The 58,165-nt window shown below is 48.5% G+C and overlaps 2 protein-coding genes across 3 annotated transcripts; both read right to left on the bottom strand.

The window, feature by feature from the left end:
• Positions 1 to 19,675: 19,675 nt before the first annotated feature.
• On the bottom strand, positions 19,676 to 40,757 carry LOC115083477 (oocyte zinc finger protein XlCOF26-like). 2 transcript variants are annotated; one of them, XM_029587330.1, is made up of 4 exons: positions 40,393 to 40,757; positions 39,520 to 39,646; positions 37,961 to 38,080; positions 19,676 to 21,325 (listed from the first exon to the last, which is right to left on the bottom strand). In XM_029587330.1, exons 1-4 carry the CDS (start codon positions 40,417 to 40,419, stop codon positions 20,403 to 20,405), a joined length of 1,197 nt encoding a protein of 398 aa, XP_029443190.1. In that variant the 5' UTR covers positions 40,420 to 40,757; the 3' UTR covers positions 19,676 to 20,402. The 2 variants fall into 2 exon arrangements, with proteins under 2 accessions (XP_029443190.1, XP_029443191.1); XM_029587331.1 differs by lacking the exon at positions 37,961 to 38,080 and having other exon boundaries at positions 40,393 to 40,754.
• Positions 40,758 to 50,702: 9,945 nt separating this feature from the next.
• Positions 50,703 to 57,948, bottom strand: LOC115083475. The gene is made up of 4 exons (XM_029587329.1): positions 57,555 to 57,948; positions 55,065 to 55,191; positions 53,805 to 53,918; positions 50,703 to 52,994 (listed from the first exon to the last, which is right to left on the bottom strand). Exons 1-4 carry the CDS (start codon positions 57,720 to 57,722, stop codon positions 51,373 to 51,375), a joined length of 2,031 nt encoding a protein of 676 aa, XP_029443189.1. The 5' UTR covers positions 57,723 to 57,948; the 3' UTR covers positions 50,703 to 51,372.
• Positions 57,949 to 58,165: the final 217 nt, after the last annotated feature.

Below are 58,165 nucleotides of genomic sequence, written 5' to 3'. Positions count from 1 at the left end.
AATGACAGGTACCAGCGCACCCAGCTAACTGTATAGGCGCTGTTACAGCGCCTATACAGTAAAATGGGTTACGCGGGCATAACCCTTCCCTAACGCTTCACAGCAGCGGCATGCATTTGCATGCGATTAGAAGAGAGAATCAGGCGTTAGGTCAGGAGAACTGTGCGTGCGGGGAGGAAGGGTGCGCCTGACAAGCAAACAGAATGTTGGGAATTAAGCAAACAGAATGTTGGGAATTATTAGAAAAGGAATGATGAATAAAACGGAAAATGTCATAATGCCTCTGTATCGCTCCATGGTGAGACCGCACCTTGAATACTGTGTACAATTCTGGTCGCCGCATCTCAAAAAAGATATAATTGCGATGGAGAAGGTACAGAGAAGGGCTACCAAATGATAAAGGGGATGGAACAACTCCCCTATGAGGAAAGACTAAAGAAGTTAGGACTTTTCAGCTTGGAGAAGAGACGACTGAGGGGGGATATGATAGAGGTGATTAAAATCATGAGAGGTCTAGAACGGGTAGATGTGAATCGGTTATTTACTCTTTTGGATAGTAGAAAGACTAGGGGACACTCCATGAAGTTAGCATGGGGCACATTTAAAACTAATCGGAGAAAGTTCTTTTTTACTCAACGCACAATTAAACTCTGGAATTTGTTGCCAGAGAATGTGGTTCGTGCAGTTAGTATAGCTGTGTTTAAAAAAGGATTGGATAAGTTCTTGGAGGAGAAGTCCATTACCTGCTATTAAGTTCACTTAGAGAATAGCCACTGCCATTAGCAATGGTTACATGGAATAGACTTACGTTTTTGGGTACTTGCCAGGTTCTTATGGCCTGGATTGGCCACTGTTGGAAACAGGATGCTGGGCTTGATGGACCCTTGGTCTGACCCAGTATGGCATTTTCTTATGTTCTTATGCCGCACTGTTTTTACCGCGGCCTTACTGTATCGAGCGGTTTATTGGCAGAACAAGCTGTTGCCATAGTAACGCACAGAAGCATTGCAATAAAAAGGAGAAGCCCAGGAAAGAATTAGAAAATCTGCCCGCGGGGAGCGAGGGGCCGCGCTGATGCCGGGAGCTCCCTCCCTTGAAAGAATTAGAAAATCTGCCCGCAGGGAGCGAGGGGCCGCGCCGATGCCGGGAGCTCCATCCCTCCGTCCCCGGGAAAGAATTAGAAAATCTGCCCGCGGGGAACGAGGGGCCGCGCCGATGCCGGGAGCTCCCTCCCTCCGTCCCCGGGAAAGAATTAGAAAATCTGCCCGCGGGGAGCGAGGGGCCGCGCCGATGCCGGGAGCTCCCTCCCTCCGTCCCCGGGAAAGAATTAGAAAATCTGCCCGCAGGGAGTGAGGGGCTGCGCTGATGCCGGGAGCTCCCTCAGGGTTCAGAGACCCTCAGGATGCACTGAGCCCTGAAACTCGGTGCCAGTGCGGGAGGTAAAATCAAACTCCCAATGCTCTGCTAATGCAGGGGGGGGTTACAAACTGTCCCCACTATAAGTCGGGGCACGGGGGTTGTGAGCTAACGTTGCTTTACAGATGGCAGTAAATGTAGAAACAGAACTGGATTTCTTTATTCTCTTCTATTCTAATTTCTGTTAAATAGACTTTTAGTTAGAAGCTGTGGAAGGCTGAGCTGCAGCCCCCAACCACACAGCACTATATATTATGCTGAGGCTGGCACATATAGTTACAGACACGGACAGGAATGTGTAAGGATGTTTCCCTGCACGTACCGGATCAGTCCAGACTCCTGCGTTTTGCCTCCGCGCCAGCAGATGGAGACAGAGCACGATTTGACTGGCTCTGCCGTATATACCAGGCTGCCACCCACAGCCTGCCAGTATTACTCTGTCTCCAGCAGATGCCACGGGTGCAACACTCACAGTCTCTACTGATTCTTTAGTAAAATAATAATAAGGAATAGAAGTAGTCAGGGTTTAGTTTGGTTAATTAAGTTTGGTTTATAAAAAAAAAATCAAGGCAAGCAGCCGGCTGAAGGTCTCTAGCCTCCCAGGGGGTTGGCAGGTCCTGAGGGAACCATCCCCACTGGTTCTGCAGGCAGCTGCGGCTCAGGGTCGAGAGCCCTACCTTTGCCACAGCACAGCCCAGCTTGGGTTGATTCCGGGGAGCCAGGATCATGCACCCCAGCCAGACCGCGTCAGCAGCCGACCAAGGACGGCAGAACAGGTTGGAGTACATTTAAAAAAATAAATACGAGCAAAGTAGCAAGGCTCTCGTCTTTTCTGCTGCCGCAGTCGGGAAGCATTCGCTCTGTCCCCCCGGTCTCAAAAAAAAAAAAAAAAAGTTAAATTTTTTGCTTTACCGGCCTTTTCATGCCGCGCAGTCCGCTTTGCAGTGCGTGCAGCTCGGGGCGCGCGCGCCTCTCGAGGGATGGGCTGTGCTCAGCCTGCATCCCCGGAGGGGAGGGAACGTCGGGGTTTGTCGTAGTTGTGCGGCGGCGGTCGGTGGCGATCGCGTTCGGGGAGCTGCCGACGTCTGTTGCAAGGCCCTTACCGCTGAGCGTGGGAAAAGGCGCCATTTTGGCTCCACTGTTTTTCCAAATCAGCTCGCTGTGGGGGACGGGAATCCCCCTCCTCCCCTCTCTCCTCAGCAGCCAGCCCCGAGGCCGGTTTCTTCCATGGAGGCAGCTGCTGTGGGGCAAGATGTGAATGATACCACGGATTCTGAGGGGTCTTGTTCTTTTTCTTCGGATTTTATTCTGGCCATGCATAGGGCTTTCAAGGCGCGAAAGGCATCTAAATGTTCCGCTACCAAGTCCGGAAACTCCTCAGGGCCGTTTTCTCTGGAACAAAAGAGACACCGGTCGGCGGACCATGGGGGTCTTACAAAGCGAAGCGGCCCCCATGATCCATTCCACTACCAGAGGATTCGGATACAGCCTCTGACTCCCCGGATCAGGAGGATCCAGACATTCTGGCCCTGCCCCCGAGGGGGGGGTAGAGGGCGACGGTGTTCAGCAGCAGGGGGCTGATAAGCAGGGCCACATCGCCGAGGGCGATGATCCGAAGGTGGTCCGCTTGTTCCGAAGGGAGGAACTTGGGCCTCTCATTCCTGCCATTTTGGGAGAGTTAGGGATTGAGGCGCCTCCTGCAGAGTCTCACTTAGGTCTATGGACCCGGTATTGTTGGGCCTAAGGGGTCCCCCTACAGCTTTTCCCTTTCATTTTTCTGCTACGGACCTGCTTTTCAGGGAATGGGTTACCCCAGATCTGGGGTTGAAGGTCTCAAAGGCAATGGATAAGCTTTATCCACTGCCAGAAGAGGCTGCAGTTTCTGCGGTAACGAAAAAGACTACTATTCCAGTTACCGGGGCCACAGCTCTCAAGGACCTACAAGAGCGTAAGCTGGAGCTGCAACTTAAGAAGATCTTTCAGGTCTCCGCGCTGGGAGTCAGGACGGCGATGTGTAGCAGTTTTGCTCTGAGAGCAGGACTACATTGAGTACAGCAGCTCCTAACCCACAAGGGCCTTTCGGAGGAAGAAGCCCAACAGGCTGGCCGCCTGGAGGAGGTGGTGGCTTATGGTTCAGATGCTCTGCATGATCTTTTGTGCACTTCCACTTGGTACATGGTCTTGGCGAGGAGATTATTGTGGTTACGGAACTGGTCTGCGGATGGGTCCTCCAAATCCCGTTTGGGTTCTTTACCATTTAAGGGCAAGCTGCTATTTGGCAAGGAACTTGAAGACATGATTCAATCTTTGGGCGAGAATAAAGTTCACAGTCTGCCGGAAGATAGGCCACGGTCCAGAGGAGCCTTTTCTTCCCGATCCCGATTTAGTCTGCCTCGTGCACCCACTTCTTCCTTTCGCCAGAATTCGGGGAAGCAACAGACCTGGTCACAGCCCTTTCGAGGACGGCGTTTTGGCTGACCTGGGGCTTCCCAGGCAACCTCAGGTGGTAAACCTGCACAATGATGGCCTGCGGGTCCATTCCTCGGTTCCACAAGTAGGAGGCAAACTGACTCTGTTTTACGAGGAATGGGCCACAATCACATCGGACCAGTGGGTGCTGTCGGTGATAATACATGGCTACGCTTTAGATTTTGCACGGCGGCCCAGCCCGCGGTTTCTGGTCTCTCCATGCGGGTATGCCGAAAAACGTCAAGCAGTAAAGCAGACCTTAAGCCATCTTCTCGATCTGGGAGCGATTGTTCCAATTCCTTCCCGGGAACAGTGGAGGGGTCGGTACTCCATATACTTCGTTGTTCCAAAAAAGGAGGGTTCTTTCCGGCCCATCCTAGATTTAAACAGAGTCAACAGATGCCTTCGGATCCTCCGCTTTCACATGGAGACATTGCAATCGGTCATCGCTTCTGTTCGACCAGGAGAATTCCTGGCATCTTTGACCTGACGGAGGCGTATTTACACATAGGAATCAGGGCGGACCATCAAACTTTTCTAAGATTTTTCGTCTTGGGAAAATACTACCAGTTTCAGGCTCTGCCCTTCGGTCTTGTGACGGCTCCCAGAACGTTCACCAAAATCATGGTGGTGGCGGCAGCACAACTACGCCAGGAGGGCTTATTGGTGCATCCGTACTTGGATGATTGGTTGATTCGGGCGAAGTCTGAAACCCTGTGTCAATCAGCGATCCTCCGGGTGCTGCAGTTGTTGAAGTCTCTCAGTTGGGTGGTCAACTTGGCCAAGAGTTACCTCATTCCATCTCAATCGTTGGAATTTTTGGGAGCTTTGTTCGACACGCATCAGGGAAGAGTTTTTCTTACGTTAGACCGAAGTCTCAAACTGCAGAGACAAGTAAGGACTTTGCTAATGAAACATCCGCCGATTGTCTGGGATTACTTGCAGGTCCTAGGTTCCATGACTTTGACGCTGGAACTGGTCCCGTGGGCATTCGCGCACATGCGGCCCTTGCAATAAGCATTGCTTTCCCGGTGGAGTCCAATTTCAGAACAGTTCCACCTCCCTCTGCCGTTGTCAGAGTCCGCCCGGTCCAGCTAGCCTGGTAGCTGTGCTTGGACAATCTGCGCCGTGGCGTTCCCTTGATGATTCCGGACTGGACTGTGGTTACCACGGATGCCAGTCTTTCCGGGTGGGGAGCAGTTTGTTTGAGGAAGTCAGTGCAGGGGCTTTGGTCTCCGGTGGAGTCTCGGTGGTCGATCAGTCGCCTGGAGACCAGGGCGGTGCGACTGGCATTGCAAGCCTTCCTCCCTCTCATCCAGGGGAAGTTGGATAGGGTGTTGTCCGACAATGTGACCACAGTGGCCTACATCAGTCATCAGGGCGGGACCAAGAGTCGTCCAGTAGCCTTGGAAGCTCGACTGTTGGTCCATTGGGTGGAGCAGAACCTAGCCTGCTTAGCCGCGTCCCACATAGCAGGGGTTGACAATGTACACGTGGATTTTCTGAGCCAAAATCAGCTCAACCCCGGTGAGTGGGAACTTCCGGACAGGGCTTTTCAACTCATCTGCGACAGATGGGGTATGCCATGCATGGATCTAATGGTGACATTCAAGAATGCCAATGCTCCGCGCTTCTTTGCACGTCGCAGGGACACGGGGGCAGAGGGTGTGGATGCTCTTGCGCTGCCTTGGCCGATGACGATTTTATTGTATGTGTTTCCCCCTTGGCCCCTTATCGGAAAAGTGCTTCATCGAATAGAGCATCACCCGGCGAATGTGATCCAGGTGACTCCCGAGTGGCCCCGTTGACCGTGGTTCATGGATCTAGTCAACCTCGCGGTGGAGGGACTGCTGCGATTTCTGTTCCTTCCAAACCTTCTTCACCAGGGGTCCGTTTGTTTCGATCAGGTAGATCGCTTTTGTCTAGCGGCATGGCGTTTGAGAGGCGGCATCTAAAAGGCAAAGGTTACTCGGACATGGTGGTGACTACTCTCCTGAGATCACGCAAAGCATTGACTTTGCTATCTTACATGCGAGTTTGGAAGATTTTTGAGTCATGGTGCGTTGACCGTAGGATTGTTCCCACTCGAGCGTCCATGTCCAGTATCCTGGGTTTTCTGCAGGACAGATTAGCGAAAGGTTTGTCCTGTAGCTCCTTGAGGGTGCAGGTGGCAGCCCTAGGCTTACGCGGCATCATAGACAGGGTGACTCTGGCGGCAAATCCCGACGTTTCTCATTTTCTTAGAAGGGCAAAATATTTACGTCCCCCAGTGAGTTCTCCATGTCCATCCTGGAATTTGAATGTGGTTCTTAAGGCTCTTTGTGCGCCCCCGTTTGAGCCATTGAAGATAGCTAGTTTGAAAGACCTAACGTTGAAGGTGGTGTTTCTGGTGGCAATTTCCTCGGCGCGGCGAGTTTCTGAATTACAGGCGTTGTCATGCCGGGAACCCTTCTTGAGGATTTCTGATTTGGGGGTAAGTTTGCGGACAGTACCATCCTTTCTTCCGAAGGTGGTTTCCTCCTTTCCTTTGAATTAGTTGGTGGAACTCCCATCGTTTTCCGATCTGGATAGGTCGGATCCTCTTTCAAAGGATTTGAGAAAGTTGGATGTCCGCAGGGTGCTGCTACGTTATCTGGAGGTTACCAACACTTTTCAAATCTCGGATCATCTCTTTGTTCTCTGGAATGGTCCAAAGTGGGGTAATATGGCATCCAAGACCACGATTGCCCGGTGGCTGATAGAGGCCATAAATTCTGCATATTTGCTTTGTGGTCAGCCTTACCGGTAGGGCTTAAGGCACATTCCACGCACTCCCAGGCAGCTTCCTGGGCAGAGTGTCAGCAGGTTTCCCAGCAGGAAATTTGCAGGGCAGCAACTTGGAAGATGTTGCATACTTTTGCTTGACATTATAGGCTAGATGTCCAGGATCCGAGGGGAGGAAATTTCAGAGCAGGTGTGTTGCGATCGGAACTCTCCGGATCCCATCCCCATTAAGTACAAACTCTGGTACATCCCAGGAGTCTGGACTGATCCGGTACGTACAAGTAAAAGAAAATTAGATCTTCCCTTTGATTATTTTCGTTCTTGTCGTACCAAGGATCAGTCCACAGTCCCGCCCACTGAGTGCGTAAGGATAAGGGAGAGTCCGCTGCTTCTGCTTTATGTTCTCAGAACTGCGGGTTTCATACGTTTTTACCCTCTTTTAACAGGTCTGGTTTATTTTTGGAGTCAGTGATCCGTTTTTAAGTTTTGATTCATGTATATAGTTAGTTTGTTGGGGCTTCATTCTGCTTGACATTACGTAATACTGGCAGACTGTGGGTGGCACCCTGGTATATATGGCAGAGCCAGTCAAATCTTGCTCTGTCTCCACCTGCTGGTGCGGAGGCAAAACCCAGGAGTCTGGACTGATCCTTGGTACTACAGGAACGAAAATTATCAAAGGTAAGACCTAATTTTGTTATCTCCTCCCACATCCCTCCCTGCACCTGTAAGAAACATACAAATTTCCCTTCTGGGAATAATTAGTCAGTGAACTACAAAATATCAGTGAAAGAAGTTTCCCTTTATTCACGCACTTGCAAAGACGGGTGCTTAATACAGACACGTAGTAGGCACAAATTACATTGATCTGCATACATGGTTATATACCCTTTCTCCTTCCTGTTATCTGATCTCTACGGTTAGCATCTCAGCACTTTTCCCCTTTCTTATTCCTGTCTTGCCCCCATGACAGACTCTTCCTTGTTTGCTTATTTCGCTAAATGTTTGTGCAAGAGAGGGGGTGTGGGTGGGTCTCTGCCCTTTCTGCATTGTGTGTTCTCGTTTCTCTGTGTTCGGCAAGAACACAGGGAGGTTTCTTAGGTTAGTGGTTTGACTTTTAATCAACTCTGCTTACAGCCTAAGGGGGTGGGGGGTCACAGTCTTATATTCCCTTCCACTATCTTCTGCTAGAATGAGACCTATTTACCGTTGGCCTACTTTCCAACGGATACCAAACTTGTGGTTTTACTATCTGCTTGCACAGCTCGCCTGTCAATTCCTGTTTTAAATGTCAGAAGCAAAAATGATCTCTAAAAACAAAGATTAACTCTTAAGGGAGCATTAAATTAAAAACAATTCTTTATACTATGCTTAGCAAAGCAACAAGGGGGCTTTCCAGATTTTTAGCAGCTTCTTTTAATAATTAGCAGCATGAAGTAGTCTCATACACACACACACGAGCTTCTCACTCTCATGCTCTGTTTCTCTCATATATACACACACGGGCTTCTCACTCTTGTGCTCTCTCATATACATACACACACCAGCTTATCACTCCCAAGCTTTCTTTCATACATACACACACCAGCTTCTCACTCCCATGCTCTCTCTCATACATACACACACCAGCTTCTCAGTCCCATGCTCTCTCATACATACACACACCAGCTTCTCACTCCCATGCCCTCTCTCATACACACACCAGCTTCTCACTCCCATGCTCTCCATCGTACACACACACGGCTTCTCACTTCCATGCTCTTTCACACACATGCACACAGAGATGCTTCTTACTCCCATTCCCTCTCATACATATACACACACACACGTTTCTCACTCCCATGCTCTCTCTCATACATACACACTGTTATTATTTGTGATATCTGTGGGTGGATCCTTGGACCAGTGGCAGATGACCACGCCCACGGGGGAAGATCCCGAGGGGCCACTGGTCAGGCTCAGGACTGGGAGACAGACACACAATAGATCTTTTATTGAACAGTTTTATATACCACCAGAGGTGGCAGTAGTGAACTAGAAGAGACCAGTTGGGCTGTAGTCCCTCAGTACTGGAACAGCAATCCCAGGTAGCAGAGCTGTAGAGAAACTGATATAGTGAGCAGGCAGAATATGCAGAGTTCAGAAACAGAACCACGATGGTAAGAAAAACTGATACTTCACTCATATCCAGCACAGCTCTCTGCTTCAACGACAGGGGAGAAGAAAAACTGATACTTCACGCATATCAAGCATAGCTCTCTGCTTCAACGGCAGGGGAGAAGAAAAACTGATACTTCACGCATATCCAGCATAGCTCTCTGCTTCAACGGCAGGGGAGAAGAAAAAAGGATTCGCACTCACAAAGCGGGGAGTAGCTGGCTTGTTACGGCGGTTACTAACCCAAACCAAATAAGCCTGATACTTCACTTTCAATGCATTTCCAGCATAGCTCTCTGCTTCAACGGCAGGGGAGAAGAAAAACTGATACTACACATATCCAGCATAGCTCCCTGCTTCAACGGCAGGGGAGAAGAAAAACAACCAATAAGGGCTGAATAACATAGTCTGGGTAAAACAAATAAGCATGGGTGTAGCTTGCTTATTGCGGCGGTTACTTCCCCTACTACCCCTAACTAATCAAGCTTGATATTTCACTTGGATGCAGCTCCATCACTGCTCTCTACATTAATGGTGGGGGTGGAAGGGAAATAGAACCAAAGAGCTAAGAGAAACAGATAAGTATGAGAAAAAAATGTGTGAAGCTTGCTGGGCAGACTGGATGGGCCGTTTGGTCTTCTTCTGCCATCATTTCTATGTTTCTATAATAGTTCTTTGTAGTAGCTCTGGAGCTGGAATGAAGTAGGCCCTCGAGGAGCGAGTACCTGGTTCCAGAGAAGGCTCTAAGAGAGGGTTGGTAACTCACTGGTGTTGTAGACAGCGGTGACTTCCTGGCAGCAGTAGTATTCGGTAGCAGGTCTGGGAACGTGAGCCCTCGAGGAGCGAGTACCGGTTCCAGACTGCGACTTGAAAAGTAAAAGAGAGAGTGAGGCCCCCGAGGAGTGGGTACCCTTCGTAAAGTCCAAGGAGGCAGAGTAGCAAGGGAGAGCGAATCCCATCCGCAGCGATACCTGGAGGAAGCTAGGGTTAGTAAACCTGTACGTAAACCGTTGCTAACTCGAATAGTTAGCGAATTGTGAGACCTTTTGTATCCAGTGATGATGATGTCATCTCAGGGGGTCGCCCCTGATGTTCGCGCCACTGCTGGTACTTGAGTTGGGGCCGTGCCGCGTGCATGCCCTTAGGCTTCAGGAGAACATGGCGGATTGCAGCATCTAGCCGGTCAGGGAATGCCGGAGGAGAGCGGCAGGATGATGCCGCGGCAGCCAACCTTCCATCAACCCAAGAGGGAGTCGCCAAAGAAGTAAGGTGGGCGGAGTGGAGATGTCGGGCAGAGACAGTCGCAACAATACCCCCCTTCAAAGGGTGATCTCTTCGGGTACCAGGCTTGGGTTTTGAAGGATGCGCGATGTGGAACTGACGAAGCATCTCTTTGTCCAGGATATTGGTATGAGGCTCCCAAGAGTTTTCTTCGGGGCCAAAACCTTCCCATGATAGGAGGTATTCAAAAGTATTGCCTCGTTTACGAACGTCCAAAATCTCTTCGACTTTGTATTCTAAGTCGTCTTCTGCATTGAGGATTGGTAGGTCTGGAGTTTTGGAAGAAAATTCGCTGAGTATGAGCAGTTTCAGAAGTAAACGTGGAAAGCGTTATGGATGTTGAGACCAGGTGGTAGCTTCAGACGGTAGGTAATTTTACCAATGCGTTGAAGGACAGTGAATGGTCCCACATAGCGAGGAGCAAACCGAGAGGAGGGTACTTTAAGTCTGAGGTGCTTGGTTGACAACCAGACCTTATCTCCTGACTTGAAGACTGGAGCTTGCGAATGGTGCGCATCGCAGTACTTCTCAGCATGGTCACTCGCTTTGATTAGCATGTCCTTAGTCTGAACCCAGATTATGGATATCATCAGCAGTGTTTTGAGCTGCTGGGGACGTCACTGAGAGCTTCAGAGGAAGTGGCGGTGTTGGGGAACATCCAAAAACCACTTCAAAAGATGACAATCCAGTAGATGTTGCTGGATGAGAGTTGATGGCGAATTCAGCCCATGGAAGCAATTCGGTCCAGCTATTCTGTCGGGACGTGACATATGCTCGAATAAACTGCTTCAGTGTTCGATTCATCCTTTCTGTCTGGCCATTCGACTGCGGATGGTAGGCTGAGGTGTAATCTAGAGAGATGTCGAACAACTTGCACAAGGCCCTCCAGAATCGTGCCGTGAACTGGGACCCACGGTTGGATACGATCTGAGATGCTAGGCCGTGGAGGCGGAATACGTGCGTAATGAAGAGCTTAGCAAGCTCCAAGGCTGAGGGGTATGCCAGGGAGCACCACGAAGTGTGCCATCTTACTAAATCGGTCCACTGTTAGCCAGATGGTGTTCATTCCTCCGGAAGTAGGTAAAGGATTTGCATTCACAAAAAAGCAGGGAGTAGCTTGCTTGTTACAGCGGTTACTACCCCAAACCAAATAAGCCTGATACTTCACTTTCAATGCATATCCAGCATAGCTCTCTGCTTCAACGGCAGGGGGAATGAAGAAAAGTGGATCTATATACAGACAACAACCAAAAAGGACTGAATTACATAATCTGGGAAAACAAGCATGGGTGTAGCTTGCTTACTGCGGCGGTTACTACCCCTAATTAATTAAGCTAAATATTTCACTTAGATGCAGCTCCAACACTGCTCTCTGCATTAATGGTGGGGGTGGAAGGGAAATAGAACCAAAAGGTTACTAAGAGCCAAGAGTAACAGATAAGTATGAGAAAAAAAAAGTGTGAAGCTTGCTGGGCAGACTGGATGGGCCGTTTGGTCTTCTTCTGCCATCATTTCTATGTTTCTTTGTAAATCAACTACAAAGTCTGTAGCGATGTGCGACCAGGGCTCCTCTGGAACTGGCAGTGGTTGCATCTGACCCCATGGCTGTCCAGAAGCAGGTTTGTTCTTAGCACAACTGGTGCAGGATGCCACATAGGAATAGGTATCCTTTTTGATGGTAGGCCACCAATATAGCTTCTGTATCTTGAGCAGGGTACGGCGTTGGCCAGGATGGCCAGCCAGCTTGGAATCATGCGCCCAGAAAAGCACTTTCTTCCTGAGTCTTTTTGGAACGATAGTCTTACCAACAGGCACAGACTGAGTGGAAGCCAAGAGGATTTTCTTCGGGTCAATTATATGCTGTGGCTCATCAGGTACGTCTTCCGACAAGAAAGAGCGGGACAGTGCGTCTGCTGTGGTGTTTCTATCTCCAGGACGGTACTTGAGCACAAAATCGAAATGATTGAAAAAGAGGGACCATCTGGCCTATCTGTAATTCAGACGTTGTGCGTGGCGGAGATACTCTAGGTTTTATGATCCCTGAATATGGTTATTTGATGTTGAGCGCTTTCGAGCCAAGGCCGCCATTCCTCGAATGCGAGCTTTATTGCCAGGAGCTCCTTATCTCCGATCCCGTAGTTTTTCTCGGCTGGAGAAAATCTTCGTGAGAAGAAAGAACAGGGTCGCAAGGCTTTCAAGTCTCCTGTTTGGCTTTAACACAGCCCCTACCCCCACGTTTGAAGCATCAACTTCAACTATAAAGTGTTTGTTGGGGTCTGGATGCCGCAAGCACGGTTCAGTGAAGAAGGCAGTCTTTAATTTCTCGAATGCGGAAATGGCCTCCGCTGACCATTTTGAAGCGTTGGCACCCTTGCGAGTCATCGCAGTCAAGGGTACGGTTAAAGAAGAATAGATCTTTATGAAGCTTCGATAGTAGTTGGTGAACCCCAGGAATCTCCTTAAAGCCTTCAGGCTGGTGAGTTGGGACCAATTCTTGATACTTTCGAGCTTGTGAGGGTCCATTTGGAAGTCTTCTTTTGACACTATGTAGCCTAGAAAAGGCACTGAGTCTTTGTGGAACTCACATTTAGAGAGTTTGGCGTACAGCCGGTGTTCACGGAGACGGTGGAGTAATTGTTTTACATCTGCGATGTGGGTGTCCAATTCCTGGGAAAAGATTAAAATGTCGTCCAGGTAGACCACAACATTCTTGTACAGCAGGTCCCGCAAGATGTCATTCATCATATTTTGGAAAATGGAGGGTGCGTTGCACAATCCGAACGGCATTACTAAATATTCGAAGTGGCCGTCTCGTGTGTTGAAGGCCGTTTTCCATTCATCGCCGCTCCGAATGCGGTTTAGGTTGTAGGCCCCCTTCAGGTCAAGCTTTGAAAATATCTTGGCCCCTTGCAGCCTGGTCAAACAGCTTCGAGATTAATAGCAAGGGGTAATGGTCTTTGATTATTATTTCATTTAGACCTCGGTAATCGATACATGGACGTAGGGTACCGTCCTTCTTCCCCATGAAGAAAAAACCTGCGCCGGCTGGCGACTTAAATGGTCGGATAAAGCCCTTCTGGAAATTTTCTTCAATGTATTCTGACGTTGTTTTATTCTCAATAGCTGAGAGAGGGTACACCCGTCCTTTCGGTGGCTCAGCATTGGGCTTCAGTCTTATGGCACAGTCATAAGACCTATGTGGAGGAAGAATATCAGCCGCTTCTTTGGAGAATACATCCCCAAAGGATGCATATTGGGGCGGCAGTCCTGGCATCGCTAGAGTCGTAGGCATGCAGTAGATAGGAGAAATTTCCTTAAGTCACTTCCCATGACAGTCTGGGCCCCAACGGGAGAGATCCAGGGATGCCCAATCAAATTGGGGTTGGTGCACTTGCAACCAGGATAACCCCAGGACGATAGGGTGCATAGCCTTTTCCAGTACAAAGAAGGAGAGCGACACCGTATGGAGAGCTCCGGTGCGGAGAGTAACTGGTACGGTTTGGCAAGTCACGTCGCCTGGTAAGGGCTCTCCATGAATGGAGGATAATAGTAGTGGATCTTTCAACTTGATGAGGGGGATCCTCAAGTATTCCACTAGACGTCTGAGAATGAAGTTGCCTCCTGCCCCTGAGTCCACCAGGGCAGGAGTCTGAACCGTGACTGGTCTATAGGTCAAAGAGACTGGGAGAGAAAGCGGAGGAGAGGGCGTAGTGAGGCCTAAGAACAGTCCTCCAGCAGGACTTAGGCCCATCCATTTTCCGGACAAATGGAGCATGTAGTGACATCATGGTTGGGCTGACCACAGTACATGCAAAGGCCGCGCCTCTTCCGAAGTCTTACCTCTTTGGAGGTCTAGCGTCCATGACCGAGTTGTATCGGTTCATCTTTATCAGCAGCAGGGATTACTGGAACCATCCGAGGTGCAGGTATAGCACTAGCCTGTTTCAACCCAGGTAACACCTTAGGCCGGAGTTCCTTCACCTTGTCCCGGAGCCGGTGATCGATCCGAGTGGCCAAGTTTACTAATTCGTCCAGTGAGTCAGGTGTCTCACGAGCAGCCAGCTCGTCCTTTAAACTGTTATCCAGGCCTCTGAAGAAGAGAGTCTTGAGACATTTGGGGTCCCAGCAGAGTTCCACTGCAAGAGTTTTAAACTCCATGGCAAATACAGCCAATGATCTGTTGCCTTGCTTCAATTCCACTAAAGCAGAACCGACGACAGAAGTTCTAGCAGGGTCATCGAAAACGGATTTAAATAAGTCCATAAATCCTATGTCCTGCAAGATGGAGTCCTTACATTCCCATAAGGTAGATGCCCAAGACAAGGTAGTCTTGGAGAGAGCCGTAGGAAATAACGATTGCTGTAAGGCAAAATGCATGCAGCACTGGTTTAAAAAACCCCGGGTCTTCTGGATTTCTCCGGAAAACGGATTGGAGCTGCCAGTGGTTCAGCAGTCTTTAAAGTTGCCTCCTGTAACTGCCCTTCATGGCTTTGAACCTTCTGTGTGTGTGTAGCTGATGAAACGCATCTTGCTGCTCCGATATGCGCAGGGCCAGGCCCGGTATGGCCTGCAAGGCATTAAGCTGTGCCAGATCCATGGAGTTAGCAATCTGTTATTATTTGTGATATTTGTGGGTGGATCCTTGGACCAGTGGCAGATGACCACGCCCACGGGGGAAGATCCCGAGGGGCTACTGGTCAGGCTCAGGGTTTGGAGACAGCCACATGATAATCTTTTATTGAACAGTTTTATATACCACCAGAGGTGGCAGTAGTGAGCTGGAAGAGCCCGGTTGGGCTGTAGTCCCTCAGGTACTGGGACAGCGATCCCAGGTAGCAGAGCTGTAGAGAAACTGATATAGTGAGTAGGCAGAATATGCAGAGTTCAGAAACAGAACCACGATGGTGATACTAACACTATAGTTCTTTGTAGTAGCTCTGGAGCTGGAATGAAGTACGCCTTCGAGGAGCGAGTACCTGGTTCCAGGGAAAGCTCTGAAAGAGAGATGGTAACTCACTGGTGTTGTAGACAGCGGTGACTTCCTGGCAGAAGTAGTATTCGGTAGCAGGTCCGGGAACATGGGGCCTCAAGGAGCGAGTACCGGTTCCAGACTGCGACCTGAAAAGTAAGAGAGAGAGCGAGGCCCCCGAGGAGTGGGTACCCCTCATAAAGTCCAAGGAGGCAGAATAGCAAGGTATGTGGAGAGCGAATCCCATCCGCAGCGATACCCGGAAGCTAGGGTTAGTAAACCTGGGTTAAACCTTTGCTAACTCGAATAGTTAGTGAATTGCGAGACCTTTTGTATCCGGTGATGATGACGTCATCTCAGGGGGACGCCCCAGAGGTTTGCGCCACTGCTGGTACTTGAGTTGGGGCCATGCCGCGCGCGCCCTTAGGCTTCAGGAGAACATGGCGGATTGCAGCGTCTAACCGGTCTGGGAACGCCGGAGGAGAGCAGCAGGATGACGCCGCGGCAGCATCAAACCAAGTGGGAGTCGTGGAGACGTCGGGCAGCGACAGTCGCAACACGCACACAGTCTTCTTACTCCCGTGCTCTCTCTCATATACACACACACAGGCTTCTCACTCCCATGCTCTCTCTCTCATATACACACACACACACACACACACGGGCTTCTCACTCTCATGCTCTGTTTCTCTCATACACACACACATGGGCTTCTCACTCTCATGCTCATAAAAACACACACACAGGCTTCTCACTCATGCTCTCTCAAATACATACACACACGGGCTTCTCGCTCTCATGCTCTCTCTCTCATACACACACACACACGGGCTTCTCGCTCTCATGCTCTTTCCTACACACACACACACGGGCTTCTCACTCATGCTCTCTCTCATACACACACACACAGGCTTCTCACTCATGCTCTCTCTCATAAACACATACACACACACAGGCTTCATGCTCTCTCTCTCATACACACACACATGGGCTTCTCACTCTCATGCTCATAAAAACACACACACAGGCTTCTCACTCATGCTCTCTCAAATACATACACACACGGGCTTCTCGCTCTCATGCTCTCTCTCTCATACACACACACGGGCTTCTCGCTCTCATGCTCTTTCTCTCATACACACACACGGGCTTCTCACTCTCATGCTCTCTCTCATACACACACAGGCTTCTCACTCTCATGCTCTCTCTCATAAACACACACACATGGGCTTCATGCTCTCTCTCTCACACACACACATGGGCTTCTCACTCTCATGCTCTCTCTCTCATACACACACACACGGGCTTCTCACTCTCACGCTCTCTCTCCTCCCCTGACTCCACCCTGGGGACTCTTCTTTCAAGCATGTGAGAAACTGCTTCCGCTCATATACCTGGGGCGGTTTTCCAAAGGCCTCTGCCTACGTGGAGAACAGCATTTTCCGTGCACACTACTAAATATTCAGTCCATACTGTGCGTTTTTTTATAACTTTATGTGCATAGCAACCGCACAATTTTCAGCAGTCCCTCTGCGAAATTACCCTTCCTGTGCTCTATACACCTTGTACCATTGGGGGTAATATTCAGCCAGATACACCTACCTGGGTAACTTTGGCTGGATTTTCAGTGGTACAGCTGCACCACTGGGCATCCGCGAATGTCTTAAAGATAGCCAGATAACTTATCCAGATAACGTTAGGACTACTCGACGGCACAACCAGAGTCTATTACATTAGCCAGATAAGTCTTATAGCTAACACTGATTACTTATTTATTTAATTTAGAAGTTTTTATATACTGATGAACGTTGGGAACATCTCATCGGTTCACAATAAACGAAATGCAGCTACAAGAGCTTTACAGTGAAACACAGAACAATGTGCATAAAATTAAGTAACCGAAGGATAATAGATCAAAACGTACAAGAATAAACTTCAGAAAGGTAGAATAAATCTAAATGTAAAAAAAAAAACAATTTACAAATTATATGGCATAGAATATAATTATTTACAAGTTGAGAGTTATAGAAGTCGGGGGGGGGAGGTGGGCTGTTAGGGGGATTCTTGTTTGAAGAGGCAGGTTTTCAGGTTCTGTTTACATTTTTTAGGGCACGACTTTTTTTTTAATCTGGCTAGCTTAACCCTGCCCTGGAACAGCCTCCGAACACCCCAACGTGTTAACGAGTTTATCCAGCTCCACCTTAGCCAGATAAAGGGGGGGAAATACTAAAAACGGTCAGCATTCAGCTGCTGCACACTGAGATCCCCACTTAATGGATTTTAGCAAAGAGATCGGAAGAGGAAAAAACTTTCTGCTTCGTGTCTAATAGCTTCAGCCCTGGACAAAAGTTGGGTGGGTGGGTGCACGCAGCAGACGATTCTGTACGTTTCCCAGGTTCCAGGGGGGCAAGAAGAAACCCAACCCTCCTTCTCATTCAGTTTGTCAATCAGGCCTACCACATCTTCTAGGTTCACCGTGATTTGGTTCAGTCCATCTGAATCATTACCCATGAAAACCTTCTCCGGAACAGGTAACTCACCAACATCTTCTTCAGTGAACACTGAAGCAAAGAAATCGTTTAATCTTTCCGCGATGGCCGCATCTTCTCTAAGTGCCCATTTAACCCCTCGATCATCTAATGGTCCAACTGAGTCCCTCACAGGCTTTCTGCTTTGGATATATTTTTAAAAGTTTTTCTGTGTCTTTTTGCCTCTACGGCCAACTTCTTTTCAAATTCTCTCTTATCCTGTCTTATCAGTGTCTTACATTTAACTTGCCAACGTTTATGCATTATCCTATTTTCTTCTGTTGGATCCTTCTTCCAATTTTTGAACAAAGATCTTTTGGCTAAACTAGCCTCTTTCACCTCACCTTTTAACCATGCTGGTGATCGTTTTGCCTTCTTTCCACCTTTCTTAATGTGTGAAATACATCTGGACTGTGTTTCTAGGATGGTATTACTCTGTGCTGTTAAAGCACATTCCAAAGTCACTTTGAGGAAGGTCAGCTTGGCACATCTTTACCAGGCCAAACCTCATTTATTTATAAAACGTATTAAATCGCTTTCCAATTTTAAAGTAAAACTTCCAAATTAATGTTCACATCCAAAAATTATGCAAAACATTAAAATAAACAATGTTAAAACAAATAAAAACTTTTTAACAGCCATCCCAGAATAACCTCGGCCCCATTACAGCAATTCCATATTTAAAACTGGCTCCCCATATATATCTATATCATCTTAATGTCATATGAGAAGCTCTTCACGACTCGGAGTTGTTCCATGAAACCATTATCACAGGACCTGTAATCATTTACAAACTGTAGGTGTGATCTTATCTGTGGATCATTGACCTCTAGGATTAAGGCAAAATTCATAATCCATGAAGTTAATGAAAGAACTCAGTCGATTTGGTACCAGACAAAACAGGAGAGATAACAAGGAATCTCCCTGCAATATCCCTCGCTGCACCTTAATGTTAGGAACGACAAATTGTCCATGGTCAGAATTCAGTCAGAGGAGTGGTGCTCAACCTTTCCTCTGCTGGGACACACCTGGCAGATAATGCTTACAGACGTGACACACTGAACGCTTGACCATCACGGGGCTAAAGGTAAACATATACTCTGCAACCACAGGAACCCGCCCCCTGCCTCCCTCTCTCATCCCCAAACAGTGGATTCAGAGCAGAACTGGGATATTTCAAATACAACTCGCCATATAAAAAAAGATATTCTGATTTTGGTGCTCTCTCAGTAACAGAAACACAAACTCCCTTACTACCAGGCGCACTGTAAAATACAAAACCTAAAATAAATAAATCCACTCAGCGCATGCGAAGCAAACCTTCCATCTCACTGCAACACTAACTGCAAGAACTCAAACAGCAATAGCCCTTCCTATGAAAGGGCAGCAGTGCAGCATCAATGCATATCCTACTGAGAATGAGAAGACGCAACAAAGAAGTTTGATATAAATCCCGACCTACTAATAAAATATCCCACTTCAGTCACACATACAGATCCGACCTTCCCCAAACACAGAAATTACAAATGTGGAGACAAAAACTGGAATGGAAACATCAAAAAGCCCCTCTGCATGCAGTGCAAAACTGGAGAGCTACAAACAGAAATACATCTCCTCCTACACTAAGCAAAGCGCAAAGATAGAAGAAATGCACATTCCCCAAACTGAGATATTATGGCTCTCGCACCCAGTCACTCCCCTGCCACACCTCCATCATCCTTCAGTTTTCCCCAAATACTCCCTTTCAATCATCCGCTCACACTCACGCCCAGCATTCTCGACCCCCCACATCCTCTTCCCTGTGTTCCCTCTCTCCCCTGCTTGACTCTCTCTACCCCCTTCATCTCATCTCCCTCTCTGCCCAGCTAACATCACCCCGTTTCCCACCCCTTCCTGCTCGGCAGCTCCCACATTCCCTCTCCGCTCCACCTTCATCTTCCAGCACCCCCAACCTCTTTTCCCCCCACCCTCCACAGGGTGACGACATCAGCAGCAGCATCGCTCCCAGACTCAGCAGGGGAAGATTGAGTTTGCGTCCCATCAGGCCCAGAACAGCAGGAGCTGGCAATGTCTCGCTCCGATCTGGGTGAAGAAGGAAACAGCCTCCCACTGAGCCAGAAAGAAGAGAAGAAGGAAGTGAGAGGAGCCTCCCAATGTAAAAGAAGTCAACCAACTCCCACCCAGGCTGATAAGGAGGCAGCCATCTGCTGTCCTGCGACACACCACTGTGTCCCGACTCACCAGTTTGAGAACCACTGAGTTAGAGTATAGTCTGACACATTTTCATAGTTTATCTTGTGCATTTCAGGGAAATGCATTATCCAGGAGTGAGGGATGCTATCAAATTCCACTTTATAGTCAATCCATGCAATATTGCAGATGCATGGTGGCAGGGAGACTACAGCCAGCCATGATGGTTTTGGTGTTTTAATAAGGTCACCTTCTTTCTGAAGCTTTTCCCACATTCATTGCAGTGAAAAGGTTTAACCCTACTGTGCATTCCCTGGTGTTTTATCAGGGATGAGAAGTCTCTGCAACTCTTCTGGCATTCGCTACACTTGAAAGGGCGCTCACCGGTGTGGATTCTTAGGTGAACTTTAAGGCTAGCCTTCGTAGAAAAGCTTTTTTCACATTCAGAACAACTATGTGGCTTCTTGCCTTCGTGGATCCTCCACTGTATACTCAAATATGCTTTGTTAAGAATGTTTTTATTACATTCAGTACATTTAAATTGTTTCTCTATCATATGGGCCCTCCAGTGACATTCCCGCTCAGATTTTACACCTAATTTTTCATCACACTGAGAAAAGGTATGGGGGTTACTTCCTCATTGTTGGTGGCTGATGATGCTTTCGATAGTGAGACAGTACGAGATCCTGGCGACTGAACCTTTTCCCACATTCAGGACATGGAAATGGTTTCTCTCCTGTGTGAGTTCTCTGGTGAACGTGTAGGCCTTCCTTTCTTGTGAAAGCTTTATTGCATTCTGTGCATGGAAAGGCTCTCTCTCCAGTGTGGGTTTTTTTATGCCTATTGAGCTCTCTACGATAACAGAAACTTTTCTCACATTCACTGCATGGAAAGGGTTTCTCTCCTGTGTGCGTTCTATGATGTGTTTTTAGATGTCTTTTTAAAACAAAGCATTTCCCACATTCAGTACAGGTAAATGGTTTCAATCCCATGTGGAACTTCTGGTGTTCTATTACTGAATCCTTACGAGTGAAACTTTTCCCACATTCAGAACATGGATATGGTTTCTCTCTTGTATGAATTTTCTCATGTTTTCTTAGATATTGCTTCCGTGTGAAATATTTTCCACATTCTGAGCATGAGAAGGATCTCTCTCCTGTGTGGCTTTCTTGGTGAGATATTAAGCATGATTTATTTTCAAAGCTTTTCCCGCAGGTGTCACACAGAAAGGATTTCTTCCTGTTCCTCTTTCCCTGGTGGAGTTCAGAAGTCATGTGATCACTGTTATTACTTTGTAAGGGTCTCTCTGCTCTCGGGTGTCTCTGGTGCTCAGGGATGTCTGCGAGCTCCCTGTCACTTCTCTCACACTCGGTGTTTTCATCCGATGAGTCTCTTGCAGGGTCTCTCTGCTTCTTCTCTGACTCCTGCCAAATTCTCCTCATCTCTCTGCTCTCAGGACCCTTGGAAACATTGGCATGTTTTGCATGCAGTCTCCATTTTATGGAATGTTCTCTATTCTCCTCTTTTATTATTTCCAGTGCCACCTTATTATCTGTTGGATATTAAAAAAAAAAGTCATTAATGAAGCATTAGTGACTACAGAAAGATTCCAGTGGTCAGGACTCAAGCTTTGTTAGGAGACATAGAATGACCACATAGGATCCGTGTGAGAGAGTAAATAACCGATTTACGTTAACTTGTTCAAGACGTCTCATGATCTTAAAGACCTCTATCATATCCCCCCTCAGCAGTCTCTTTATCATCCCCTTTATCATTTTTGGTTGCCCTTCTCTGTACCTTCTCCATCGCAACTATATCTTTTTTGAGATGTGGCGACCAGAACTGTACACAGTATTCAAGGTGCGGTCTCACCATGGAGCGATACAGAGTCATTATGACATTTTCCGTTTTATTCACCATTCCCTTTCTAATAATTCCCAACATTGTTTGCTTTTTTGACTGCCACAGCACACTGAACCGACGATTTTGAATGTGTTATCCACTATGATGCCTAGATCTCTTTCTTGGGTGGTAGCACCTATTCCTTGTATGTACCTGGATCAGTCCAGACACCTGGGTTGTGACTCCGCACCAGCAGATGGAGACAGAGCAAGGCCTGTCAGGCTCCACTACATATAGCAAGGTGCCACCCACAGCCCTCAGTCTTACTCTGTCTCCAGCAGATGGGGCAGGTGCAACCACAGCCTCTGGGATCCCTGGGTAGCATTGTAATTGTGGCTTGCTTAGTCAGAAATTGTTTGGTGAGGAATATAGTTAAAAAAAAAATAGAAGACAAGGCAAGAAGAGTCCCTCGTCCTGGGAGCCTCCCAGGTGGGTTTTGAAAGGTTCTGAGGGGACCATCCCCCCCTGGTTGAGGCCGCTGCTAAGGGTCGAGGACCCAGCCTTCTTCCGGTAGCAGCGTCGGGGGTGACACCGGTGAGCCCAGTTCACTCACCCCCGCTGGAGACCAGGGACAGCAGCGACAAGTAAAAAAACCAAAAAGTACTGTGTTTTTTTCTTTGCCGCCCCGACTCTCTGTTCTTCGTCTCCTTTGGCGTCAGAGTATTTAATTAATTTTAAATTGTTTTGGCGCTTCGGCAGTGCGGCGGATGCCGAGGGGGTCTTCCTGCCGCGCGTGCGGCTCAGCGCATGCACGGTTGTCGCGCGATGGCATTTGTTCAAATTGTGTTTCAGGCGGCGAGGGGCCGTCCGAGGCCAGTCAGGGGGGCCGGTCTCGGCCGCCGCGATCGCCGCTGCGCGCCGGGCAGAACGCGGAAGGTAGTGCAGAGCCGTTCCCGCTCAGCGCGAGAACGGCGGCCATTTTGGGAGCAGTTCGGGAGGCCATGCGGCTGGCTGCTGGTAATGGCGGCATGCCTCCCGCACTTTCTCCGCAGCAGCGGTGCCCGGGGGGGGGAGGGGGGCTGCATCTCCGGTGGAAGATACCTCCTTTAAACTATCTCCTTGTTCGGAGTCTTCTTTTTCATCGGATTTCGCACTTCTTCTGCACAAGGTGCTGAAGCATAAAATCTTCAGGCAGAATGCGGGTAAGAAGTTGGCCTTGGGGGGCTCGGACGGACAGTCGGGGTCCCGGAAGAGGAAATCTAGGGATAGGTCCCGGAGAAACTCGGACCCGCCTAAGGAGAAGCGCCCTTTGCGAGGTATCCCTCAGGACACTGACACCGACTCCACATCACCGGATGGGGGGGCCGACGGGGCGGATGGAGAGGGGCCAGTCCAGCCCGGTACCAGCAAAGGAACGCCGGCGGTGGATGGTGATGACCCGAAGGTGGTACGCTTGTTTAGGAAAGATGAACTGGCACCGCTCATTCTGGCCATTCTTCAGGAGCTTGGTGTGGATGCTCCACCGGTGGAGTCCCGGCCGGGGGCCAAAATGGACCCGGTGCTGTTGGGCCTTACGGGTCCGGCAGTGGCTTTCCCATTCCACTTCTCGGCAGACATACTATTCCGGGAATGGGATACCCCGGAGTTGGGCCTGAAAGTGAGTAAGGCTATGGATAAGCTGTATCCGCTGCCAGAGGACGCGCTGGAGCTCCTTCGCCTTCCCAGAGTGGACACAGCGGTGTCGGCAGTAACGAAGAGGTCAACGATCCCGGTCACAGGGGCCACAGCACTCAAGGATATACAGGATAGGAAGCTGGAGCTGCAACTTAAAAAGGTTTTTGAGGTTTCGGCTCTGGGGGTCCGCGCAGCCATCTGTAGTAATTTTGACCTGTGGGCGGGCCTGCGCTGGGCCCAGGTGCTCCAGGCCAATGCAGGTCTCTCGGAAGAGGAATCTGCTCAGGCGGATCATTTAGAGGCGGTGATCGCTTACAGCGCGGATGCTCTGTATGACCTGCTGCGTACGTCGGCCAGAGCCATGGTTTCAGCGGTTTCCGCACGCCGTCTCCTTTGGCTACGCAATTGGGCGGCAGATGGGTCCTCTAAGGCTTACCTTGGCTCGCTGCCGTTTAAAGGGAAGTTGTTGTTTGGTAAACAGTTGGATGACCTGATGCAATCGCTCGAAGAAAACAAGGCATTTAAGCTGCCTGAGGACAGGCCCAGGTCTCGGACCTCTTTCTCCAATAGGTCCCGGTTCCGGGGGAGCAGAAGGTCGCGTCCGCAGAGATCGTCAGGTTCCTCTTACCGTTCAGGCTCCTCCAGGTCGTCTTCGTGGCCTCAGTCCTTTCGTAGCAAAACGTTTGGGAGGCAAGGTGGACCCTCGTCAGGAACGGGGTCTAAGGCTTCCCAATGAAACGCGGACGGTCCATTCCTCTCGGCAGATCCCGGTCGTGCCAAACGTAGGAGCCAGGTTGGCGCTTTTCTCCGAGGAATGGACCAAAATAACATCGGACCAGTGGGTCCTCAGCGTGATAAGTCAAGGTTACGCTTTAGATTTTGCACGGTTTCCTGCAGACAAGTTTCTCGTGTCACCCTGCAAGTGCCAGGAGAAGAGAGTAGCGGTGAGGGAAACTCTTCGGCGACTGGATGACTTGGGCGCGAGAACCCCCATGCCTCCGGGGCAACAACGCAAGGGCCGGTATTCCATTTACTTCATCATGCCAAAAAAGGAGGGCACGTTCAGACCAATTTTAGACTTGAAGTGGGTCAACAGGTGTCTTCGCATTCCACGCTTCAAAATGGAGACGATTCGGTTGGTGGTAGCCTCGGTTCGTCCAGGCAAATTCCTGGCTTCGCTGGACCTCACGGAAGCGTACCTTCATATAGGCATTCAGCTGTTTTATCAGAGGTTCCTCAGGTTCTGCATTCTGGGCAGGTACTACCAATTCAGAGCTCTTCCCTTCAGTCTCGCCACCGCTCCCCACACGTTTACCAAGGTGATGGTAGTGGTGGCAGCTCAGCTCCGGAGAGAGGGGTTTCTGGTGCACCCCTACTTGGACGATTGGCTGATTCGTGCCAAGTCAGAAATACAGTGTCAGCAGGCGGTCGACAGAGTCCTACAGCTCTTGCGCTCCCTCGGATGGGTGGTCAATCTCGCCAAGAGTCATTTGGACCACACCCAGTCCTTGGAGTATCTGGGAGCGCTATTCGACACGAAGCAGGGCAAGGTGTTTCTCTCCAAGGAGCATGTGTGCAAGCTTCAGAGTCAAGTGAGATGTTTATTGTCCCTACAGATTCCTCAGGTGTGCGATTATCTGATGGTTTTAGGCTCTATGGCATCAACGCTAGCTTTGGTTCCCTGGGCTTTCGCTCATCTACGTCCGTTGCAATCAGCGTTGCTCTCCCGATGGAAGCCGGTGTCGGAAGAATTCCACCTCCCGCTCCCGGACCAGGCGAGGGCCAGTCTTCTGCAAGACAGAAGTGATCCGCGTCCTCCAAACAAACGGGGCCTTGACAGAGGAGAGCCGCGGACCCCTGAAAACAAAGGGGAGGTTCCACTGCTAAGTGGAGTAGATCCGCGAACCAAGGCCACCGCGGCCATTCCGGCGCTACCAGAATCACGACTCGGACCATCTGACGTGCGGAGTATCCCTGCTCATACCCAACCGGACAGTAGTCACTACGGACGCCAGTCTCTCTGGCTGGGGAGTGGTCTGTCTTGGACGGTCCGTGCAGGGACAGTGGTCCAGGGCCCAGTCATGGTGGTCCATCAATCGCTTGGAGACCAGGGCAGTAACCCTAGCGCTGCAATCCTTCCTCCCGCTGATTCGGGGGAAGGCGGTCAGAGTGTTGTTGGACAATGCAACTACCGTGGCATACATCAATCGCCAAGGCGGGACAAGGAGCCAGCTAGTGGCGGAGGAGGCGCAACGCTTGATATGCTGGGTGGAGCAGAATCTCAGCAACATTGCGGCGTCTCACATCGCCGGAGTCAACAATGTCCAAGCGGACTTCCTCAGCCATCATCATCTGGATCCAGGAGAATGGGAGCTGGCGGAGGACGCTTATCACTCATCTGTAAAAGGTGGGGACCGCCACACATGGATCTGATGGCCACCGCTCAGAACGCAAAGGCTCCACGCTTTTACAGCCGACGGAGAGAGCGAGGGGCCGAGGGCATCGATGTGCTGGTGCTTCCCTGGCCAACAGACGTGTTACTGTATGTGTTTCCTCCTTGGCCCCTGATAGGCAAGGTACTTCGTCGGATATAGCTGCATTCATCAGACGTGATTCTGGTAGCGCCGGAATGGCCGCGGTGGCCTTGGTTCGCGGATCTACTCCACTTAGCAGTGGAACCTCCCCTTTGTTTTCAGGGGTCCGCGGCTCTCCTCTGTCAAGGCCCCGTTTGTTTGGAGGACGCGGATCACTTCTGTCTCGCAGCATGGCTTTTGAGAGGAAACTCTTAAAGAATAAAGGGTATTCGGATGCGGTGATAGCCACCTTGTTGAGGTCTAGGAAACAGTCTACGTCCTTAGCCTACGTTTGGGTTTGGGTGGTGTTTGAGGACTGGTGTAGGGATCGTAGGATGGATCCTATGTCAGCGTCTGTATCCAATGTCCTAGCTTTTCTTCAGGCGGGTCTTTCGAAAGGTTTCTCTTGTAGTACCCTTTGGGTCCAGGTAGCGGCACTCGGTTGTCTCAGAGGTAAGGTGCACGGGGTGTCTCTGGCACTGCACCCGGATGTAGTTCGTTTTCTTCGGGGGGGCTAAGCATTTACGTCCTCCGTTGCGTCATCCTTGTCCGTCCTGGAATCTCAATTGGGTACTTTCCGCCTTGTGTTTGTCACCATTTGAGCCGATCAAACGGGCGACGTTAAAGGATCTTACTCTGAAGGCGGTCTTTCTCGTCACGATCATGTCGGCGAGACGAGTTTCGGAGTTGCAGGCTCTGTCATGTAGGGAGCCATTCTTATGGATCTCGGATTCAGGAGTATCCTTAAGGACAGTTCCTTCCTTTCTACCGAAGGTGGTGTCTGCGTTTCATTTGAACCAATCGGTTGAGCTTCCCGCTTTCCCTGAAGGAGAGCAGACGGAGCCTGGGGCAAAAGATTTACGGAAACTCGATGTTCGCAGGGTTCTCCTCCATTACCTGGAGGTTACGAACCCTTTCCGTGTCTCAGACCACCTCTTTGTTTTGTGTTCCGGTCCAAAGAGGTGTGGTGCGGCTTCCCGGACCACGATTGTGCGTTGGCTCAAGGAGGCCATTGGCTCGGCATATATTATGCGGGGGAAGCCTGTTCCCGTGGGCCTTCGGGCTCACTCTACGCGGTCACATGCCGCTTCTTGGGCAGAATCCTCTCAGGTGTTGCCTCAGGAAATTTGCAGGGCGGCGACTTGGAAATCGTTGCACACTTTTACTAGACATTATCGGCTGGATGTCCAGGCCACAGATTCGGGGGGGTTTGAAGAGAGAGTACTCCGAGCGGGACTCTCTGGTTCCCACCCTCGGTAAGTTGGTTCTGGTACATCCCAGGTGTCTGGACTGATCCGGGTACGTACAGGGAAAGGAAAATTAGTTTCTTACCTGATAATTTTCGTTCCTGTAGTACCTCGGATCAGTCCAGGAGCCCGCCCAAGAATGTGTTGTCTGTGTTGTCTGTTCTGAAGTAACGGAGAGTCCGCTCGATGGATTCAATTGTTGAAATTGGTTGTAATTGTTCTCTCTTCTGGTTCTGGGAGTTTTGTTCCAGCTAGGGGTTTTTGAATCGGCCCTTGTTGAGGGCGGTTTAGTTAGATAGTCTTGTTGTTCAATTTCTGCTTTGACATTACGTAAGACTGAGGGGCTGTGGGTGGCACCTTGCTATATGTAGTGGAGCCTGACAGGTCTTGCTCTGTCTCCATCTGCTGGTGCGGAGTCACAACCCAGGTGTCTGGACTGATCCGTGGTACTACAGGAACGAAAATTATCAGGTAAGAAACTAATTTTCCTATATGGAACCTAACATTGTGTAATTATAGCATGGGTTATTTTTCCCTATATGCATCACCTTGCACTTATCCACATTAAATTTCATCTGCCATTTGGATGCCCAATTTTCCAGTCTCACAAGGTCTTCCTACAATTTATCACAATTTGCTTGTGATTTAACTATTCTGCATATCTTTGTATCATCCGCAAATTTTATATCCTCACTCGTCGTATTTCTTTCCAGATCATTTATAAATATACAAGCCGTTAAGCCCGTTAAAACGGGCTACATCCCTCTGTCTCTCACCTCCCCCTCATTCTCTCTCCCCTCACTCTTCACCACCCCCCTCCCCCACCCACTGCTCCCACTCAGTCCCTCCCTCCCCTCCCTCCTCCCACTCTCCCCCTCCCCTCCCTCTCACTCCCTCCCTCCCACTCAGTCCCACTCCCTCTGTCCTCTGCCCTCAGTCCCACTCCCTCCCTAGTCCCACTCAGTCCCCCCTCTCCCTCCCACCCCCTCTCCCCCTCAGTCCCACTCCCTCTGTCCTCTGCCCTCAGTCCCACTCCCTCCCTCTCCCCCTCAGTCCCACTCAGTCCTCCCTCTCACTCTCTCCCTCCCTCTCACTCAGTCCCACTCCCTCTGTCCTCTGCCCTCAGTCCCACTCCCTCCCTCTCCCCCTCAGTCCCACTCAGTCCCTCTCACTCAGTCCCTCCCTCTCCCCCTCAGTCCCACTCACTCAGTCCCCCCTCTCCCTCCCTCCTCCCTCCCTCGCTGCTGCCACCGCCCGCTGCGAACCGCCGCCGCCCGCCGGCGCTGCGAGCCGCCGCGAACCGCCAACCGCCGCCGTCGCTACCACCGCTGCGAACCGCCGCCGCCAACCGCCGCCGTCGCTACCGCCGCTGCGAACCGCCACTCGATGCCGCCATTGTTTTCCCTGACGCTGCCTGAGGCCGACGTGCTCGCCCGCACATGCGCGGTAGAGCTGGTCTCTACTGCGCATTTGCGGCACGTCGGTCAAGTGTCGTTTATAGGTATTGATTGAAAAGTACCCTGTCTTAATTAATTATAAGAACATAAGAAATTGCCATGCTGGGTCAGACCAAAGGTCCATCAAGCCCAGCATCCTGTTTCCAACAGAGGCCAAACCAGGCCACAATAACCTGGCAATTACCTAAACACTAAGAAGATTCAGTGCTACTGATGCAATTAATAGCAGTGGCTGTTCCCTAAGTAAACTTGATTAATAGCAGTTAATGGACTTCTCCTCCAAGAACTTATCCAAACCTTTTTTAAATCCAACTACACTAACTGCACTAACCACATCCTCTGGATACAAATTCCAGAGCTTTATTGCGCGTGGAATGAAAAAGAATTTTCTCTGATTAGTCTTAAATGTGCTACATGCTAACTTCATGGAGTGCTCCCTAGTTCTTCTATTATGTGAGAGAGTAAATAACCAATTTACATTAACTTGTTCAAGTCCTTTCATGATTTTGTAGACTTCTATCATATCCTCCCCCAGTCGTCTCTTCTCCAAGCTGAACAGCCCTAATCTCGTCTGTTGTCAGAATTTTTCTTCTATATCAGTTACAGGATGAAAGCGACGAGTCCCTGCAATGTTCTCTTATGCTAAAGCCCAACATTCGTATCAGCCACCTCCAGTTCTATGTAATGAAACCTGCTCCAATGTATCAGGGGAGTTAAAGTCACAAAAAGTCCCATCCATGCTCTCTCAAAGAAAATTTTCCCCAAAACAGATCTTCTCTTCACTGTCCTAGGCCCTCTCCAGTCCCAGAAGCAAGCCCAACATCTCTCGTCATCAGTCCCAGTTCCGACAGCTCGGGATTGGCTCCAGGACAACTCATCCCCCGATCTTAGATGGACCCATTTTACCCATCCCTGGAGATCACTGCTGCTGGCTGAAGAGGGTCAGTGAGCCTGTGAGCTTTATTCCAAGTGCGTCTTTCTGTCCCACCCACCCACCTGCAAGCAGATTCTTGGATTTATATCTTCAGACAGATGGCTGGTGTTACTCTGTGCAGATGGCACCTTTCCAGGACAGAGCCCAGGTCACCTTTAATTCAGAGGCTCTTATTCCATTTAAAAGGACAAGAGACATTTTCACACACGAAACCAATCAGGGATTGATCTGAAACGAAGGAGTGGCCCAACCCTTACCAACAGATTAAACGTCCTCTTGCAGACCTTTGACAAATTAACATTAAATACACCATATAAATGTAAGGGACTTTAGGTTACGCATCCTTATTCCCCTAGCAAGCTAAATTGACTAAGAACACAAAATTAAGATGAAGGCAGCAGTCCAGCAGCAAGAGGGGGGCTTCCCAGTCTTTTGCATCGAGTGTCACATGTGTGATTTTTTACCCAGCGGTGAGAAGTTGTACATGTGCAGGCGATGCAAAGAGCTCCTGGCTCTCAGAGAACAAGTCCTATCTCTGGAGGCTAGAGTGCCAGGCCTTGAGGAGCTGAGGCAGACAGAGAGGTATATAGATGAGACCTTCAGGGACATAGTAGTCAAGTCCCAACGTCAGACTGGCAGCCCTGGTGCTGCCTTGGAGGAAGAAGGTCTCATAATGGGAGAGCACCAACCAGATGTAGCAGGAAAGGATCCTGTAGCAAGGACCTGCTCTCTAGGTGATGCATTGTCCTTTCGCACTGAGGATATCTCCCCAAGGCCTACTGCCCAGGAGGGAAGGGTTAGGTCGGCCGTCATAGTTGGTGATTCGATTATTAGGAATGTAGATAGCTGGGTGGCGGGTGGGCGTGAGGATCGCCTGGTAACATGCCTACCTGGTGCGAAGGTGGCGGACCTCACGCGTCACCTAGATAGGATTTTAGACAGTGCTGGGGAGGAACCGGCTGTTGTGGTACACGTGGGCACCAACGACATAGGAAAATGTGGGAGGGAGGTTCTGGAAGCCAAATTTAGGCTCTTAGGTAGAAAGATTAAATCCAGAACCTCCAGGGTAGCATTCTCTGAAATGCTCCCTGTTCCACGTGCAGGTCACCAGAGGCAGGCAGAGCTCCGGAGTCTCAATGCATGGATGAGACGATGGTGCAAGGAAGAAGGATTCAGTTTTGTTAGGAACTGGGGAACCTTTTGGGGAAGGGGGAGTCTCTTCCGAAGGGATGGGCTCCACCTTAACCAGGGTGGAACCAGACTGCTGGCGCTAACCTTTAAAAAGGAGATAGAGCAGCTTTTAAACTAGAACAAAGGGGAAAGCCGACAGTCGCTCAGCAGCGCATGGTTCGGAGAGAGGTATCTTCAAAGGATACTAATAATGCATTAGATTTAGGGAATCCCGACAGTGAGGTTCCAATAATAAGAAAAGTAGTCCAAGTGCCTGTAAATAAAAAAACTCACCTGAGCTAAAAAATTCTAACTTATCCCTATCAATTAAAAAGCAGAATGAAAATACAAACAAAAAACAAACTTTGAAATGTTTGTATGCTAATGCCAGAAGTCTAAGATGGGAGAATTAGAATGTATAGCAGTGAATGATGACAGACTTAATTGGCATCTCAGAGACATGGTGGAAAGAAGATAACCAATGGGACAGTGCTATACCAGGGTACAAATTATATCGCAATGACAGAGAGGAGCACTCGGGAGGCAGTGTGGTGCTTTATGTCCGGGATGGCATAGAGTCCAACAGGATAAACATCCTGCATGAGACTAAATGCACAATTGAATCTTTATGGGTAGAAATCTCTTGTGTGTTGGGGAAGAGTATAGTGATAGGAGTATACTACCATCCATCTGGTCAAGATGGTGAGACTCATAGTGAAATGCTAAGAGAAATTAGGGAAGCTAACCAAATTGGTAGTACAGTAATAATGGGAGACTTCAATTACCCCAATATTGACTGGGTAAATGTATCATCGGGACATGCTAGAGAGATAAAGTTCCTGGATGGAATATATGACAGTTTTATGGAGCAATTGGTTCAGGAACCGACAAGAGAGGGAGCAATTTTAGATCTAATTCTCAGTGGAGCACAGGATTTGGTGAGAGAGATAAAGGTGGTAGGGCCGCTAGGCAAAGGAAAATTAGTTCTTACCTGATAATTTTCGTTCCTGTAGTACCACGGGGATCAGTCCAGACCATGGGTTAAGCCCCCGTTCCAGCAGGTGGAGACAGACCAAAGTTTTAAGGGTAGCCTATATAAGGACGGAACCCACCCCGGAACCCTTAGTATAACCTTTGTCAAAGCAAAAAGTACAAGATCAAGCAAGTAACAGGATAACTAGTCATTTAATTTAAACCAACAAAATAACAGAAGACAATTGAATGAACTGTGTAAATAAACGCTCTTGTATATCTACCCAGGGAAAGGAACAGTGTGCAAATCCAAGGCTCTCGTGCTAAACTTTCAAAGGGAAACTTTGATAAAATGAGAAAAATTGTTAGAAAAAAACTGAAAGGAGCAGCTACAAAAGTAAAAAATGTCCAAGAGGCGTGGTCATTGTTAAAAAATACCATTCTAGAAGCACAGTCCAGATGTATTCCACACATTAAGAAAGGTGGAAAGAAGGCAAAACGATTACCGGCATGGTTAAAAGGGGAGGTGAAAGAAGCTATTTTAGCCAAAAGATCTTCATTCAAAAATTGGAAGAAGGATCCAACAGAAGAAAATAGGATAAAGCATAAACATTGGCAAGTTAAATGTAAGACATTGATAAGACAGGCTAAGAGAGAATTTGAAAAGAAGTTGGCTGTAGAGGCAAAAACTCACAGTAAAAACTTTTTTAAATATATCCGAAGCAGAAAGCCTGTGAGGGAGTCAGTTGGACCGTTAGATGATCGAGGGGTTAAAGGGGCACTTAGAGAAGATAAGGCCATCGCGGAAAGATTAAATGATTTCTTTGCTTCGGTGTTTACTGAAGAGGATGTTGGGGAGGTACCCGAAATGGAGAAGGTTTTCATGGGTAATGATTCAGATGGACTGAATCAAATCACGGTGAACCTAGAAGATGTGGTAGGCCTGATTGACAAACTGAAGAGTAGTAAATCACCTGGACCGGATGGTATACACCCCAGAGTTCTGAAGGAACTAAAAAATGAAATTTTTAACTTATCATTAAAATCATCCATTGTACCTGAAGACTGGAGGATAGCAAATGTAACCCCAATATTTAAAAAGGGCTCCAGGGGCGATCCGGGAAACTACAGACCGGTTAGCCTGACTTCAGTGCCAGGAAAAATAGTGGAAAGTGTTCTAAACATCAAAATCACAGAACATATAGAAAGACATGGTTTAATGGAACAAAGTCAGCATGGCTTTACCCAGGGCAAGTCTTGCCTCACAAACCTGCTTCACTTTTTTGAAGGAGTTAATAAACATGTGGATAAAGGTGAACCGGTAGATATAGTATACTTGGATTTTCAGAAGGCGTTTGACAAAGTTCCTCATGAGAGGCTTCTAGGAAAAGTAAAAAGTCATGGGATAGGTGGCGATGTCCTTTCGTGGATTGCAAACTGGCTAAAAGACAGGAAACAGAGAGTAGGATTAAATGGGCAATTTTCTCAGTGGAAGGGAGTGGACAGTGGAGTGCCTCAGGGATCTGTATTGGGACCCTTACTGTTCAATATATTTATAAATGATCTGGAAAGAAATACGACGAGTGAGATAATCAAATTTGCAGATGACACAAAATTGTGCAGAGTAGTTAAATCACAAGCAGATTGTGATAAATTGCAGGAAGACCTTGTGAGACTGGAAAATTGGGCATCCAAATGGCAGATGAAATTTAATGTGGATAAGTGCAAGGTGATGCATATAGGGAAAAATAACCCATGCTATAATTACACAATGTTGGGTTCCATATTAGGTGCTACAACCCAAGAAAGAGATCTAGGTGTCATAGTGGATAACACATTGAAATCGTCGGTTCAGTGTGCTGCGGCAGTCAAAAAAGCAAACAGAATGTTGGGAATTATTAGAAAAGGAATTATGAATAAAACGGAAAATGTCATAATGCCTCTGTATCGCTCCATGGTGAGACCGCACCTTGAATACTGTGTACAATTCTGGTCGCCGCATCTCAAAAAAGATATAATTGCGATGGAGAAGGTACAGAGAAGGGCTACCAAAATGATAAGGGGAATGGAACAACTCCCCTATGAGGAAAGACTAAAGAGGTTAGGACTTTTCAGCTTGGAGAAGAGACGACTGAGGGGGGATATGATAGAGGTGTTTAAAATCATGAGAGGTCTAGAACGGGTAGATGTGAATCGGTTATTTACTCTTTCGGATAGTAGAAGGACTAGGGGACACTCCATGAAGTTAGCATGGGGCACATTTAAAACTAATCGGAGAAAGCTCTTTTTTACTCAACGCACAATTAAACTCTGGAATTTGTTGCCAGAGAATGTGGTTCGTGCAGTTAGTATAGCTGTGTTTAAAAAAGGATTGGATAAGTTCTTGGAGGAGAAGTCCATTACCTGCTATTAAGTTCACTTAGAGAATAGCCACTGCCATTAGCAATGGTTACATGGAATAGACTTAGTTTTTGGGTACTTGCCAGGTTCTTATGGCCTGGATTGGCCACTGTTGGAAACAGGATGCTGGGCTTGATGGACCCTTGGTCTGACCCAGTATGGCATTTTCTTATGTTCTTATGTTCTTACCCCCGATCATCGTAACGATGCTTCCAGTGCCTATCAGTAAATTCCAGGAAGATGATGCAGGGATCAAAAAAGAAAGTCCTATAAGAAGGAAAAATTCAAAAATGACAGGAAGAAAATGCGAGTGGACAGAAGAAGAATGGGTGGGCTTCGGGACTGATCCGTGGTACTACAGGAACGAAAATTATCAGGTAAAAACTAATATTCCTTTCCCTGTATGTACCCGGATCAGTCCAGACCACTGGGATGTACCAGAGCTGCCCTAATTGGGGTGGGATCTGGAGAGTCCCGCACGAAGTACACTGCTGCCAAAACAGTCGACATCCGGGTCACGGACGTCCACACGGTAATGTTTCGCCAAAGTATGCAACGATTTCCAAGTGGCTGCTCTACAAGTCTCCTACGGCGAGACCGACTGGCTCTCCGCCCAAGAGGTCACTTGAGACCTGGTAGAGTGCGCTTTCAAGCCTTCTGGTATGGCACGCCCTGCGCAAAGATAAGTGGAGGAAATGGCCTCCTTCAACCACCTAGTAACCGTAGCTTTGGATGCTTTGTGTCCGCGTCTAGGACCAGTCAATAAGACAAACAAATGATCCGATAATCGAAAAGCATTGGTCACCTCTAGATAGCGAAGGAGAACCTGGTGCACATCCAACTTATGCAGATCGTATCCAAATTTGGGAAAGCTGGTAACTCCACCGTCTGATTGGCATGAAAAGCCGATACCAACTTGGGTAAGAAGGAGGGAACGGTCCACAGCGAAACTCCGGAATCCAAAATACTAAGATACGGATCCTGACACGACAAAGCTTGAAGCTCTGAAATTCACCGCACGGAGGTAATGGCTACGAAAAAAAAAACCAACAAAAAAAAAAACAGTCTTGAGTGTCAAATCCTTCAACGTGGCCCACCGGAGGGGCTCAAAAGGAAGACCACATAAGCCCTTGAGAACTAAATTCAAGCTCCAGACTGGACAAATCTGTCATACCGGCGGGCGCAAATGCTTGGCCCCTTTCAAAAAACGGGACACATCTGGATGAGCTGCCAGTGAAAAGCCATCAATCTTGCCCCACAGGCAACCCAATGCCGCAACCTGCATCCGGAGAGAACTGCAAGCTAGACCTTTCTTCAGTCCCTCTTGCAGGAAGTATAGGATGTGCGCCACCGAAGCCAGATGCAGAGAGACGTTCAAACCTTGGCACCAAGAGTCGAAAACTCTCCAAACACGAATATAGGCCAACTACGTGGACGATTTCTGTGCTTGCAAGAGGGTAGAAATAACCGAATCCGAATATCCCCTCTTCCTCAATTGCCTCCTCTCATAAGCCAGGCCGCTAGACAAAAGCGATCCGCTCGATCGAAAAATACTGGACCTTGCCGAAGAAGATTCGGGAGATGGGTGAGACGCACTAGACCGTAGATCGCCAACAAGATCAGATCCGCAAACCACGACCTTCAGGGCCACTCTGGGGATACCAGAATGACAGACCCCACGTGGTTCTCTATCCAACGCACGATCTTGCCACTAGTGGCCAAGGCGGAAACACATACAGCAGTACACTGCGAGGTCACGGAAGGACGAGAGCATCCACTCCTTCCGACCCGAGGTATCTCTGATGTCTGAAAAACCGGGGCGCCTTTGCATTTGACCGAGTTGCCATCAGGTCGAGGAGTGGAACCCCCCAACGACGAATGATCAGCTGGAAAGCTGCGTTGGACAATTCCCACTCTCCAGGATCAAGATGCTGGCGGCTGAGAAAGTCTGCCTGCACATTGTCCACCCTGGCTATGTGCGAGGCTGCCAACCGGACCAGATGCCGCTCTGCCCACGTCATGAGCCTTTCGGCCTCCCAGGCTACCGACCGGCTCCTGGTTCCCCTTTGGCGGTTGATGTAGGCTACCCTTGTTGCATTGTCTGACAAGACTCGCACCGCACACTGAGCTACCAGAGGGAGAAAAACACGTAACGCCAGGCGTACCGCCCTGGTTTCCAATCAATTGATTGACCACGTTGCCTGATAACTTGTCCAACGAACCTGAGCGGATTGTGACTGGCAAACTGCTCCCCAACCAGTGAAGCTGGCATCCGTCGTGACTATTACCCACTAAGGCTCCTCTAGGTCCATCTCCTGTAACAAGTGGGCCGGAATCAACCACCAATCGAGACTGGACCTGGCTGGTTCCATCAGTGGCAAAGGCAGGCGAAACTCCTCCGATTTCAGATCCCACAGAGAAAGCAACGCGCATTGTAATGGTCTCATATGCGCCCACGCCCAGGGAACCACTTCCAGAGTAGACGCCATGGAACAAAGTACCTGCACATAATCCCATACTATGGGCAGGGATAAGGACATGAGCCAACGGATCTGCGCCACTAACTTGAGCTTCCTCTCCTGAGTGAGGAAGACCTTGCCTACCGAGGTGTCAAAGTGTGCTCCCAGGAAGTTGAGAACCTGAGATGGTACCAACTGGCTCTTGGCAAAGTTGACCACCCAACTAAGGGACTGGAGCTAGAGTAGAACTTTGCTCACTGCTTCCCAACAGAGGCTCTCCGATTTGGCCCGGATGAGCCAATCGTCCAGGTATAGGTGAACTAAGATCCCCTCCCGCCGGAGGGCCGCTGCTACAACTACCATTACCTTGGAGAAGACCCGAGGCGCTGTTGCTAAGCCGGAAGGAAGAGCTTGGAACTGATAATGCTCCCCCAGGACCATGAACCAGAGAAACCTCTGATGGCGCTCGGGTATCCCGATGTGAAGATAAGCCTTGGTCAGATCCAAAGAGGCCAAATATTCTCCTGAGTGGACGGCCGCAATGATCGACCGTAGAGTCTCTATGCGAAATCAGGGAAGTACTCTGTTGACTGCCTTGAGATCCAAAATTGACCGGAAGGACCCCTCCTTCTTTGGAACTACGAAATAGATGGAGTACCTGCCGGTCCTGCGCTCCTCTGGAGGGACCGGAACAATAGCCCCCAGGGATTTCAAGCGACTCCGGTTTTGCCCGACTACCTCTTGCTTGGACAGAGAGCCTGCGGGAGAAATCAGAAAAAGATCCCTTAACGGGCGGGCAAAATCCAACTCGTAACCGTGGGCGATGATATTGAGGACCCACTGGTCCGACGTGATCCAGACCCACTCCTCGAGAAACAGGGAGAGACGACCTTCCACCACTGGAACCGGGGTTCCAAACAGCGCGGTAGGAAAAAAAAGGAAGAACTTACAATACCCTGCTAACTTGTGGCCTTCCGGAGCTCTGGGAATGCTGCAGCAGCCGAGGAAACTCGTCTCGGGGCGCCGAGGGGAGGGACCGGCCCACCGGTTAATCCCCCTCCAGAGAGAGACGGCCCTCCGGGTACAAGGCTTTTAGAGCTGCCAGCCCCTGCCTTACCTCTACCGGCTGAGGGAAAATAAAAATGCACTGAGCTTTTTTTTTTTTTTTTATACAACCAATTTGCTGTAGCCAAAGGTGTGAACTAAAGCATCCAGAGCCTGAGAACTCTGTAAAAAAAAGATGTAACTAAATTTAAAGAAATTGAAAAATCAGGACCGCAGGTTCTATCAACCCTTCTGCTGAGAGTGAGAGAAAATACTGAGGGATCGCAGGTGGCACACCAGGTTAAGAGAGATGCCTTTTCAGTTTTTCTCTCTGTCTCCCTCTGCTGGAAGGGAGACACAACCCAGCAGTCTGGACTGATCCTGGTATGTACAGGGAACTGCTATTATTACTGACCTGCGTACGAGTGAGCAGCTTCTGTCTCGCCCATGTCCTGCCAGTCCCAGACATGCGGCTCCTCCTCCTCCTCTTGTTTAATCCTTGTTAGCGTATCTGGATTGATCGCCCGGTCTCTTTCTGGTGTTATAAACGAGAAGAGCATTGCACTCTCTTGCATTCGCAGTGGAGAAACTCCAGGACAGTGACAGACTGCCCCTCACTGCTCCGCGTTTGGAGACTGATGACGGGAAGAGAACAGACGTAGTCCCGTTTCGGAAGAGGGAGGGACTACAGACCCGTGATTTTAAGGTCAGCAGTGGACAGAGCAGCCTGAAACAAGGAAATCACAGGACCCCGGAGAGGGTGCACGTTGCCCGTCACGGGTCTCCTTCTGGACCATCCCTGTCACGCACATTGTCATAGATTTCTGATTCCCTATGGGTGGACACCGCTGAGCTGCTGTGAGCCCGACGCTTTCAAAACATTTCTGGGTGGTCAGACGCTAAGGCCACCCCAAGCGCAGGTCAGGAGCCTCTGAATCAGTTGAGTCACAGCAACTCGGGGGTAGATTGTGAAGAAACATTCACCACAGACACTGTCAAATGTCTGGAAATTCTATAAAAATCCAGTGGCATAATTACTGTTTACTTATTTATAAAACTGATAACCCACCTAACTATCTTCCTAGGCAAGGCCTAACCTGTACACACCTAATAAATAATCAGGTTTCGTTCCTTTAAAGCACTCATGCGCCACCCATGCTGAAGCTCTTAGCTGCAAACAATATTACAGACACAGTAACTAAAAACTAAAATAACCGTCAAAACCTAAGACAGGAGAACTTGAATGGGTGAATCTGAATCTGTTATTTACTCTTTCAGTTAATAAAGAGACCAGGGAGCTCTCCATGAAGTTAGCAAGTAACACATTTAAAACAAACCCGAGAAAATTCTCTCACTCAACACACAATCAAGCTCTGGAATTCATTGCCAGAGGATGTGGTTAAGGCAGTCAGTGTAACTGGGTTTTAGAAAGGTTTGGATAAGTTCTTGGGGGAGGAGTCCATATACGTTAGTTAACTCATTACATTGCAACAAAGGTAAGCAATCATAAAGACCATGAAATAAGAGAATAAAACACTAACTAATCACCACCCAGTGAACTCTACATTAAACGTGTCTAACCAGAGGTTAGAGCGCAAGGCTATGAAATTCGGAGCCTGCGGTCCGGGATGCCTTTTCCTCTCATTATGCGATGGAGACAAAAATCACTCAGGCTTCCTGCACTCAGACTCACAGGCTGCCAGTCACACACAACCTGCTTATAAAAAGGTTTTATTATGGGGACCAACAGGACATCTGAGATCTCTGGGCTTCCTGATCTCAGCAGAAACCTGGGATAAATGCTCAGGCTGACTGGCAGGGGCTGATCTCACGTGAAAAGATCCAAACACCCAATCTCAGGTAGCAGCCCAGACCCAGAGCCATGCAGGAGCTGCAGTCAGGAGAAAAATCATAAACCACCTTCAGTGAATCAGCCCCTGGTTCCGCTAAAGATTCAGATAACTCAATCCTTACCCAGGGAGATCAGGGTCTCATAGTTCTCCTTCATCACCTCCCTGTAAAGCGCCTTCTGCCCTTCATCTAAATACTCCCACTCCTCTTGGGAGAAAGAGACAGCGATGTCCTCAAACGTCACCGGCACCTGAAACACAAACCAGAAACACTCAGAGACAGGTGGAGAGGGTCAGCGTGCATTAGATCTCAGCTGGATTTATCCTCCCAGTATATCATCATGGTGAATCACACTAAATAAAGTGCAGAAAAAAAGAAATGAAGGAGAGAGAAAAATGTAAAGAAATCACAGGTAGCAAAAAGTGAAAATGATAAAGCCACAGAAGCTGCTGCTGCTGTGAGGGAAGGAGAACCATGAAGAAGAGCCTGAGGGGCTGCAGGAAATGGATTTAATATGTGGACTGGGGCTGAATGGTAACACCTGGTACTGCATCCCTTGCCCACTTCCTACCTGCTGAGCAGAAAGCCCTGCAGCCATTCTCCTGCCCCTTCTCCAGAGCAGGATTTCCAGCCCTGGCTCCCTCCCTGCACGCTCCCTGGGGTGGGGGATGGGATCAGTCCCAGGCTGCATCCCCTGCCCCCCTCCTGCCAGTCTCCTACCTGCTGAGCAGAAAGCCCTGCAGCCATTCTCCTGCCCCTTCTCCAGAGCAGGATTTCCAGCCCTGGCTCCCTCCCTGCACGGTCCCTGGCGTGGGGGATGGGATCAGTCCCAGGCCGCATCCCCTGCCCCCCTCCTACCTGCTGAGCAGAAAGCCCTGCAGCCATTCTCCTGCCCCTTCTCCAGAGCAGGATTTCCAGCCCCGGCTCCCTCCCTGAACGGTCCCTGGGGTGGGGGATGGGATCAGTCCCAGGCTGCATCCCCTGCCCCCCTCCTACCTGCTGAGCAGAAAGCCCTGCAGCCATTCTCCTGCCCCTTCTCCAGAGCAGGATTTCCAGCCCTGGCTCCCTCCCTGCACGCTCCCAGGGGTGGGGACACTTTGGACTGCGCTGGGTGAAGCCGCTCAGGTTCTCTCCAGTTTCGAGTCTCAGCACTGCCCGGGCACGGCTAATCCCACCCGCTTCCGACAGGAAGTGACATCATCTAAGAGGGAAGAGGACGTGAGAGCTGCAGTTGGTTGACAAAGAACAAAGAAGTTCGGAATTGTGGGAAGTGTAGTCCCGAGGACTGGGAGATTTGGGCTTTGCTCTCTCAAGGCCTCCGTTTCTAATGGTGGAAGAGGGAGCGGATTCTCCTCCTCCTGCTCCTTCCCCCCCCTCCCAGGAGGATCCCAACCAATCCCTTCCGCTCTAACAATCAGGGCCAGAGGGGCGGGTTCTTTTCTTATCTTCACCCTCAGGGGGATTCTGACCAATCAGAGCTAGAGGGGCGGATCCTCACTTCTGCCCACCCTGACGAAGATTGTGACCAATCAGCGGCAGAGGGAGAGGTCTGGGTGCTGAGTGCCCGCCCCCTGCTCGGTGAGAGCGCAGATTCAGACTCCGATAACTTTATTGGGAGGACAATCCTACATCTGTTGCCATAGAAACGCAGAGAAGGATTGAAATAAAAAGGAGAAGCCCGGGAAAGAATTAGAAAATCTGCCCGCGGGGAGCGAGGGGCCGCGCCGATGCCGGGAGCTCCCTCCCTCCGTCCCCGGGAAAGAATTAGAAAATCTGCCCGCGGGGAGTGAGGGGCCGCGCTGATGCCGGGAGCTCCCTCCCTCCGTCCCCGGGAAAGAATTAGAAAATCTGCCCGCGGTGAGCGAGGGGCCGCGCTGATGCCGGGAGCTCCCTCCCTCCGTCCCCGGGAAAGAATTAGAAAATCCGCCCGCGGGGAGCGAGGGGCCGCGCTGATGCCGGGAGCTCCCTCCCTCCGTCCCCGGGAAAGAATTAGAAAATCCGCCCCCGGGGAGGGAGGGGCCGCGCCGATGCCGGGAGCTCCCTCCCTCCGTCCCCGGGAAAGAATAAGAAAATCCGCCCCCGGGGAGGGAGGGGCCGCGCCGATGCCGGGAGCTCCCTCCCTCCGTCCCCGGGAAAGAATTAGAAAATCTGCCCGCGGGGAGCGAGGGGCCGCGCTGATGCCGGGAGCTCCCTCCCTCCGTCCCCGGGAAAGAATTAGAAAATCCTCCCGCGGGGAGCGAGGGGCCGCGCCGATGCCGGGAGCTCCCTCCCTCCGTCCCCGGGAAAGAATTAGAAAATCTGCCCGCGGGGAGCGAGGGGCCGCGCCGATGCCGGGAGCTCCCTCCCTCCGTCCCCGGGAAAGAATTAGAAAATCTGCCCGCGGGGAGCGAGGGGCCGCGCTGATGCCGGGAGCTCCCTCCGTCCCCGGGAAAGAATAAGAAAATCCGCCCCCGGGGAGGGAGGGGCCGCGCCGATGCCGGGAGCTCCCTCCTCTGACCCTCAGGATGCACTGAGCCCTGCATTAAGCCTGAAACTCTTACTATAGACACTTACTATTATCCACAAAACCTTATTTCAGGAATCCTCGCTCCAGCTTACCATACCCCTCAAACCACACGCCTCTGCAAGACCCACCAGATCTGCATACAGAGATTCCCTCCAGGTTCCCCCAAAAAAGTCCATTCTCCACAACACCATTGAAAAACGTGCTCTATCAACTGCCGGTCCGCATCACTGGAACTCTCTTCCGCCAGATCTCCGCCAGGAACATTGCCATATCACCTTCAGAAAAAAATTAAAAACTTGGCTGTTCGCCCAAGCATACCCCTGAAGAAACCGCAGGATCACCCCCACAGTTACATACCCCGCGGTTGCGGCCTCCTTCAGCAACTCAAAAAAGGAACTATTTCTCGGCTAACTGCACTTTAATATAACTTGCCTTATATTACACACCACGTAATTTTGTATATAATGCTTACCATGTAAACACTCACGTTTCTGCTTATTTGCTTTGTTTCTCCAGTTAGAAATTGTTTAACCTATCCTTTTCTCTAACAACCAAGTTCCACATTCCCTGTTATAATGTAATTTCTTGCTTCCATTGTTAACTGGTTTTTCCCCCTAGTTCATTGTAAACCGGTACGATAAGACCTGGTCTTGAGCATCGGTATATTAAAAGAATTTAAATAAATAAATAAATAAACTCGGTGCCAGTGCGGGAGGTAAAATCAAACTCCCAATGCTCTGCTAATGCAGGGGGAGCTACATCTGTTGCTTTACAGATGGTAGTAAATGTAGAAACAGAACTGGATTTCTTTATTCTCTTCTATTATAATTTCTGATAAAAGAAACTTTTAGTTAGAAGCTGTAGAAGGCTGAGCTGCAGCCCCCAACCACACAGCACTATATATTATGCTGAGGCTGGCACATATAGTTACAGACACTGAAAGGAAACATAAGAAAATGCCATACTGGGTCAGACCAAGGGTCCATCAAGCCCAGCATCCTGTTTCCAACAATGGCCAATCCAGGCCATAAGAACCTGGCAAGTACCCAAAAACTAAGTCTATTCCATGTAACCATTGCTAATGGCAGTGGCTATTCTCTAAGTGAACTTAATAGCAGGTAATGGACTTCTCCTCCAAGAACTTATCCACTCTTTTTTTAAACACAGCTATACTAACTGCACTAACCACATCCTCTGGCAACAAATTCCAGAGTTTAATTGTGCGTTTAGTAAAAAAGAACTTTTTCCGATTAGTTTAAATGTGCCCCATGCTAACTTTATGGAGTGCCCCCTAGTCTTTCTACTATCCGAAAGAGTAAATAACCGATTCACATCTACCCGTTCTAGACCTCTCATGATTTTAAACACCTCTATCATATCCCCCCTCAGTCGTCTCTTCTCCAAGCTGAAAAGTCCTAACATCTTTAGTCTTTCCTCATAGGGGAGCTGTTCCATTCCCCTTATCATTTTGGTAGCCCTTCTCTGTACCTTCTCCATCGCAATTATATCTTTTTTGAGATGCGGCAACCAGAATTGTACACAGTATTCAAGGTGGGGTCTCACCATGGAGCGATACAGAGGCATTATGACATTTTCCGTTTTATTCACCATTCCCTTTCTAATAATTCCCAACATTCTGTTTGCTTTTTTGACTGCCGCAGCACACTGAACCGACGATTTCAATGTGTTATCCACTATGACGCCTAGATCTCTTTCTTGGGTTGTAGCACCTAATATGGAACCCAACATTGTGTAATTATAGCATGGGTTATTTTTCCCTATATGCATCACCTTGCACTTATCCACATTAAATTTCATCTGCCATTTGGATGCCCAATTTTCCAGTCTCACAAGGTCTTCCTGCAATTTATCACAATCTGCTTGTGATTTAACTACTCTGAACAATTTTGTGTCATCTGCAAATTTGATTATCTCACTCGTCGTATTTCTTTCCAAATCATTTATAAATATATTGAACAGTAAGGGTCCCAATACAGATCCCTGAGGCACTCCACTGTCCACTCCCTTCCACTGAGAAAATTGCCCATTTAATCCTACTCTCTGTTTCCTGTCTTTTAGCCAGTTTGCAATCCACGAAAGGACATAGCCACCTATCCCATGACTTTTTACTTTTCCTAGAAGCCTCTCATGAGGAACTTTGTCAAAAGCCTTCTGAAAATCCAAGTATACTATATCTACCGGTTCACCTTTATCCACATGTTTATTAACTCCTTCAAAAAAGTGAAGCAGATTTGTGAGGCAAGACTTGCCCTGGGTAAAGCCATGCTGACTTTGTTCCATTAAACCATGTCTTTCTATATGTTCTGTGATTTTGATGTTTAGAACACTTTCCACTATTTTTCCTGGCACTGAAGTCAGGCTGACTGGTCTGTAGTTTCCCGGATCGCCCCTGGAGCCCTTTTTAAATATCGGGGTTACATTTGCTATCCTCCAGTCTTCAGGTACAATGGATGATTTTAATGATAAGTTACAAATTTTTACTAATAGGTCTGAAATTTCATTTTTTAGTTCCTTCAGAACTCTGGGATGTATACCATCCGGTCCAGGTGATTTACTACTCTTCAGTTTGTCAATCAGGCTTACCACATTTTCTAGGTTCACCGTGATTTGATTCAGTCCATCTGAATCATTGCCAATGAAAACCTTCTCCATTACGGGTACCTCCCCAACATCCTCTTCAGTAAACACCGAAGCAAAGAAATCATTTAATCTTTCCGCGATGGCCTTATCTTCTCTAAGTGCTCCTTTAACCCCTCGATCATCTAACGGTCCAACTGACTCCCTCACAGGCTTTCTGCTTCGGATATATTTAAAAAAAGTTTTTACTGTGAGTTTTTGCCTCTACAGCCAACTTCTTTTCAAATTCTCTCTTAGCCTGTCTTATCAATGTCTTACATTTAACTTGCCAATGTTTATGCTTTACCCTATTTTCTTCTTCCAATTTTTGAATGAAGATCTTTTGGCTAAAATAGCTTCATTCACCTCCCCTTTTTTTTTTTTTTTTTTTAATTTAAAGATTTTTATTGAAACAACAACATAAAGCAACCTACAGACCGGACCATATAATCAGGAGAACAACATGCTTAAGAAACAGCCCGGATATGAAAACAAAACCGTTATCTGCTGTAGGTTATACATCAAAGGTTTGCAACGAAGTTGTTCACATTGAATTTATATAATCCACTCCACCCCCCACCCCCCATGCTTCACAGTTACAATGTCAAAATTTGCACAAACATAGTATAAATGGTGTCACACCAGAGAGAATAGATATGCCTATAGGGTTACCCCCAAGAGGATTAAAGGAGCCAAAGGATTTCCGCTACACATTCACTATTTAAGTCGGAATACCCAGGGATACACTAGAAAGCCAAGTGTGATAGGGATGCCAAATTGATGTAAAGCGAGAGACTTTCTTATGTTTAAATGCTGTGATTTTGGATAATAAAAAGATTTTACGCACTCTGTGTTGAATGTCCTCTAACTTGGGAATACTAGTAGCCTTCCATAAGCGCGCTATCTCACAACGACTAGCAGTGGAGATATACTGAACTAACTGATTGGAGTCCTGCGACAGCCCTGGGGGTGCCTGACCCAGCAATGCCTGTGCCGGTGTGAGAGATGGCAGCCCTGGAAAAAGAATACTCAGCCATTGAAAGACCTGCCTCCAAACCACCTGAATTTGGGAACAGGTCCACCACATATGATAAAACGTGCCCTCCTCTATACAGCCTCGCCAACAAACATCTGGATAGAGAGGCATGAATTTGTGTATCTGTGAAGGACACTTGTACCAGCGGTATAACATCTTGTAAGAGTTCTCAATAAGAGAAGCAGCAATATGCCCCTTACCCATACTTTGAAAAATAGACTTCCATATCCGGGGCGACCAGCTTACCCGAAGGTCCTGCTCCCAAGCTTTCTGAAAGGTATAACTGGGGGGGTCTTGGACCAATAACAATTGATAAAGTCTGGAAATTATTTTAGGGTAGCTATGAGCCCTCTCACATAACTTCTCAAAGTCGGATTGTTCCTGAGCAAAGTGAGATGAAAGCATATTGGCCTTGGCAAAATGGGCTAGTTGCATATAAGAGTATATTGCTGATTCAGGTAAGTCATAAGTTCGTTTAAGATCAGCAAAAGGACGTAAAGCTGCAGAACCCCAAATATGTCCCCATGTTGTAATGCCCCGTTTCCTCCAAGCTAAAAAAGCCGAGCTCTCATAGCCTGGACGAAAAGCTTTATTGTGGAATAAGTGTGTACTGAGATGGTATTCCCTATTTCCCACCAGGAATGTACCATAATGCTGCCACAAATAAAGCAGCAGAAGCGTAGAGGGAGGTAACACCGCACCCAGGTCTACCACCCAGGTGTGCTTGGGCTGCCATATAAGACTACCAAGAGGAACAGTACCTAGAAGTTCCTGATTAATAAGAACCCATGGCTTCTGTCTGCGAGACGAGTTCAGGTCAACCAGTTTTTTAAACTGAGCAGCACGGTAGTAACGGATCAAATCCGGTACGCCCAGTCCACCTCTACTTTTAGGTTGTGTGAGTGCCCTGCGGGCTACCCGGGGCCGCCTTCCTGCCCAAATAAAAGCCATACACCGTCTTTGCCACTGTTTTAACATAGACACAGAAACCAGTACTGGGAGTGTCTGAAAAAGATACAATAATTTCGGAAGTATAGTCATCTTAAAGACAGCCATTCTACCCAGCCAGGATATCTGATAGCGATTCCACTCTTCCATATCCTTGGATAGTTTGTTCCAAAGCGGAGTATAGTTAATGGGAAGCAAATCGTGCGTAGCGCTGAGCTGAATGCCCAAATATTTAATTTGCGTTTTGGCCCACTTAAAGGGAAACAGCTCTTGAAGTAGACGGACCGTACGGGAGTGTAAATTGATATTGAGAACTTCTGATTTATCCCAATTTACTGTGAAACCAGAGACCTTACCGAAAGTCTCCATCTCAGCAATAACTGATTCAAGGGAATTGGCTGGGTCGGAGAGCGTAAACAAAATGTCATCAGCATAGAGGGATATCTTAGTAGAAATATTACCTATAGTCACTCCGGAGATATCAGCATTTCCACGAATAGAAATAGCAAACGGTTCAAGAAATAAAGCAAAGAGTAGAGGGGACAGCGGGCAACCCTGTCTAGTCCCCCTTCCCACCTCAAAAGGAGCTGAATAGCCTCCATTTACCTTCAAGCAGGCCCTGGGGGAATGATAAAGCTGCCCCAGCCACTGTAGATAGGAGGAGCCAAATCCCATATACTCCAAGGTTTGAAAAAGATAAGGCCAGTGCACTCGATCAAATGCTTTGTCCGCATCGATCGACAATGCCACGGCAGGGATTATGTGTTTTTGGGCATACCAGATAGTGTCCATAATTTTGTGAACATTATCAGCCGTAGTTCTCCCAGGGATAAAACCTGCCTGATCTACCCCCACCAATTGGGTTATAAAACAATTTAAACGGTTCGCCAAAATTTTGGCCAGTAATTTAACATCAATGTTCAACAAAGAAATGGGCCTGTATGAACCACAGACTGAGGGGTCCCGGCCAGGTTTAAGTAAGAGCGTAATCCCCGCTAAATTGGCCTGTGTAGACAAGGTAGACCCCGCCTTCAAAGAGTTAAAGTAATTCAACAGCAAGGGGGTAAGGGTTGTAGCAAATAATTTGTAAAACCGTGGAGTATACCCATCAAGGCCTGGTGATTTTCCCAGTTTAAGTGAGGCGATAGCTTCCTGTACTTCTACAGCGGTAATGTCCCTGTCTAAAAATTGTCTCTGAGCCGTCGTCAGAGTAGGGAGGGGAATCCGAGAAAGATAGGCCTCTATCGAAGCTCATTCACCTCCCCTTTTAACCATGCCGGTAATCGTTTTGCCTTCTTTCCTCCTTTCTTAATGTGTGGAATACATCTGGACTGTGCTTCTAGAATGGTATTTTTTTTAACAATGACCAAGCCTCTTGGACATTTTTTACTTTTGTAGCTGCTCCTTTCAGTTTTTTTCTAACAATTTTTCTCATTTTATCAAAGTTTCCCTTTTGAAAGTTTAGCACGAGAGCCTTGGATTTGCACACTGTTCCTTTTCCAGTCATTAAATCAAATTTGATCATATTATGATCTCTATTGCCAAGTGGCCCCACCACCATTACCTCTCTCACCAAGTCCTGTGCTCCACTGAGAATTAGATCTAAAAATGCTCCCTCTCTCGTCGGTTCCTGAACCAATTGCTCCATAAAGCTATCATTTATTCCATCCAGGAACGTTATCTCTCTAGCGTGACCCGATGATACATTTACCCAGTCTATATTGGGGTAATTGAAGTCTCCCATTATTACTGCACTACCAATTTGGTCAGCTTCCCTAATTTCTCTTAGCATTTCACTGTCCATCTCACCATCTTGACCAGGTGGACGGTAGTATACCCCTATCACTATAGTCTTCCCCGACACACAAGGGATTTCTACCCATAAAGATTCAATTTTGTATTTAGTCTCATGCAGGATGTTTATCCTGTTGGACTCTATGCCATCCTGGACATAAAGCGCCACACCTCCTCCCGACTGCTCCTCTCTGTCATTGCGATATAATTTGTACCCCGGTATAGCAGTGTCCCATTGGTTATCCTCTTTCCACCATGTCTCTCAGATGCCAATTAAGTCTATGTTATCATTTACTGCTATACATTCTAATTCTCCCATCTTACTTCTTAGACTTCTGGCATTAGCATACAAATATTTCAAAGTTTGTTTTTTGTTTGTATTTTCATTCTGCTTTTTAATTGATAGGGATAAGTTAGAATTTTTTAGCTAAGGTGAGTTTTTAGTTACAGGCACTTGGACTACTTTTCTAATTATTGGAACCTCACTGTCGGGATGCCCTAATTCTAATGCATCATTAGTATCCTTTGAAGATACCTCTCTCCGAACCATGCGCTGCTGAGCGACTGTCGGCTTTCCCCTTTGTTCTAGTTTAAAAGCTGCTCTATCTCCTTTTTAAAGGTTAGCGCCAGCAGTCTGGTTCCACCCTGGTTAAGGTGCAGCCCATCCCTTCGGAAGAGACTCCCCCTTCCCCAAAAGGTTCCCCAGTTCCTAGCAAAACTGAATCCCTCTTCCTTGCACCATCGTCTCATCCACGCATTGAGACTCCGGAGCTCTGCCTGCCTCTGGTGACCTGCGCGTGGAACAGGGAGCATTTCAGAGAATGCTACCCTGGAGGTTCTGGATTTGAGCTTTCTACCTAAGCGCCTACATTTGGCTTCCAGAACCCCCCTCCCACATTTTCCTATGTCATTGGTGCCCACATGTACCACGACAGCCGGCTCCTCCCCAGCACTGTCTAAAATTCTATCTAGGTGACGCGTGAAGTCCGCCACCTTCGCACCAGGTAGGCATGTTACCAGGCGATCCTCACGCCCACCCGCCACCCAGCTATCTACATTCCTAATAATCGAATCACCAACTATGACGGCCGACCTAACCCTTCCCTCCTGGGCAGTAGGCCTTGGGGAGATATCCTCATTGCGAAAGGACAATGCATCACCTAGAGAGCAGGTCCTTGCTACAAGATCCTTTCCTGCTGCACCTGGTTGGTGCTCTCCCATCATGAGACCTTCTTCCTCCAAGGCAGCAGAGAACATTTTTATTTCTGGTGACAACTCTACTGTTCCAATAAATCCAACGTAATATAGATAAAATTGGTCCCGCGACAGACCCCGTCTTTCGCCAAAAGGCTGCGTCGGGAGGGACAACACAAGACGTTTACGCACCCTATAATATCTTACATTTTATCTATATTACGTTGGATTTACTGGAAGAGTGGAGTTGTCATTACAAATAAGACGCCCTCTGAACTCTGTATGGCCCTTTACCTGGCTCCACACTCCAGTTTTTGTACTGATTGTCTGGCGAGTGTGGATCCTTCTATTACTTTTGTGTATTTGGAGTTTCAAAAGAAGTTTGGCTCATCAGAAAATTGAAGCGTCATGGGATAGAAGGCAATGTCCTATTGTGGCCTGGTATCCGGCTGAAGCATAGGATAGAGAGCAGGAGTAAATGGTCCTCTCTCACACTGGTGAAAGGTAATCAGTGGAGTGCCACAGTGATCTATACTGCGACCAGTGCTTTTTTTTTTTTAATATACATTTATCTGTAAAAGCGCATGCAGAACGAGGGAATCAAATTCACAGATGACACAAACTCATGCAAAGTTACTAAATCATGGGCCAAGTGTGAGGGATTGGAAGAGGACCTGCCCTCATTAAAATTTAATCTGCTGTTCAGACACCAAGTTTCCCCACTCTCATGAGGTCCTGCCTGCAATTTCTCAAGGTCCTCTGCAGCCTGAACATTGCTCCACCGTATCTGATCCCAGCATGCAGTAAACATGAGCTATAGGGAGAAATGTATTGGCCCATGCTAAGTTTTTCATTGAATGGAGCCAGAGCAGTCCCGATACACATGGGTCGATCTCTGCTCGCAGCAGAGAGAGAAAGAGAATGGTTTACGGATGACACCTTTTAAAGGCAATGCCCCTTGGCTCCCACCGTTGTGTGGCCATGGAAGAAGCTGCAGCATTAGACCGTTGCCACATAATTGACAGCCTGCCCCAGAATCAACATTCCTTAAACTTTTCCACCTCATTCCATCTCCTGAAGAAAGCTACCGGGTGCCTGGCAGCCATCAGTCTCCGTTCTCTCTCCCCCCCCTTCGTCTGCAGGGAATGAGGGTGAAGGGGTTGAAGTTGGAATGGACAGAGGAAGCAGACATGATACAGCACCGAGCACAGTTTAATTTGCTATAGCAAGGTTAACAAGTTTTATAAATAAAAAAATAAAACACATTTATTTAAAAAAAAAAAAAAGGTCTCTTAAACTAAACCAAAGCTAATTTTGATGTAATTCCTGGATGGAATTATATTCCCATCTTGGATGGACAGTCACTTTGGAAGAATTTAAACTTTGTACAAAAGGTTCTTGTACCATAGACCAGCTGATGAATGACAGACGCTACTGCCGAAGAGTTTCAACTTGTACCAATTCAACTCTTCTCTCTGTCACCCGAAACCCAATATATGCACATGTGGTTCTGTGTAATTAGCAGTACAACGCTCTGCTGCTGAGGAGGGTTTCAGCAGCCAGAAGGACTTTGTCAAGAAATTATTAAAAAAAAGAAGGATGGTTGCACTCCTTCAAGTCAAAAACAAACAAAAAGTGACATTACACAATTCAACATTTGTAACTAATGTGAGTTAATAAAGGAGCCAGCCACGGCTCCCAAGCTGCCGCTGGCACAAAAACATGCCCGGAGGTGTTCAGTTTCCTTTTCCATTATCGAGCCTAAGAAATACCTCTCTCTCACATTTTGACAGCTGTGTTTACAGGCATGATAATGACATTTTCATATGAAAGAGGAGGAGGAGGGCAGGATCAAGTCTCGCTACTTATCTGTGCAGTCCACACAAATGAAAGATTTCCTGGCGATACATTTCTTGCACACCACCTTTCGGCAGAGTCGGCACTGGTTTGGACTTCGGGCTTTGTTGCAGGCTCGCTTGACTTGGCAGGAACGGAGGGTACTGTCGGTGGCAGGCACGTCCGTCAGGTCTTCAGCAGGCGCGGCGGCCCGGTTTCTGCTCGTGATGTTCTCCTCGGCCAGCTCTTTCCCCAGTTTCAAAATGAAGTCTCTTCTGGATATCTTTACGCTGGTCACGCTCTTGTACAAAATCCAGGCGTTGATGGCCGCTAGGTCCAGCATACTGTAAAAGGGGTGAACGGGCCACCGTCGGGACGCCATCCTTACAGAGTATTTCCAAGCCATCTGGTCAATCATTTCGACTCCTGACTTTGCCTTGTTGTGACACGGCCCTGAACCGGGCTCGCTCTCAGCCTCGGGCTGCGTGCTGGTCAACAAGATCCAGTCTTTGTTTGCTGCTTCCCCTTGGTGCGTCGGCACGGGAGCGTCGCCTTTTTTCGATCCTTGTGTGGTGGGCAGAACCTCATGCGAGCTCTCCACCTCGGCGGGCACTTCTCTTCTCTCGCAATCCACCATACCAGCCAGGCCGGGACGTCCTCTCTTCAGACTGTGCGCAAGACTCAGCGAGGCGAAGAAGTTAGCGCAGGTAACTTTTCGGGCCGTATTTGCCTGCAGCTCCAAGAGTTTCGGGTCATCTTTTCCAAGGCAGGAAAAGCCATTGAGAAGATATTTGGAGTCCTTGGGCGCAGGGAGCCAGGATTTCCGGCCATACCGAGCTGGCCTGGAAGGCATGGACTGCAGAAACTGGCAGCTGGCTTTCAGCGGGAAGAGCTGCTCCTCTGCCGCGACACACGAGCCAGCTCGGTAGCACATTTGGACATTTCTAATGAACCTGCTCCAGATCGCTGGAAGCAGAGCGAGCTTCTCATCAACTCTCAGTCTCTCTGCTCGAGTGGGCACCTCGTCAAAGCTCAGATACTTCAGGATTTCCCTGAAGCGGTGCCTTGACATGGCACTCCTGCAGAAGGGAATGCCCCAGTCATCCGACCAGAGGGAGTCCAGCTCCAGACCTTTTGCCCTAGTGGCCCCACGGATGTACAAGACAGCAATGAATGCCAGGAGCTCGGAGCTCGACACCGACCAATCCTCCCTCACCCCTCGCCGGTCAGCTTCTTTTTCCGTGCAGTTTTTTAATTTTCTCAGGATAAAGTGATCAATGAGGAGGAACCAGAAGCTGGCCGCACTGCCATCGGGATGGGGAGTTGGCCCTGGCTCCTCTCTAAGGGCGTTCTTCTGGGCCCACCCCGCTGGCGCACTTCTGGCACCGCCGGGAGAGACTTGCTGCTCGCCAGGAGCCACGGGCACTGCAGGTCCGTTGTTCTCTTGGCGGCGGGGAGCATCGGGAGGCTGGGCGACTTGCGCAGGTGGATTGTTGGGATCTTCGCTGCTCCCCCCTTTAGCAGGGCGGTCCTCGGCCGATGCAGGTCGCCGTCTGCGGCCTCTACCACGAGCGCCACGGCGAGCTCCACCCTTATCTCGAGAAGATCGGCGTGGACACTTGCGTGTCCCTCCTCTGGTCAACGTTTCTGTAAGACACAGAACAATAAATTGGATTGGTTTTATTACTTACAGGTGAAAATAAAAAAATGCTATTTGTGCTCCTGGATTCTTAGCATTGTTTCAGCATTTGGGGGCTGCATCATCAATAGAGCTCCCCCAGCTGGAGGAGCTAACTAGAGGCCCAACTGGTTCATAATCTTGATTTAACACTCCTCACCTTCTGACAGATCTTCCCTCAGTTCATTTCTTCTGGCGTCAAACCACATTACCCCATCTCGTCAACGTATCTGCCTGTACATTATCAAATATCTATACATAAAATGTATGTTCTTTGTTATGCTGCCACCCAGTGGCAGCTTGTGATATCGCACAAACTTAGATTCTCTGGTTCTAAAGATCCCTTTGTCCAATTGGCCATTGTTTAAAAATGCTGCTGAGCTCCTTTATTGGGTCACCTACCTCTTCTCACTGGACTTCTCTTATTTGTTCTCTTGCTTTCATCAACAACCCCTGCATCTGCCAGCCGAGAAAGAGCTTCACTTTCATTTGTCCTACTCCTTCTTTGTCCCTTCCCATCCTGGCTCACATCTGTCTGACTTGATTAAAGAGAACCGGCCGGTTTTGCTTGCCCCTTAGGCTTTATTGGATTCAGAAACAAAAGGGAAACGAACATTTTCCTAAACTGTTTGAGCCCTTCCACTTGAATAGAAACCAATGAATGCAAACCCTATGGCCTCGGATGAGCAGCCGTGGTTTCCTGAAACCCTTTTCATGACGCACACGCATACTCTGTGACACTTCCTCTTACCCTGCACGGCATTTGTGATGTGACTCACCTGTGTACGAGTGAATAACTTCTCTCCCCCCTGACTCCTGGGGGTGCAAGACGCGCAGCTCCTCCTCTTGTTTAACCCTCGATATCTCAGGCTCAATCATGCGACAATCTATTTCTGGGGATATAAATAAAATGTAAAAAATGGTAGGAATATAATATTAGAGGAATCCACGAGGCTTAATAATATGGGGAGACCTCACGTCAAGGAGGACTGTGAGCAGTTTTCTAGTTGGCACTTGAAAGGCAACCAAAATGATAAAGGGGATGAAACAGCTTCCATACGAGAAAAATCTAAAAAGGAGGTTAGATCTGTTCAGCTTGGAGAAGAGACGGCTGAGGGGGGATATGATAGAGGTCTACAAAATCATGAGAGGTCTAAAACAGATAGATGTGAATCGGTTATTTACACTTTCAGATAACAGAAGGACTAGGGGACACTCAAAGTTAGCAAATAGCACATTTAAAACAAATCTGAAAAAATTTTTTTTTTTTAACTCGACACACAAGCTTTGGAATTCATTGCCAGAAGACGCGGTTAAGGCAGTTAATGGCTGGGTTTAAAAAAGGTTTGGACAAATTCCTGGAGGAGAAGTCAAACTATTATTAACCAGGAACACTTAGGGAATAGCCCCTGCTCATCACTGTGCAATAGCAGCATGGGATCTATTTACCATTTGAGATCTTGCCCGGTTCTTGTGTCCTGGATTGGCCACTGCTTGGAAACAGGATGCTGGGCTTGAGGAACCCTCATTTTGACCCAGTATGGCAACTTCTTATGTTCATGGGGGCTTATGTTTTATTATATTTGTAGTATGTTTTATACATCCTCTTCCATGCATTAGGCCCCATATTTTGCAATATTCCTCCTTCTATATTATTGTTGGAAAAGGCAGAATATCAAATGACTCCAAATAAATATTCTTAACACAGAACATCCCCAGGAAAGTTCTGATTGATGCCACACAGCCGTCTTTACCTCTGTCTGTAGTTATCACATCACATCATACAGCCTCTCAGGGCTCCAGCTTTGCAGCATTAGTCCCAAGCTACTATATAGATGCCTTTTTCCAATTATTCTCCCCTAATGTGTAAACTCATTGTCACCCCTGCATCTTCCACCAAAAACTAACAAGCAAAACAGTCATCAGCGCTATCAGTGTTTGTTATAATTATGAATGCATACAAAAAGAAAATCAAACAAAATGAGCTTCAGTAAATCAGCCCCCAAGGCTGCTAAAAGTGCAGATAATGCAGTCCTTACCTAGAGAGATCAGAGTCTCATAATTCTCCTTCATCACCTCCCTGTAAAGTTCCTTCTGCCCTTCATCTAAATACCCCCACTCCTCCTGGGAGAAATGGACAGAGATGTCCTCAAACATCACAGACATCTGAAATGCAAACCAGAGACACATGGATGGGGCTCAGCTGGCTTTATCCTTGTAACATTTTATCATAAAACAGAGGATGCCTGGATGCCTCTTCCTCGGGAACTGCAAGACTTCTTTCTCTTCTGCCCCCAATCCAGTTTCCTCCATGGATCGCAAGATTTGCAAAACATTCTCTAATAGCAGGGACACAGAAATCACTGCCTGGATAAGTCAGTGAATAATAAAACAGGAGCTGTAACAGAGCATTACGTAGAACATCAGGAACATCAAGCTCTGTTGCATCTGGAGAACTCACAGGCCGATACAGTACAGTGCGCACTGTTAACCTGTACTTGGACGCGCGTTTTCCCTTAACCCTTATTCAGTATGGGGCGGAAAACTCAAGTCCAACCCACCGAACCTAATAGGGCCCTCAACATACAAATGCATGTTGAGGGCCCTATTAGGTATTCACGTGCGATTCAGAAAGTAAAATGTGCAGCCAATCCACACATTTTACTTTCAGAAATTAGCGCCTACCTAATTTCTTCCGGCACCAGGAAAGTGCACAGAAAAGCAGTAAAAACTGCTTTTCTGTGCACCCTCCGACTTAATATCATGGCGATATTAAGTCGGAGGTCCCGAAGAGCAAAAAAAAGTTTAAAAAAAAAATTGAAAGTCGGCCGGCGGCTCGAAAACCGGACGCTCAATTTTGCCAGCGTCCGAGCCCGTGGCTGTCAGCGGGCTTGAGAACCAACACTGGCAAAATTGAGCGTTGGCTGTCAAACCCGCTGACAGCCGCCGCTCCTGTCAAAAAGGAGGCGTTAGGGATGCGCTAGTGTCCCTAGTGCCTCCTTTTGCCTGTTTCTACCGCCGGGCCTCATTTAAATACTGAATCGTGCGCACTGGCAAGTGGCAGGTGCGTTCGCCCGCTCTCCCACGGACTTTACTGAATCGGCCTGTCACTGTGCTAAATCCTAACAAAGCAAGAATAGTTTTATGGCCTGGGAAGCGACAACTCTTTCATTTCTAGTTATTTTCACAGTTCACATATCACTCAATGCGTTTTGTGATATTTTTACATTTAAGCTCTTGATTTCTAGCAGCTCAAACAAAACACAGTGAATAAAGGAAGGGGTGAGGAGGGTGAACGCAAAGAAATCCCAGGAAGCAGAATCTGAGATCATCACAGAGCTGGAGGAGCTGACGCTGGGCGATAGGAGGAGAAGCAAGGGCTGTAGGGAACAGAGTGCAGTGTTTTTACAGTAATAAATAAATACATCGGTGGATATACAAATTGCAAAACAAAGCGAAATAATTAACCACTGAAACCCCTCCCTCGTCACACACTAAACCCAGAAAAATGTTCTGCCATTGCTTGGTCCAAGTGGGAGCAGTTCTCTGACTTTGAGAAGTTAATGGGGCAGGATGCACCACTAAGAACATGGCAATTTCTTATGCTCTTAATGGCGCATCCTGTCAAAGCTGGCCCCCACCACCCACTCCCTTCGTGCCCCGGCTTCACGCAGTCCTGCGTTTACCCCACTAGAGGCAACAATACACAATAAGCAGCCTAATGTCCAGAAAGAAAATTTATTGTCTAAAATCAAAATATGCAATGAGCCCGACTCCAGCCGAGTTTCGCCCTCTATCAATAGGGCTGCATCAGGGGAGATTGCATAAGGTAATCTTAAATCTTCATCATAGGGTTGTGAATAAAACCTGTGCAAGGTACATAATTCGGATGCTGGTTCAGTGTATAGCAGCGCTATTCTGCAGAGTAAATATTCAAGATCTTGAATATTGAATATTCAAGATCTTGAATATTTACTCTGCAGAATAGCGCTGCTATACACTGAACCAGCATCCGAATTATGTACCTTGCACAGGTTTTATTCACAACCCTATGATGAAGATTTAAGATTACCTTATGCAATCTCCCCTGATGCAGCCCTATTGATAGAGGGCGAAACTCGGCTGGAGTCGGGCTCATTGCATATTTTGATTTTAGACAATAAATTTTCTTTCTGGACATTAGGCTGCTTATTGTGTATTGTTGCCTCCACGGCTTTATTAAGCAGCCTTCCTTGCTGTTTTGTTTACCCCACTAGAGGCGGGAACTTACCGCGCCGCTCATCAGGGAGGCAACACTACAGGTCCCTGCGGGCAGTGGGGTCAAGCCTGCCAGGCAAGTGCGGGTCCAACCGGCAACCCTGCTTACCCCCACACTCCCCGCCCGCCCTCTCTCTCCCCTCTCTGCCCTTCCTGCGTCCTCTCCGCCTCTTCCACTGTCGACACAACCCCTTCTGTCTTTCACCCCCTTCCCTTTCTCACTCCCCCCTCCCCAGTCACCACCGAGCAGAAAGGAAGTCTCCTCCTCCTACCTCCTCCTCCGCCGCCGCTGCTGCTGCTGCTGCTCTCGAAGGCGGCGTCCCCGGTTCCCAGGCAGCCGCCGGGAAGATGGGGGCGCTCTCCCCCGGCGGCGCTTCCGTCCACGCCCCTTCCTTCTTCCGCTTCCGGCATTTCCTGCCGGCGCGTCCCCCGTGCGTCATCACGCCGCGACGTCGGCGACGAAGAGGGATTCCAGGATCGCCTTCACCCGCCGCGAAGGGGGAAGCCGGCGGCGCGCGACTGCGCGAGAAACAAGCGCGAGCCGGCAGGAAGAAGAGGGAGCCGGAGGGGGTCCTCGCGCTCTTGGGAGGAGGATCGTACGGACCAGGACCAGCGGAGCCGCTGCTCACTTCTGCCCGCCCTCAGGAGGATGGTAAGCAATCAGTGCTGGAGGGGCGGGATCTTCACGCCCGCTCTTAGGATTGACCAATCAGCGGCAGAGGGCGGGGTCCGGGAGCTGAGTGCCCGCCCCCTGCCCGGTGAGAGGGCGGATTCAGACTCCGATAACTTTATTGGCAGGACAATCCTACACCTGCTGCCATATAGACAGGCCGATTCAGTAACGCGCGCTCTCCCGGCCGGTGCGCGCGATTCAATATGTAAA

The sequence above is a fragment of the Rhinatrema bivittatum genome, chromosome 2 (assembly GCF_901001135.1).
Source record: "Rhinatrema bivittatum chromosome 2, aRhiBiv1.1, whole genome shotgun sequence".
NCBI lineage: Eukaryota > Metazoa > Chordata > Amphibia > Gymnophiona > Rhinatrematidae > Rhinatrema > Rhinatrema bivittatum.
This window is presented reverse-complemented; position numbering and strand designations above follow the sequence as displayed.

Coding starts and splice junctions, on each gene's coding strand:
- LOC115083477 (XM_029587330.1), bottom strand. CDS start 40,419: ATGGCTGCAGGGCTTTCTGCTCAGCAG. Junction 39,647..40,392: donor CAGGGCTTTCTGCTCAGCAG/GTAGGAGGGGGG, acceptor TTTGTGTTTCAG/GTGCCGGTGACGTTTGAGGA. Junction 38,081..39,519: donor TGAGACCCTGATCTCCCTGG/GTAAGGATTGAG, acceptor TTATAACACCAG/AAAGAGACCGGGCGATCAAT.
- LOC115083475 (XM_029587329.1), bottom strand. CDS start 57,722: ATGACGCACGGGGGACGCGCCGGCAGGAAATGCCGGAAGCGGAAGAAG. Junction 55,192..57,554: donor CAGCGGCGGCGGAGGAGGAG/GTAGGAGGAGGA, acceptor TTTGCATTTCAG/ATGTCTGTGATGTTTGAGGA. Junction 53,919..55,064: donor TGAGACTCTGATCTCTCTAG/GTAAGGACTGCA, acceptor TTATATCCCCAG/AAATAGATTGTCGCATGATT.